The 72,089-nt window shown below is 38.5% G+C and overlaps 2 protein-coding genes across 4 annotated transcripts; both read right to left on the bottom strand.

The window, feature by feature from the left end:
* Positions 1–2,447: 2,447 nt before the first annotated feature.
* Positions 2,448–16,190, bottom strand: LOC307139773 (testisin-like; the record flags this gene model as incomplete). Its single annotated transcript, XM_079838868.1, has 5 exons — positions 2,448–2,464; positions 3,221–3,419; positions 3,536–3,693; positions 3,784–4,064; positions 16,075–16,190. 5 exons carry the CDS (start codon positions 16,188–16,190, stop codon positions 2,448–2,450), a joined length of 771 nt encoding a protein of 256 aa, XP_079694994.1.
* A 14,474-nt stretch (positions 16,191–30,664) lies between these two features.
* Positions 30,665–61,839, bottom strand: LOC307119273 (uncharacterized protein). Of its 3 annotated transcripts, none has more exons than XM_079805462.1 (4): positions 61,252–61,839; positions 52,154–52,247; positions 51,341–51,719; positions 30,665–34,879 (listed from the first exon to the last, which is right to left on the bottom strand). In XM_079805462.1, the coding sequence occupies exons 3-4, from the start codon at positions 51,648–51,650 to the stop codon at positions 33,540–33,542; spliced, it is 1,650 nt and encodes a 549-aa protein (XP_079661588.1). In that variant the 5' UTR covers positions 51,651–51,719; positions 52,154–52,247; positions 61,252–61,839; the 3' UTR covers positions 30,665–33,539. The 3 variants fall into 3 exon arrangements, with proteins under 3 accessions (XP_079661588.1, XP_079661587.1, XP_079661589.1); XM_079805461.1 differs by lacking the exon at positions 61,252–61,839 and adding an exon at positions 53,357–53,490; XM_079805463.1 differs by lacking the exons at positions 51,341–51,719; positions 52,154–52,247; positions 61,252–61,839 and adding an exon at positions 35,157–35,237 and having other exon boundaries at positions 30,671–34,879.
* Positions 61,840–72,089: the final 10,250 nt, after the last annotated feature.

The following is a 72,089-nucleotide window of genomic DNA, read 5'->3' as shown; positions in this document are numbered from 1 at the left end:
TGGCCCTGTAAAAGAGATACACTGTCTTTTATGCATTTAAATTAGGGCATGTTTGGTGTTTATAGGTTTCTCTTTTCCGGCCTTAGTCAATGATGCAACATATATGATTATGAGATGTACCGTCAGTACGTTTAGCTCCTTTTGGAGCGAAACCTTACTCGTCTGGCTGCCAGCGAGAACATTCCAGTGAGTGATAAAAGTCCGAACAAAGGAATTTTCCCGCCTCCAATCCACATCTACGATTGGTCATCTCAGAGAAGGTGGGCGTGGGTTAGTGGACTTTAAAGGACAATAACCCGAGCACCATCAGCGCTCAGTCAACCCACAAGGTCTCCGACGAGACAACTTCCCTTCCATCACGCCAAGCTGATCGCTCCCTTTGAAGATGACGCACTCCGCGACACCAGGCGCGCTCCATCCAAGCGCGCACATCACTGCGCGAAACTTCTTAGCGTGAACGAGATCCCTTTTTCCTTCCAAGACAACCGCTCCTACACGCCGTTAAATCTCCCACGGACCGACCCCGGAAGGACCGAACGGAGAGAGAGCTTCAGCGCATGAACACTCTGAGAAATGCAACGCACGCATCTTGCTTACACAACACAGAGAAACCATGCAAGTATCAATTCTATCGAAATTTAGATGCGTTTAAGATTGTACCCCTATTTATGGTGATAATTGTTCTTTGCTGGCTCTAGCGGTTTTGGTTGGGAAATGTCTGACCGGACCATTCCCTCCTTACTCTCCTTTTCTTCCTCCTCTCCCTCCTCATCCTCACCCCCCCCCCCCCCTCTTTACCTTTCTTTATTCTGTATATACATGTATCCTTTATGTAGTCGTATGTAATCGTAGTAGCTATCACTATTAAAACCATTGTATCCACGGTTTGATTGTCATTGTACTGCTCACAAAACATGAGTCCCTTTAATGTCAGATCTAAGCTACGAGCTCTTATAAGTATCATTGAATGCTGTAATTAATACCATAACTCGGAAGGTTTGTCCTTTGTGGCCAGAGGGATAAACTTCCCGAAAATTGGGTAAAATACCTAGTGAAAGTTGATAAGAATTAAAGGGATCCGTTAAACAGAACGTATTTTAGTTAATTCTTAAAAGGATATTCTATAGCCTCCTGACTTGGCTTATATATTCGTAGTTAATTGCAATCCATTGTGGTTAACTGTGTATATATTTGTTCAAATATTTAGGCTTTTTGGGTGATTTTGGAGATTTGTGATTCAATTATACCCGTGGTGATTAATCATAAATCCCTAAAATATTAATACCCATAATTCCCTATGAGCTAAATTTAATTTAATAATATAATTGACCCTGAGACGTTACAGGTTCATCACTGAGATAGTGTGCACATTTATTTACGAACTTCCATGTGAGAATCAAAGGTGAACGGCGCATGACACACGTCACGACCAAACGTTAGCGATTGGTTATGGCAGATCCAGAGTGACTCTTGGCAGATCCAATAGTTTTAAACTTCAACAGAGTTCCCGCCTTCAAGGAAGTAAACGCTTGTCAATGGAGAGTGGCCAGACTCTCTGTAAAAATGAAATTGTATATTCAAGTATGTATAATCAGGCTATTACTATTATGCATCAGTTAAAATGTTTTACCCTAGGATATTCTTCATTACCTCGCCTGATGGCATATTTATGTTCAGCCAATCGATTCAGTAATCATCTCTTGTGATATTTTGTATCTCTTTTTTGTATCTCTGCATCCCTCAGTTTTTTATGCTTTGTAAACTGATGTTAAATAAACAACTTTTACAAACTCCAGTGATGGGCATTCATATTTAATTATTTTTTAAATTTTTCATATTTAAACTCATTAGCCAATGATTTGCAAATATATCATGTTATGACTTTACTTGTTGAGGCACATGATTATTACCTCATCATTTACAATACTAATAATGCATTTATTAATAATTTATTGGCTAGAAGTTGAAAAACATGGCTTTGGCTCATTGTGGTAATTAAACAACTCATTAATAAAATAAGTTATTAGGGAATTAAATTATGATGACATTTAATGAATGGCAATAGGCCTTAATTGCATATTAGTGCGCCCATATTGTAAAGTGTCACCATTTATTTTGTGACCAAAAAAAAAGAATTCGAAATGGTCTCATTTGTCAGAAAAAAACTAACTCTGGTCACCAACTAAGTTTCAAATTAAAGCCATTTTGAGTTGGTATAAAGACACATCTATGTGTAAGATCTATGCTTGAGATTTATTGGCAAGAATAAGAGCTGATGAGAGGAAAAGTGCTAATCACACAGTGCAATTCTGTGAAACAGTTTGCAGTGGAAATGGTCAATGTCATTGCAGAGCTTTAAACGCATTCCTGAATCCTGGAACTTGAAAAGACGTAACCATGTGACCGGTGTGTGTGTACGTGAGGTAAATCTAGAAGAGTCTTCAGAGCTACTCCTCACCGTTCACTGCAGAGACAAAAATAAACCACAGCAAATGAGAAAATGAGTACAGTTGGGTTTTTTCATTGAGGTTAGAATATAAAATCTACCATCTAGAATAAAATACTGCATTCTTTGTCAGACGGAAATGTACATTTGACAGTAAAACGGTGGAGTAAATTCCTGTTAATAACAATAATAACATTTGTATGTTAACTCCTAATTTATGTAAGTGTCAGGGTCTGGTTGTATAAAACACTCGAAGATGAAGAATAAGGTAATTAGTAATATTTAATAAATCCACACAGTGATCCACTAGAACAGAGCAACATACAACACATCCAATAACGACAAAACCGGACAATGAACTGAGAACAGAACCAAACATATATACAGGTGAGGATGAGGATGATGATGAGTGCACAGCTCAACGTAATGAGTGTCCGTCACAACAGATGAGTGACCAAGACGAAACACAACAAGTCCAAACTAACCTGACTGTTTCAGTATCTGCAGTTGAGTGTGTGTATAAAAGGTTCTCAGACATAAACACATTAAACCTCATGGCTTTAATACGGAGATCTTCATTGATGCCTTAGATATGGGAATGAATGCGAATTATACAGAGTGGTTGGCAACTCTAGTGGTGCGACTCACAACAGCAGCACCATTTCCATATACTGCCCGTGTTCCTGAGACTTCTGTTGAAGTACACATGTAAACAATCACCAGCCAAAGAAGTGTGTTATCAATGATGCATAAATGTGTGTGAGAGAAACTTACTTGGGCATGGCAGTTTTAAGTCTACGAATTGTGGGTGGTCCAGGTTTGGAATAATGTTTGTAATCCATTGCTGATACTGTGAGACGCGGGTGTACACATTGGGTACGTCGGGTAAACCACAGCCAATACCCCAGCTGGTGATGCCAAACTGAACCCATTTTGAACAGACCTGACTCATTATTGGACCTCCAGAGTCCCCCTGCACACAGGAAGAGAGAGAAATCAAGTATTAGATGTTTAAAGATACAGTAAATCTTGAGACATTCAGGAAGACACTGTATGCAGTAATGAGTGATAATCATCTTGTTGTTGTACACAGTACACGTCTACGCCACCACCAGGAACGCCAGCACAAATCATATTCTGGGTGATCTGTATATGATTATTCCATTGCTTCAGCTGGTTATAGCACTGATTATAGTCCTCCACAAAAACTTCAGTCTCCTGCAGAGTCCCAGGAGAAGGTCGATTCACTGGACACACACACACAAACACATCATCACAATGTCTTTATCTAAATTAATGAATCAAATCTAGTTACTGACAGGACGTACAGAATATACCTCCATCTGCAGTTTGTCCCCAGCCTATGATCCGACTACTGGTGCCAGGAGGGACATCACTGCCCTGGGCTAGCAGACACACTGGACTAATATAGCCATTAAAGGTGACCGGAGAACACAAGTGCAGCAGAGCGATGTCATTGTCGTCAGTCGTTGTGTTGTACGAGTTGTGAATGTAGATTTTTTGTACATTTCTCACGATTTCATTCTCATTTTCTTCACGCTGTGTCATCTTCCCCAAGTACACACGTACACTGTCCTCAGTAACACTGTCATCAGGCCTATAAAACAAACATAGAGCAATCACAAAAGACAGGGGTTTTAAAGTCTGTATGTACTGTGTGTGTTAATGTGACTCTGACCCAACGAAGCAATGAGCTGCTGACAGCACCCATTCACGGCTGATGAGGGAACCTCCACAAAAATGGGAGGTGGGGTCGTGCAAACTAACCATCCACGGCCACGCACCCGGACGGGCATTATCACCGCCCATAACACGAGGGTTCAAAGGGCCATGAGCACAAACTGTGAGAAAGAGAGAATGCTCCAGATGACAAAAGCTTTTCTGTTAGAAAACCATCTTATTAAAGTGCCATATTATGGTTTTTAGAGTATTGTAATATCACTGTTTGTGAATGTAAACGTTCTGTAAAGTCAAAAGTGCAATAAAATAAAGTGATAAAGTTATTGTCTTCCAAAAGAAAGAATCGACTCTGAACCTCCTTTACAAGACATTTTCTAGTGACAGCTCTACTATTCTAATGATATTTGGATAATGTCCGCCTTTGTTGTACATCGTCCGCCCGCAAACAGCTTGTCCCACCTTTAAACATGTCATTTTACTGACGACTGCTTTTCAAATCTACAAAAAAATGCAGAATTCAACACAGGAAGTTAATACAGTTCCTGTATGTACAATTTATGGTAATGGCCAACCGGTAAGCCAATCACACCAGACTGGGCCATCTGACCAATCAGAGCAAAGTAGCTCGCGGAAAGGAGGGATTTAGAGAGACTGATTCATCTGAAGAGTCTGTTGAGAATCATTGAAAAATGTTTTTTGACCTTTGATGCATGTAAACCTGTTGTAGGAGACTCCAAAACGAAATCAGGAGCCTTTAAAATAGCATAACAGGGGCTTTAAAGTGGACCTCCATCTCTCTACAAAAGTCCACCCTCTAAAGACATGCCAATCATGTAAGATATACTGTTTCAGGGCACCTTATCAGTCAAATGTCAGACAGGAAGGACATTTTCACGTTATTCCATAGAAAAATCACTTTATCCAACTTATAAACAGAACCTGCCATAGTGACAGAGCGGCAGAGAAATAATATTTGCCACTGTCCTTGAGCGTGAGGTCTTACCTTGGACACATACGAGCAGTGCCACATTCACACACGTCTTCCACATCTTCACACAGACTCTCTCTTTACTGGTAGGATGGATATCTCTGGCAGTTTGCTCCTCTGTGCCTCTCACAGCTCCTTTAATAACGTCTCATATCTCGTATCACTCTTCTGCCCAGTCGTTTGCCACGCCCCCTTTTCCATTTTCCACAATCTTCATTCATTCCTGTACAAAACTTAGCTTTATTCTGTTGTCTCGTTTCATTGTTCAGTGAACAGATGCTCTGTTACTGATGACACTTTTCATCATGATCCTGCATGGCCAAGCACTACACATTCAACTTCTGTGCAGTTTGTTTCTTGTGCAAGCAGGAGCAGTTTAAATAAAATCTGAGGCTGAAGTCTTCTTTTCCTTTTTTTGCCAAAGAAAAATTCATTAAATTACTGTGAATGGATTGAAATGGAAAAAGATATTCCCTAAAATCCAGTAGCCCCAGCAGTGCCTAAACACTTGAAACCTTCAGGAGTATTTTCCTTTTTAAATAATCAACTGGCAACTTAAAGAAATGCCATAATAAGGAGACCAGACGTCCCGTTTTTGGAGTTCTGTCCCCGTTTTACAGCTCGTTCAAAACAACCTAGTGTGTAGTGATTTTCCACTAAAAGAGGGCGCTACGAGCTACATAACCCGAGAACAGAGCGCCATTATCACATATCAAAAGAAACACCGTTATCGCTTTCAAAGGTAGTAATGTACCAACTATTCATGTTAAACTAAAGTATAATGTTTGTATGAGCTTTATAACAGGCCTCAGCAGGATTGTTTTAAACTATTTTAAACGTCCCACACATCTTAACTATAAAACAACCTTAAATTGCACTTGCAACAAATACATTTGCCCTATTAAAATGTTAAAGTATTTGTTAAATTTTTTTATTTGTCATATCATATTTATGTTGTTTTATTTATGTAATATGTTTTAGTAAAGTCATAATTTTGTTATAATATTGTTTTGAACTGCTTGCTACAATGGTTATATTAACTGTTTTCATTGTGTGTTTTTGTGTTTTGTTTGCGGGTGCGGTGAATTGTATTAAAACAAGACCAAGAATCCTAATAATCAAACTAAATAATAATAATTATTAATTTTAATAATAATATAGGAAATCCACAGCAATTAAAAAACATTCAAAAATTGTATTGTCCCCTGTTTCTTAATGAATAGATAATAACAAATTAGATTTCAGTGATACTGCCAGGATACTGTTATAAGCATGAGCCCCGTCTGATTGGTCGTGGCGGCGGTGTTGCAACAATCTATAGAGATATTCTTAATGTTACTCAGAAAACAGGTCACAGGTTTAATTCGTTTGAAGTACTAGTGCTAAATGTTACGCTCTTAGATGTGAGAAAGAAATCCGTATTATCTCTAGCCTTGGCTACTGTGTATAGACCTCCAGGGCCCTATGCTGATTTCTTAAAAGAGTTTGCAGACTTTCTCTCAGATCTATTGGTCAACGTCGATAAAGCATTAATTGTTGGAGATTTTAACATACACGTAGATAACACAAATGATGCATTAGGGGCTGCGTTTACAGATCTATTAAACTCCTTTGGGATCAAGCAAAATGTCACTGGTCCCACTCATCGTCTTAATCACACACTAGATTTAATTATATCACATGGAACCAACCCAACCGATATAGATATTATACCGCAAAGTGATGATGTCACTGACCATTACATGGTAACTTGCATACTGCGTACTGCTGAGATCTGTCATGTTGCGCCACGTTATCGACCAGGCAGAACAATCATTCCAACCACTATAGATAGATTCTCAAATAGCTTACCTGATCTGTCTCAGCTGCTCAGTGAACCCAAACAAACAGATGAACTAGAGGAAATGGCTAGCAGTATGAGCACGATTTTATCTAGCACATTAGAAATTGTTGCACCAATTAGATTAAAAAAGGTTAGAGAGAAAACTAAAGCACCATGGTACAACAGTGCTACACTTGTGATCAAGAGAGAAACTCGTAACTTAGAGCGTAAATGGAAACAAACTAATTTAGAGGTCTTTAGAATCGCGTGGAGAGATAGTATGTCACGTTATAAAAAGGCCCTAAAAGCAGCCAGGGCTGAGCATCTCCGCAAAATAATAGAAAATAATCAAAATAACCCAAGGTTTTTATTTAACACCGTGGCTAGACTAACAAATAAACAAGCAATCGCCTGAGCAAAATATTCCGTTACAGTTTAGTAGTAATGATTTTATGAATTTCTTCACTGAGAAAATAGAAAGCATCAGAAACAAAATTGTAAATGTACAATCTTTAATGATGTCTTATGATTCAACCGCAACTATCGCCCCTCAAGAACTACTACACCACTTTACAACTATAGGACAGGAAGAGCTAAATAAACTTATCATTGCATCTAAACCAACAACATGTTTATTAGATCCAATACCCACTAAACTACTGAAAGAGTTGTTACCTGTAGTGGAAGAGCCTCTTCTCAATATTATTAACTCGTCTTTATCTTTAGGTCATGTTCCAAGAATATTCAAGTTGGCAGTCATAAAACCTCTCATTAAGAAGCCACAATTAGATCATAATAACCTAGCAAATTACAGACCAATTTCAAATCTTCCATTTATGTCTAAAATACTAGAAAAAGTTGTGTCCGCTCAATTGTGCTCTTTCTTGCAAGAAAATGATATCTATGAAAAATTTCAATCAGGATTCAGGCCGCATCATAGCACAGAAACTGCACTCGTTAAAATCACAAATGATTTACTTCTAGCTTATGGCCAAGGCTGTATCTCAATACTAGTTCTACTCGATCTTAGTGCTGCGTTCGATACTATAGATCATAAAATACTCATAGATCGACTTCAAAATTATACTGGTGTTCAGGGACAGACATTAAACTGGTTTAGATCGTACTTATCAGACCGCTACCATTTTGTCTGTCTAAATGGGGAAAAATCAAAGATGACGTCAGTAGACTATGGGGTGCCGCAAGGATCCGTGTTAGGCCCTCTGCTATTCTCTATATATATGCTGCCACTTGGTAATATTATAAGAAAACATGGAATTAATTTCCACTGTTATGCTGATGACACTCAATTGTATATTTCATCACGACCGGATGATAACGCTAAATTATCTAAACTGACTGCGTGTGTTGAAGAAATTAAATACTGGATGACGTGTAATTTTCTGCTATTAAATTCAGATAAAACGGAGGTATTACTTATTGGTCCAAAAAACTGCCCACAAAACCTCAATTACAATTTTACCTTGGAAGGATGTCCTGTCACTTTATCCACTACAGTAAAAGACCTGGGTGTTATATTAGACCGCAACCTAACATTCGAAAATCATATTGAGATCGGCATTCAAGAACGGCATTTTTCCACCTTAGAAACATTGCTAAGCTACGTAACATGCTATCTATTTCTGATGCAGAAAAGTTAGTTCATGCATTCATGACTTCGAGATTAGATTACTGTAATGCTTTATTAGCTGGTTGTCCTGCATCCTCAATAAACAAACTACAGTTAGTCCAAAACGCAGCTGCTAGAGTTCTTACTAGGTCAAGAAAATATGATCATATAACACCAATTTTATCATCTCTACACTGGTTACCTATCAAGTTCCGTATCAATTACAAACTATTGCTACTAACCTATAAAGCCCTAAATGGTTTAGCTCCAGTGTATCTAACGGATCTTCTATCGCCCTACAATCCATCGCGCTCTTTAAGGTCATTAAACTCTAGGCTTCTGGTCATTCCTAGGATATCTAAGTCCACTAAAGGAGGGAGGGGTTTTTCACATTTAGCTCCTAAACTCTGGAATAGTCTTCCTGATATTGTTCGAGGTTCAGACTCGCTGTCCCATTTTAAAACTAGATTAAAGACGCATCTCTTTAGCCAAGCATTAACATTATAATTATCTTTTATACTACAGTTAAATCGGATCAAACGCATTAACATAATATTCTGAACAGCAGCTAAGCTAATCATTTCCCATCTGCTTTTCTGTTGTTATCTCGGGACACTAGTAAATAGTTCATCAGCTCCAGTTTGTATCCAGCCTCTCATGGAGACTTCGGATGCCCCAACACCTGTGATGAGACGACTCCACGCCTGTGAAGAGACGACTCAACGCCAGCGTTGTTATGGCCTAAATTAATACACGATTGATTAACTTTTTTGAACATTATTCTTTAACATTGTCTTTCTAACCTTTTTACTGTACATCTATGAAATGCACTTTCTGTAAAGCTGCTTTGAAACAATGTGCATTGTGAAAAGCGCTATACAAATAAATTTGAATTGAATTGAATTGAATTGATACTTTGACCACTCAAATAGGAAATGTCCCTGGTTTATATTTCATAAATCTGGTCACCTCATGGCATTCGCTTCACTCAAGATCTCATCCGAGCTTAAACTCACTGGGATGCAAACAGAGATACACAACTTTACTGTTCAAGAATAGTCCAGTAGTTGTGCATGTCAGTTAAGATAGAGACAGAATTTGCATATCTATATACGTTAGTACTAATCTGTTAGATTAATTTTAAGGTTCACTATCTGCAGCCTTGAAGTGACTATCAGTCATCAGATGGAAAAAGACGCCTCAACCCGTGATGTGTGGCAGCAGCGTGAGATCTCGGGAGAATGATCAAGCAGACACAGAGACAGTTTCTCAAGGAAGAAGGGTCATATTTATACACAAGACCAAGCAGAGTCATCCATGAGGTCCAATCATAGTACTCAAGAACTCAAAGATCAACCCCTACCATATGTGGCATATTAAAAAACATAATAAGTCAGAGAGGTCAGATGTTCAAATGTATGTGTGTGTGTGTGTGTGTGTGTGTGTGTGTGTGTGTGTGTGTGTGTGTGTGTGTGTGTGTGTGTGTGTGTGTGTGTGTGTGTGTGTGTGTGTGTGTGTGTGTGTGTGTGTGTGTGTGTGTGTGTGTGTGTGTGTGTGTGTGTGTGTGTGTGTGTGTGTGTGTGTGTGTGTGTTGAGTGCTCATGTGTGTGCGAGTGTGTAAGTGTGTCCAAGGCCTAGTCCTTGTTTTGTCTCGGTGTGTCTGATGTGCACAAAACACAGAAAGAAGCAGTCTTACACAAGAATAGTCAAAAGTGAAGCCTAAGAAATAAGAAAATATTAACAAACAATTCCTTCTTTTCAGAAACACTGATCATCTTGATCCCACAAGGACAAGCACAAAGTTTTGTGTTGTCTTTTTTTTTTGGAAGCACATCTTTTTTTTCAATGCATGTTTTTGTGAACATCTATTTGCTATTATTTTGACTATAACAATTGATAATTCATATATTATCACCAAATGTTGTGAACACATATTTTTAGCAACTTTATTTATTTATTTATTTGCTATTTAGGGCCTATATGCCTCACTGACCTGGGCTCATACAACTTGTTTTTTGAGTAAAAAAGCATAATGTAGTATTAATTTGACGAAAACAAACACTTTGATTAAACATATTGTGCTACTTATCACAAACTGTTTTTTTGTCAAACTGTGTCCATCTGATAAATGGCATGTGCCTGAACTCAATTTTATAAGCTTATTGTAGTCTCAAATGTTCATAGAGAAAACTTTTAAAATCGGACAAATTCGACCGGAACACAATAGGAGGGTTAACAGAGACTATTTTCATGTCCCAACACTTCATTGAGTTTGTTTTCTTATGTTACAGGATACACTATTCACCGATGTGGCTTAGGGTGTAGGGCACAACTCCATTATTAAGTGTTTAGACTTTAAAAAACATTTAACTGTGTGCCAGACTAAGCAGTCAACCCCAGCACCACTTTCAGAGCCATGTTCTGCCAGCACAGTGCGGTGTCCACCCAGTGCAGAGTCAGCTGACCAAGGCATTCATGCAGCCACAAGAGTCTGTGGAGACCAGCTGTCCAGGAAGGTGTCCTATGTGCAATGTGGTTATGAATAAATGTAACATTAGAAACACATTGACTGTAAGCATACCAACCAGGTTCTGGATGTGAATTCCAAACACCACCTCAGGAGTGAGTGTATTGATGAGGTTATAATCGGTCCAAACGACTTTCCATGGTCACACCGTCCATCTTCATGTCCAGAATAAAACATGAGGTGAAAATCATTGTGTCCTGTGAGTCACAGGAATGTCAAGGAAACATAAATTTGGCTTGGAGGAGTGGCATGAAAGCATATAGATGTGTACATCTGAGGTCAGTCACTTAGTGTACTAACACAGCTTAAACACTTTGGGAGGATTCACTGGCAAAGATCGTGCAAATTAAATGGTTTTCTGAAGACACAAGGAAGAATTGCCTTGCACGGCAAAGCCTACTCTAGTGAAAAATAAATATACTAAAATGTATTTGAAATACATTTATTTTATGCTAAATATACTACAAATACATTTATATTTATGTACTTAATATTAATACCCTGCAATTGTACTTTTAGTATCCTAAATAGGTATACTTAAAGTCTGCTAAATTGGAACAAGTAATTTTGTATTTAATGTCCTTTAGTTATCCATAAATATTTCTGAGGTCCAACTAAAGATGTACTTAATATTTGATTGTGCTAAAGTGGAACTATTGCAAGTATACTTTAGATACACTTTAAAGGTCCCCTTCTTCGCGATTCCATTGTTCAAACTTTAGTTAGAGTGTAATGTTGCTGTTAGAGCATAAATAATACCTGTAAAATTATAAAGCTCAAAGTTCAATGCCAAGCGAGATATTTTATTTAACAGAAGTTCCCTTTCAAAGCCTACAGCGAACGGCTGGCTTGGACTACATCCTGGTACTTCCTTCTTTAATTACGTCAGTAGAGCAGTAGAACAGACTAACCTCCGCCCACAAAGAAACGCGAAAAAGGGGGCGCGGTCTTGTTGCTGTCCCACGTGGAGAAGCGGACGGTCGCGTGGAGAAAAGGAACTGTTGCGTTGAGTGTGTTTATCGCCATGTCATCGAGACGCTGTTATTTTCATCCAGGAGTCAAATCACCTTTGTTTGGCTTTCCCAGGGACGCTGTAGAGATTATTGAACCATACATCTCTCCGTTAAGAGGCGTGACCTTTCCAACGTGCGCTAAGCTGCTGTCAAATTACAACACAGGAACCGCTTTCACGTGCGCTAAGCTATGGTCGAATCACAGCACAGGAACCGCTTGCACAAACAGAACTTGTTACGTATTTCTGAAGGAGGGACTTCATAGCACAAGGAAATCACCAGCCGTTTTTAGGACAGTGGAAACAGCGGTACACAGATAAGTAAATTGTGTGAAAAATACTGTGTTTTTTTACACGCGAAACATGAACACATGTTATATTGCACACTGTAAACACAATCAAAGCTTCAAAAAAAACACGAAGAACGGGACCTTTAAATATATTGCATTTAAATTATATGGTGATCATACTATCTTTAATAATAGTGACTTAAACACTTTTTAGGCTTAATATTAAGAAATATACATTGTGCAATAGCCTCTTAAACTCTGCGGACCCTGTCCGGAATGACATCATCATGTATATGCTTTAAATGCCTGTGGAGGAGGAGCTCTGACCTCATTTGAAAGCTTAGAGTCTCTACTTTCTGGAGACATGCGTCACTTTGGCATTTGTTTTACACAAAGTATATATATATATATACACACACACTTGCATCTTTTTTAAATTGAGTGCACTTACAAAAGGTAACCATGGTAGGATTTTTTTTTTTCATAGTAAAACCATCGTTAATTTTCGTAAGTGCACTCAATTTTAAAAATAAGTAACGTTACTGTATATACACATATACCACATACACACATATTTAATACATTAATGGCCTAGATGAATCCTTCTTAAGTTGTGGACACTACTAATGTTAGAATTTCCTCATATTGCACTGCACTTTGTCACAAGCGACTCATTGATCTATTCTACGAAAGTTAACTGTCAGCTTGGGCCAATAATGAAATGTGTCTGTTTTAAAGCACTAAGTTACTATTTCATTATTATTTTGCTACAAAAAGCATAGTTTATTTAACTATAGTTATGTTGTGGTTATACAAATGGTAGTCAATATACCAAAAAAGTGTGTGTGTGTGTGTGTGTGTGTGTGTGTGTGTGTGTGTGTGTGTGTGTGTGTGTGTGTGTGTGTGTGTGTGTGTGTGTGTGTGTGTGTGTGTGTGTGTGTGTGTGTGTGTGTGTGTGTGTGTGTGTGTGTGTGTGTGTGTGTGTGTGTGCGTGTGCGTGTGTGTGTAATAAAAAAACACAAAAAAAAAACACAGCAATAACAATTTGTAGTTAATGTTAACTACAATAATGACGACTGATCTTGTTCCACTATCTTCCACTATCAATAAATTAAAACAATATATTGAGTTAAATCAGTTGTAGCCTATTATTTTGTAGATTCTTGTCTCAAATGACACAGTTCATGTGCTTTTGTTAGAGATTTTTGAGGCCAGTTGCATAAACTAAGCCATTATGTTAAGACAGTGTCTTAAGATCTAGTATGACCCACTAGCAGTTAGGCAAGTGGCATTCAGTCTTACTTTTCGTATCAAATTAGGCTAGTCTATGTTTTTATGTAACTGATTTTAAAAAGTTATGAACAGTCTTAAAGAAAAAAAATGATGTCTAACTTGTAAGACTAGTCATAATGGTTTATGCAACCGGCCTCAGGATCTTAAGTGAAGAAGTCAGTCTAATTTCATACTCTTTCATAAATAATTAAAGATCCTCTTTATTTGTCTCTGTAACATATAGATCCACTGGAGGAAAGTGTTTTGAACCCATGTGCAGCATTTATTACCAAAATCCAAAACATAAAACAAACACTTGGTAAAATAATGTTAATTTCTATCCATTAGCCCAAAAACAGAAAACTAATGACGTGGTCAAAAGGAATTCTGCGTGTAAGCCTTTTCAGCCTTTCGGTGAAGTTCTTTTAATTTATTGATATCTCATTTTAAATCTGACTCCATTAATAATTTTATCTGACTCCAATTCTATCTGACTCCATAAAGTGTGTTACATTTAGAGTTTATCAGCTGATTTGAAGATTAGTTGCGATTTAATTTAGATCAATGATTTTTCGTAGTATCACTTATTTTCAAATATTAATATCCTCCATGGGACACGGAGTCTCAAATAGGCTAAGCGTCCAGATTTCGCTTGCTCTAACGGTCACAGATTAGTCAGTTCTGATATTACAGAGGATTGCAGGGTGAACTATCTTACCTCTAAGTGAGTCACACATGTGAAACATGTAATTTTAGTGATAGTCACGGAAACTGCAACTTATAATAACAGTGGCAGGTCAGAAATCAGGTTTTCCCTCATGCATGGCTCAATGCTCCCGCTATGGAGTTCCCAGTATGGCCTGCCCTGGCAGAGAGATCTGCGGTAACCCCTACAAACCCCGCATGGACATGAATAAAATAATGATTTCAGAAAGATACAGAATAAATCAAGATTAACATTTATTTTGGCCAGACCGGAAAAGTAAATAAGTAAACAAGAATCCATGGTACACAACTGATCATCGTAAAAACATAAAACACAATTGCAAAGCAATATGAAAATAATTTAAAAGAGTCATCATGTCTGGCACATCTACATGCAGTTTGCACGGGGGGTCTGACTACAGAATATTCCCCCAGAGAGTTAGAACATCCAACCTTAAATACTCCAACTAGAACAAAAGGGCTGTAAATATTTGCAACACCCCCACCTGGTTTTGGGGGAGTGGATCAGATATCTTTGAAGAGACTACTCAAAGGAGAACTGAATTCTCATTAGTTTTCCAATCTTTCTAATACTACCAGTGACTGCAGTGAAACTGAGACCATTTTACCATTCGCACTGAGACCTTTAAAAAGACATCAAACATGAAAGGGATAAAACAATAGATTTACAAAATACATCATCACTGATATATCTGCATTTGGTGACTTGAAACCAGGACAAGGAGAGGGCAAAATGGGGAGGGGGGAGGAATGTTTGTCAGGGTGTTGTCACAGTTTCTGTGAGATCTTTTCCTCAAGATTAGTGACTTTTATTGTTCAATTGCTGAGGTATGTATCTCAGCTTTTGTCTTAGCACCAAAACCGACTCTTACAATAACAAACAAAACTTGGCTTGACAATAAACTTGACAAAACAGACTGGACCTGAAACACTCACCACCAACGGGTTACCACGTCAATAACAGACAAAGACACATGGCAAACATGAGGGCTTAAATACACACACAGACTAATGACAAGACAAGTGACACCTGTGAACAGTGATGAGACAATGAACAAATGACAGGACAAGACACACGATCACATGAGGGCATGGGATTCACATGACACTGAAACATGACAAAACCAGGAAGTGCATGACACTAAAACAAAGCAAGAACATGATAAACTAAAACATGAACATGGAACAATGAACATGAACCATCACCAAAACACCATGTGACAGTCTCCATATTCCATATGTTATAAAGAAAATGAAATTGTCAGCAAACAAATTGTTGACTGAATCTAAACAAATCATTGTAGCTAATAGTAATGCAATATAGCATATGTTACCACTTTAAATAAAATTTTTGTTTACATTCTTTACTCTGATTATTTTGAATATGAGCACTTATTATGTGTTTAGCTTCTGTTCATTCATTGTAACTTAGCATTTCTTCCCTATTTTTATTCTTTCAGTCTAAAAGAGCAGTCAAACGTAAAAACTGGAAGTATATTTACATAAATAAAGATTCTTGTTGATTGATGCGTAATGGAGGTTGTCGTATCTAGCAATGACCGTGTCGTCGTTGCCTTTACCCGCTCTATGTACGCATCTCAAGAGGGGCACGTGCGAATCACCGACCGCTTGATATTGGATGATGTCCATGTAAACGTACATTGTGTAGAACCCAGCGTTGATATCATACTGATGAGGAGCGTACGTGATGACGCTCGTAGTAAAATCAGCTTCTTTACGGTAGTTTGACCATCCGAGAGCATCATCAGGTATCATTCCTAAAATAGTGGCTAGTCTCCCTTGGAAGAGGACCGAAACGTTGGGTTTCGCGACCAGAAAGACTTTGTTTTTTAATTCATCATAATTCAATAAGGCCGAGGGGGCGAGAAGTTGATTTATAACACGGAGGATCGCTCGAATGTTGGTGTAGTACCCACCGCTAATTTATAATATTGTCGATACAAAACCCTGCGATAAGTCTATTTTAGGCAGTTCTGTGTCTTTGGGGGTCTCACTATCCGAGGGTCCGGGGGCAGTGTTTAGGATAAAATATCCGTCTTCATCATTAATGCTATACCAACTTCTAGGGTATTCGATTTCGGCGAGTCCGACTTCCCATTGTCCTTTCAAGTCTATGCTACCCGTTAACATCGGTGCGTTTTAAGGAGATTGCAAGTCCAACAGAGTTTTTTTATCTACATAACTATTCAATTTTGAAGGCCATTCCTAACCATTTCACTAAAACAAGCGTAGATTTCCCTTGTTTTTTCTGACCTAAAATCTTTTCCACTTTAAAAGATTTGTTTTTACTCACAATTATTTTTTGCAGCTCTTTTTCATAAAAAACCCCCTCGATGACATCGCCGTCATAATCCGTGAGTCTGTAGACCGGGGGTTGACGGGGAATACACGCGGATACAGTGAAAAATTCTTCCGTGTAGTTCTGCTCATAACCTTTGGCGAACGGGCCTCTCACTTTAGAAATCCTGATGGCGTCGCCGACTTTGAAATTAAATAGGGTTTTCCCGGTCTTCTTCTTCTTTATATCGCCGTACAAGTTTTGAAACACTTGAGCCTCATTTACTTTGTAGACATCCACGGGTCTCATTCTGATACTTCGGTGATAACTGGTGTTGTACTTCTGAATAATGTCTTGTAAAACATCTATGTATCGCCAGGAATTTGTAGCCTTTAAAAATCTCCACATGCGGCTTTTTAATGTTCTATTAAACACTTTAGTAACCTCAATGCCGGTCTTATTTTTCAACACACGAATCCACGAGTACTTGCTAAATACGTCTATGCACATCAGCAGATATTTATTGCCGTCATTATCCTTGGCGTAGGCAATCATGTCGACAAGATCGGCCTGGAACTGCGTATCGACCCCGTACACAACCACTCTATTTCGTTTGTATTTTATAGGCACTGTTTTGTGTAATGTGTAAGCATCCTCACCAGCCAGCCATTCTGAAACCTCTTTATCACTTAGACGGACGCCGCTCGGCGCCATAGTGAGCCTGTCCATCATCCTGCTGTGCATCCCCGCCTCTGGGGATTTAGGGAGGGATAAATCGTCCGTGCTCATGTTTCTCTTTCTGATTGCTGTAGAACACACTGCCCATTTATATACGCGGCTCTGGTATGCGGAGGGTGGGAGGGAGATCCTGATTACAGCGACATCAAAGACAAAAACTTTCTGTCAAAAACATGATATATTATAACAACTTAAAAAACTCAAACCTTCTGTCACAAACTTCAAAAAAACTCAAACCTTCTGTCACAAACTTCAAAAACATGAATTATTATACTATCTTCAAAAAACCCTAAACCTTTTGTCAAAAACTTCAAAAAAACTCAAAACTTCTGTCAAAAAATGATATATGAAATTGATACAAAAGATGATGCACCTGATCTGCACAGGTGTGTTCCGTCTGGAGGCTCATGCTGGATGTTAACATGTTGTTGCTGTGTGTTTTTCAGAGCATAATGAAGAACTGAGGAATGAACCGCATCCCGTCGCGAGCGCTTCTGAAGGATGTAGGAGATTGGACCGCCAAGAAGATTCTCTCTCCACACGCAAACTTTCCTTCTGTGACCTTTGAGTCCTGCCATAAACTGTTTAAGTATTTAAAGACGTAAAGCCTGTAGATGATCATGTAGGGATCAGTGTACTCACGTTTGCAAACATGTTCTTTATTTTGACGGACGCATCAGTTGTGAAGTTCTTTGCTTTCACTCTTTAGTTTGGAGATATGTGCTAACCTTTTGTCAATCTCTCTTCTTTAGTGTCCTGAGTCTCCTACTGTCAAGTATGAAGAATCAGCTATTATGATGAAGCTGCAAAAGCCTCTATTTTCTGAACATTTAATTCGAGTAAATGGGTACTATCTCATAGACCATTGTAAAGTCTTAATAACGGAGCATATATCAGCATCCTGTATCACCTTGGGAGAATTTATTACTAGGAAAGGCTCTTCCATGGAAGGAAGAGATGCGAAAACCATCTAAATCTTTGAGGCTCTCAAGCACTGCTGGGAGCGTGGAGTTTACCTCCCGATAGCCATCAACCACAAAACACTCCACATCAAAATCACTGACTATAGTCGTGCACTAATGAAGTCATCTGAGATGACGACAGGAAGTGACATAGCTGTCGATGTCTGGGTCGAACAGCGTGCGAAACTAGAACACACTGAAACCTATTGGAAAGTGATGGAGGCGCTGGTCGAATACATCGAGACGCCGTTTTGGAAAAGGCGCCTGTCCAGAGGTGAGATCAATAATGATAATGATAATGAATGTTAGCAGTGGTTAAATGTTCATGTCATAGTAACAGCAACCTACAGATCTCAAGGACAAACACGACTCATCCACTCTCCTCTGATCACATTCACAGACTACTCCAAACTTCTCCGGCGACTCAGAACGCATCGAGGACTAGAGCTGCATAGAACCCTGAAGAACGTTTTAAACGATCCCTGGTTTAATTATGTAGAAAGAAGCTGAAATGATGTACATAATTACAGACTGAGAGGCAAGGCCAATTCATATCACCGGCAGATGAGGATGGGTTTACCCAGACTATATTAACCGAGCCGAGGAGGAAAGACTAAGAACAGTATTTGACACATTATTCAATAAAGTATCAGGATATAATAGTTACTAAAACCATTAAAACAGTAATTCCGACTTTTTTTTATCACAATTGCAAGTTATAAAGTCAGAAATCTGAGATATAAACTCGCAATTACTCTTTTTATTTTTTTATTTAGTGGCGGAAACAGAAAACATTTGGACCTTTAACAACCGTTGAAAAGACGTCCCTCCAACATGTCTTGTCATGGTTGAAAAATAGTTCCAAAATGAAAGTTGACGTTGAGCATCTGAATGCATATTTTTGGAAAAAAAAATTTTTTTCCCGATTTATGCCATCCTACAGTTGCTATTTTAGGCCAGAGACACAACGTTGCCATCGGACCAATGTTTGCTGGGATGCCATATTGATATTAATAATATTTATATTCATAATTATTTTTTAAAAATGTATTGATTATAAATCAATATTTATATTTACTTCGGTTTTTTAGATATTAAAAAATATTTATTGCTCAGCCCCCCGCATGCTCCAAATTACCCCAAAAGAGTCTTGTTTGTTTGTGCTGCTTCAGTTTTTAAAATATTAGACATTGAGTAATAGCGTCACAGCTTTCTTATTATAAAATTATTCGAAGAATCAGAAATCAGATAGGCTACATATTTTAAGTCTTTAAGAAAAAGTTTAAAGAAAGGCTTACTCTTACTAACTTACACTGTTGTGATAAGAAATATCATAAAATTTGTAGCCTAGCGTATTTCTGATTCTTCTAATAATTTTATAATAAGAAAGCTGTGACGCTATAACTCAGTGTCTAATATTTTAAAAACCGAAGCAGCACAAACGTCAGACTATCTTGCAGACGTTTTGCGTTGGGTGGGGGGGCCAACTTCACGCAGGTATATTACCTCAACATTCATAAGATAAATCACCATTAGAGTTCAATATATCGGCAATAAAAAGTGTTTTTATTAAACAAATTATCAAAAAAGACTGATCTATTTCTAACTTCTCATTTCTGATGGTTCTTTCAACGGCACAAATTGAGAACAAACTAACGATGCCAGTTTGGAGCAATTTGGCCGGCATGGGGTGGAGAGTTTCATAAATGTTCATAAAAAATTTTCTGTTATTTTTAAGAAGAGGTCTTAGTTACAATGTTTCTTTTAACGGCACAAATCGAGCACAAACGAAGAGTGACGTCACTGCTCCCGAATTATATTTGTTATATATGTGTAAATCGAGCACAAACGAATGGCACCGCTTTGGAGCGATTGGAACGACGTGGGGTGGAGAGTCACACAACCAAAAAATTATGTTTAATATCTCAAACACCAAACCAGCACAAACGTTTGTTTTTGCGGCACAAATCAGCTCAAACGTAGCACAAACGAATGCCATAGTTTTGGAGATTATTTCGTTTTATGGGGAGCCAACTTCACGGAGGTCGTTCTGACACATGACCCGGAAGCGAGGAGCTTTGTTTACAAGCAGAGGAAGATGTGCCGTATCTAAGCTGTTGAATTCTACATTGATCGTGCTTTAGGTCTTGGCGTAGTGCTCAAAATGGGGCTAAAGTGTGCATTTCCTGGATGCCCGAACCACCGGCTCTATGTCATATGAAGCACCATCACGACCAGTGTTGGACACGTTACTTTAAAAAAGTAATTAGTTATAGTTACTTCTTACAAATAGTAACTGAGTTAGTAACTGAGTTACATCATTATAAAAGTAACTAATTACCAGGGAAAGTAACTACTGCTACTTTTTTTTTTTCTTTTTTTTTAACTTGGATGCCCCCAATATTAAATATGTTAAATTAATGAATTGGACACTAAATAGAATAAATTATTATTATAAAACATTGTACATTAATCACTATTGTAATGTTGCTGTGGGACAAAGTGAGAGACACCTATCAAACCTACTATAGTGTAAATATTATCAGTACTCTACTACTCCTTTGGTAGTGGAGCTCACGTTATCGCCTGGGTTTTTAGCCACTAATGTTGTGGCTGTGATGATGTGAGGCTTCATTAGATTAGAATTACTGGCCATTGACGTGGAGAGACTCTTTCTTCCTGGGCATAAGCTGCACGTTACATAAACATTCTTACCTTTCACCTCAACGAGGGAAAAGTAGCGCTTATACTTCCAGTTTGCGAAAGCTACCTTTGAAGTCGTTGTACTTGGTTTGTGTGACTGTAAATATGTGTATGTGTGTGTGTGTGTGTGTGTGTGTGCGTGAGAGAGAGAGATTGTGTGTAATTGTGAGAGAATGCAAGAGTGAGTTTTGTTTGTACCCCTGCCGTTCCCACACGAGGTTGCAATTCTTAAATGTGATCTAACAAAGGTAAAAAGAAAATATTAACCATATATGCTGTTTATATTGCTTGTAATTGGGATGAAGTAAACATCTGTTAAGTATTTTAACAATTTTTTTGATTGTGTTGTCATTAATCTATCATCTAATATCAATCTATATTAATCTATCAATGTATTCATACATTTATTTATACATTTCATTACTATATTTCTTTGCAGGTTTGTTCTTTAGTAATATTAATGTTAGCAGAGCTTCCGAATGCCTGCACACTGGTCCATTTACAAATAGATGTTTTATATTTGTTTTGTTCAAACATTGCTGTTTCTTTTGCTATAGATATTTTACTTTTCAGATTATAAAGCCATGATAATTATGTTGTTATTTATTTATTTTTTTTAATTAAAAAACTATATACAGTATAATAAAAAGAACCGATAAGAATACTGTTAAGGCCTGTACACACCGGGACGAATATCGCGCGCGCTTATCGCCAGCGTTTTTCGTGACGTTTTTCGGAGCGTCTTGAGTGTTCACACCCAAGTGATTTTCACTGGTGATGCACCGAGTGAACGTGCACATTCAGTAGATGGCGCTCCCGGTACACAAGGTGGTGCTGCGGCACTTCTGACACTCGCTTGTCACAAGTATTTACATGCATGCCAAAACCATAAATATATTATGTCTATGGCCAAAACAGTTCACACACTTTTTGCTCACTGGCCAGTAGCATTAGCAGCTCATCTTCTTCTTTGTCTACTTACTACTTCTTTGTCGTATCAATGTGTGCTCGGCAAGACCGTTTTGTGCTTGAGCGCCACCAAGTCGTGTTTTACTGTCACTTCAGCAGCTCCAGCCACGTGGACAAAAGTGAAGATCTCATTGGTCGGCCAGTTTTTAACACGCCGCGTCAAAATAAAAAAAATAAACCCGAGGCGTTTTTTTTTTTTTAAATGACGCTTTTACGTCTGCCGTTTTGCACGTCGGTGTGCACACTCACATTGGCGCCCTTTGTTTAGTCACGAGGCATTAAATGTCGGCTAAAAACTTGCGCGAAAATCGTCCCGGTGTGAACAGGCCTTTAAAGTACCGGATGTCAGGATCCTGCCCTGACAGTCTTGTCTGTTTTGTCCTTGTTTAGTGTTTCTTTGTTTGTCTTGTGCTTGAGCACATGGCTGTGTCTTTGTTTGTGTGTTCCTCTTGTCCTGCCTCCTTGTTTCCCTTTACCACGCCCCCTTGTTTAGTCCTTGGCTGTTTCCGAAATCGCCCCCTATACCCTCATTCACTATTCCCTACATTAGTCCACTGATATAGTCCACTTCGAAAACGAGTCAGTGATTTCGGACACTAAGTCGCCGGAAAGGCAGCCGTTTTTGCAGTTTGTGCTTGCTGTTTGGCAGCTCCAGTAATAATGAAAAGATTTATCCTGAACTCTGCTACGGAAACTAGCATGTAACCTTAATCAAACAATATAATAATCATCTTAAAAAGGATCATTTATACCTGTATGCATGATATTGGGCTGGACCAGTGCGGTTCGGAAGATGGATGGATGATTGATTCAGCTGTGGGCACTATTTGAGGGAACAGCCATTTAGTGGTGTCCGAAACCATAGTGGACGTTATTAAGTGCACTCATACAATCCCACAATGCACCACAATAACGAGTTTGCAACCGATGTATGCTCGACGGCTAGAGAATACCCATAATGCACTGTGAGAGTCGCGCCGTGCATTGAATGAATTCCCGCGTTTCGCCAGGAGATGGCATCGACTCACACACATGATATTGGGCCCACTCACTTATCGTCTCTAATTGAGCACGTCTGTTTACATACCCTGATAAACACTGATTAAACGCATTAGTAGCTTTATTTTCACTTTTCTAATATTTTCTTCATATTCGTAGAAAATAAAATCCTTTCCGATCTGATATATGATGGAAAAAAGGATCAGTGCGAGTTTGGCAAAAGGCGAATTCGAACCTCTGATCAATTTGCGTCAAATCTTATTGTCAAGCCTCTTACCCCTACACTATTGCTGCTGATGAAGAATTTGTATTCCGTAGGTATGTCTTCCTCAACCAGACGTTTAAACAAGCCGATATATTTAAATATATTTTTTGTAAATTGCATCTACTCCAGTAAAATGTTTCTGTTAAAGGACCCACCGACATTTTTTTTGCTTCTGACGCCCATAATATTAATAGTAGCCTACTATAAAGTATGAAATATATAGGCCTACTACAAATATTATTATTTTTTTTTTAATTAAATGCTTATTAGTTACTTTATTATTCCCCTTTCCAAGTAAGTTCAGTGCCACACAAGTTAAGAGTTATAGGGTTAACTTTAAGCTTGTTGGCTCGTTTTTGGAGTAGTGGAGTAATGGAGAATGAGGGTACATAGGGCGAAACGGACAGCGGTAAGTTCATTCATTCAGTGCGCGACTCTCAGTGCGTTGAGAGTACACCGTCTGGTTGAGTGAGAGAACGTTTCAAACGCATAAGGAGTTGTTTCTCGTTTGCTCTCGAAATGCTCTCGCGGGACTTTGCTGTCATACGCCGATCGGGCATCGAACAAGCATATTCTCCAGCGCGTACATCTAATGTACACTCGTTATTGCGGTGCATGGTGGGATTGAATAAGTGCACTCAAAGACGTCCACTATTGTTTCGGACACCATTAAAAATGGATGTTCACTCAAATGGTGCCCTATTTAAGGGTATAGGGGGCGATTTCGAACACAGCCCTTGTCTAGTCCTCATTGCACTAATTGTGCTCACCTGATCCTCATGTGCTCTGGTCCCTTTATATTGTGCTACTTTCCCTCATGTCCTTGCTGGTTCGTTGTGTTGTGTGCGTTTGTTGTCTGGCTTATCTTGTCCTTGTAATAGCTGTTGCTAGTGATGGCCAAATGAGGCTTTCTGAACCACTGAGGCTTTCCAGCCCATTGGTTCACCAAAAGGTTCATTTACCCGAAGCCTCATGAAACAGTGTGCTCCCTAGTGACACCTGCTGTGCAAAGCAATGTATTGCACACAAATCTATTCATCCTGAGCAACCAAATTGTCATAGTGTGGGCACCCCCTTTTTCTATTGCCTGTGTATCAAATAAAGTATTTTACTCTGCTTGTATTAACCTATGCACACACAACTCACACAAACACACAACTTTGTGTTCAACTATTCAGTAGTTATTTGGGTTAGTGATGACAGTGAATGCCCCAAATGATTGTAAAGAAATTATTGTGAGTGCAGTGCTGATTGGGAGTGCAATAGTGTAGTGCTTATGGGATTAGGAGTGCAATAGTGCAGTGCTTATGGAACTGGGAGTGCAAAAGTGCAGTGCTTATGGAACTGGGAGTGCTATAGTGCAGTGCTTATGGGACTGGAATTGTGGAACAGCAAACTGCAACAGGGATGGGAAAAGTGTTTACTGGTTTTTATTTAGAAACAACAATTTTTTAACAGTATTTGGACTGAGACGGTTTCTCTTTTTGGAAACCACCTCTCCAGCCTTAGAAAACACCCTTTCACAGGGCACCGATGATGCTGGACAACATAAGAATGTCAGTGCCAGCTTGTATAAATTTGGATATTGGAGCTTCTGTTTGTTCCAAATACCCAGCGGATCCTCAGTCCTTGGCAGATTTGTCTCTGACAAATAACGATCCACCTCAATTGTAGCACCTGCGTCACACTGGAGCTCCGTCTGCTGTTATCCACTGTGCTGTCCAGCAGATGCCAAAGGTCACATATAATTATATAAGGGAAAACACTCACTTCTCAATGGTTCACATTACATGACATTACAAATGTGAAAATTCACATAAGACATAGACTACTTACCACAGGTTGTAGATTGCCCAGCTTGTGAGGCAGGCAGCTGAGCTTGGGGTGTTGTATCAGAATTTCTGATAACATTGACACATTCTGACTTCAGTCTTGTGATGGCTTCTTGCAGCTTCCCTGGACTTAGGAACCCTAGTTTTTTTAACCTAGGGTCCAGCAATGTAGGCATTGTCATTACACTAATTGATTCCATTTGTAATGCATGCTCTCTGACGCGACGGACAAGGTTGTCAGCCAGCTGCCTTGCCATATTTGATGTTAAGCCCTCTGACTTTCTTGCAATTGTGTGGTTTAGCATCTTCATTAGGGGAATAACCTTTGAAGCTGACACTCTTTTTTCTGCAGAAAGCTCTACTGTGGCCTGGTGGAATGGGGCCAGTATGTCGAGAACATCTTTCATGGTGTCATACTCCAATGAAGTAGGAGGGCTCACATCTGTCCTTAAAGAGGCTAGAGCTGCCCCCACTGGCTCTCTCAGGTCATACAGCCTTTCCAGCATGCTGTATGTGCTGTTCCAACGGGTGTCCACCTCAATGATCATTTTCAGAGTTGGTCTCCCCATCTGCACCTGCACTTGGGCCAGTCTTTCTTTTCCTGTTGTGCTGGTCCTGAAGTAGGTTACAAGCTTCCTACATTTGGTGCGAAGCTCATTTAAGGCTGCCACATCGTCAAAAGACTTTTTCACAATTAAATTCAATGCATGTGCAATGCATATCGCATGCCTAACATTTAATGCCCTGACACAGGCAATCATATTGGCTGCAGCATCCATGACAAGGCACCTCACCTTATCCTTTATTCCCCACTCCTCCATGACCATAGTATGGGCAATAGCCAAGTTGTCTGCCGTATGGATGTTTGGGAAATGTTGCACCCCAAGCAAGATTGTCCCAAGCTGGTCATTGGCATCAATAAAATGACAAGTCACAGCCAGGTAAGCCTCCATGTTGATAGACGTCCACATGTCAGATGTAAGGCTAACAGCAGCAACATTGTCCAATTTGTCTTTGGCCTTCTCCTTAGCCTCCTCATACCTGGTGTCAACCATGGACTTCAAAGCCTGAGAACGAAAATGTGAATTGTTACTATTCATTCTGACTTTATATAATACAAATATTACTACTTTACTCTATTCACATACAGTACCTTTCTTGTTGGGAGAACATATGATGGATCCAGCACATGCACAAGCTCCCTAAATCCCAGGTCATCCACAACAGAAAAGGGTTGGGAGTCTTTGATGACCATGTTGACCAAAGCCTCATCCACCATTTTCTTTCTGTAATCTATAACACAGTACAATGCTGGTGTATTGTAGGAGCCTAACACATGATTTAAATAATGAAATAAAGATTAAATATTACTTTGACTAATGCCTGGTGTGTTTGCAGCAGGTTGCACATCCTCATACATTGCACGATAATGCCTAAGCATGGAGGAGGTGTTGTTGCTGTAAGTCAGCTCTTTGCGGCACAGCAAACATTTCACCTTCAACATGCAGATAATACACATTGTGATTATACAGCCATATGGCGTGGATTATGTGATATTATGACAATAAATGATATAAATGTATACAAACCTTGTTATGAGCAACCAATTCAAAATGCTCCCAGACAGGAGAAGTTTTCTTGCTGGCTCCATTGTAAGGAGGACAAAAAGGCCTCTAGGTTTGCCTATAGCGTTTGCACTAGACCAACTTTCTAAACTTTCCCTAATACAGTCTAGTCTTATAATAATAATAACAATACTAGTAATAATAATAATATCAATAATATATACATAATAATAACACTACTACTAATATAGGCTATATATATAATAATAATAATATTATATATATATATATATATATATATATATATATATATATATATATATATATATATATATATATACATACATACAGGGAGTGCAGAATTATTAGGCAAATGAGTATTTTGACCACATCATCCTCGTTATGCATGTTGTCTTACTCCAAGCTGTATAGGCTGGAAAGCCTACTACCAATTAAGCATATTAGGTGATGTGCATCTCTGTAATGAGAAGGAGTGTGGTCTAATGACATCAACACCCTATATCAGGTGTGCATAATTATTAGGCAACTTCCTTTCCTTTGGCAAAATGGGTCAAAAGAAGGACTTGACAGGCTCAGAAAAGTCAAAAATAGTGAGATATATTGCAGAGGGATGCAGCAGTCTTAAAATAGCCAAGCTTCTGAAGCGTGATCATCGAACAATCAAGCGTTTCATTCAAAATAGTCAACAGGGTCGCAAGAAGCGTGTGGAAAAACCAAGGCGCAAAATAACTGCCCGTGAACTGAGAAAAGTCAAGCGTGCAGCTGCCAAGATGCCACTTGCCACCAGTTTGGCCATATTTCAGAGCTGCAACATCACTGGAGTGCCCAAAAGCACAAGGTGTGCAATACTCAGAGACATGGCCAAGGTAAGAAAGGCAGAAAGTCGACCACCACTGAACAAGACACACAAGCTGAAACGTCAAGACTGGGCCAAGAAATATCTCAAGACTGATTTTTCTAAGGTTTTATGGACTGATGAAATGAGAGTGAGTCTTGATGGGCCAGATGGATGGGCCTGTGGCTAGTGGTGGGCAGACCGAGGCTTCGTGAAGCACTGAAGCAGTTGAAGCAAATGTGTCATATTGTTTCGAAGCTTCGAATCAATCTGACACCCGTCTCTACGGCGCCATCTAGTGGTCACTTCCATGTGTTGATCTGAAATACCTTGACAATGAGCCATGTAAAAAAAATTGTTTTTAACATCTGTCTGACAAGTACATGATCTTGGTTTTGTAACCTGTAGCCTTGTCATTGTAAAGAACTATATATATATTTGTTTGTTATACAAAATGAACATTAATAAAATAAATAAAGCCACAATGTGTCACATTTGTCACAAAACATTTTTATTCAAAAATATGAATTGCTCTGCTGTTGAAGGACTCAGCTGACTTCTTTTTTTACATATAATTTCTCCAGCCTTTGAAAAAATCCTCTCACAAGGGACACTTGTTGCTGGCATGCACAAATATTTTTGGATGATGTAAATACATGGATGATGTATTGTTGCAGAAGGCTAGCTGCCTATCACAATACACACATCTCACTTTATTTGGTGCTTCCAAATGGAAATGCTCCCACACCACAGATGTACGGCATCTCTTGCGTGCAGCCTCCATTTTTATATATTCTATTAATATATCTATCTATATATCACCTATGAATCTATATCTATATAATTCTATATATCTAACTTATGCTGTGCTATCTATCTGTCACTATCTAACTTAGCCTATATGAATGTGTCACTATATCTATACTAGATGTCACTGTCTATACCTATCAGTCAATATATCTAATTTAAATCTAGCCTAAATATAACTAACCAAAGCGCACTATAAATCTCACTGCTATCACAAAATCACTGCTATCACAAAATCACTCTCCTCTCACAAAAACCCACGAGGTGAAGATGGATTTACTTCACTTTTAAACTGTGGTGAATTAGGTTTACAGATGTGTGACTGTGTGGCTTGTTCCCGCCCCCTTTAATCATCGCAGTTTCGGAAGGCGCCACCTGATGAAACACTTTGAAGCTTCATTTAGCCATAGTCACGTGACAAGGGTGTTTCGAATCACAGTTCGGAGCAGTGTTTCGAAACATCTGCGCTTCGGGATCTCGGCAAAGCCCCGAAACGTCTGTTTCGCGTCTGCCATCCCTACCTGTGGCTGGATTGGTAAAGGGCAGAGAGCTCCAGTCCGACTCAGACGCCAGCAAGGTGGAGGTGGAGTACTGGTTTGGGCTGGTATCATCAAAGATGAGCTTGTGGGGCCTTTTCGGGTTGAGGATGGAGTCAAGCTCAACTCCCAGTCCTACTGCCAGTTTCTGGAAGACACCTTCTTCAAGCAGTGGTACAGGAAGAAGTCTGCATCCTTCAAGAAAAACATGATTTTCATGCAGGACAATGCTCCATCACACGCGTCCAAGTACTCCACAGCGTGGCTGGCAAGAAAGGGTATAAAAGAAGAAAATCTAATGATATGGCCTCCTTGTTCACCTGATCTGAACCCCATTGAGAACCTGTGGTCCATCATCAAATGTGCGATTTACAAGGAGGGAAAACAGTACACCTCTCTGAACAGTGTCTGGGAGGCTGTGGTTGCTGCTGCACGCAATGTTGATGGTGAACAGATCAAAACACTGACAGAATCCATGGATGGCAGGCTTTTGAGTGTCCTTGCAAAGAAAGGTGGCTATATTGGTCACTGATTTGTTTTTGTTTGGTTTTTGAATGTCAGAAATGTATATTTGTGAATGTTGAGATGTTATATTGGTTTCACTGGTAAAAATAAATAATTGAAATGGGTATAAATTAGTTTTTTGTTAAGTTGCCTAATAATTATGCACAGTAATAGTCACCTGCACACACAGATATCCCCCTAAAATAGCTAAAACTAAAAACTACTTCCAAAAATATTCAGCTTTAATATTAATGAGTTTTTTGTGTTCATTGACAAATGGTTGTTGTTTAATTATTAATGTTGTAAAATTAATCCTCAAAAATACAACTTGCCTAATAATTCTGCACTCCCTGTATGAAAATGAAATGTTTTACAGCTATTTAATATCTTTTAATATATCAATATTTAATATATATTAATGTCTTAAAACCAACAGTTTCCTCGTCGGTTGTTAAATATGTGAACTTTAAATACAATTAACAGCGGTTCAGTTTGTTGTACTTACACTTGAAAACAGCTGCGTCTCCGTCCTCCGACATGTTCGAAAATGATGATTTCCCATGGCCTCATGGGATATTAAAGTGTCCATTGGATGCACACTTCAGAATCTGGGCGGACGCAGTAGGTCATCCAGGGATTTCTCGCCTATACTGTTTTATAAATACTGAGGTTTCGGACATACTACCTCATTCACGTACTGTTTTCTCTTACTATATAGTAGACATGTAGGGTATATGTAGGCATATTCGGACACAATATAAGTACACGCACGTCCGAATCTCGCGAGAATTAGTTCATTTGCCCGGTAATTCTCGCCTACTGTTTCATGAATACTGAGGATTCGGACATACTATTCGCTCGCCTACTGCTTTTTACATACTATATAGTAGGGAAGTATGCGGTTTCGAACGCAGCCTTTGTTTGCAAAGTTCTGCTCAGATACTATAAATAAAGTACCAGTCAATGTTTGGACACATTACTATTTGAATTAATGTTGTTGAAAGAAGCCTCATGCTCATTAAGCAAACATTTATTTGATCAAAAATACAAAAAAAATCAATTTAAAATAATGGTTTTCTATTTTGATATACATATACTATTAAATATAATTTATTTATGTGATGCAAAGCTGAATTTTCATCAGCCATTAATTAATTTATTCATCCAAGAATCCTGAAAAAAAGTATCGCAGGTAATAAAAAAAAGAAGCAATATAAATAGTAAATCAGGATTTATTTCCAGGTATAATGGTGTACTCAAAATATGCCTTTGACATACATGATGCTCTCATATTATGGTAGCCCAGATTGTGCTGAATGCAGTGTAATTACACTTTTTACCATTAGTATGTTTAATATTAATAAATAATCCACAATACCCCTCACCCAACAAATAAACTAAATTAAGAGTTCTTCAACTTTGTAATCCCCAATCTGGTCCCCAAAACCCTGACTATGTTTTTGACTATGGATCTTTTGAAATGTTTTAGAATTGCTTACCATAGCGAACAAAGACCACATGTATAACATGTTTAGTCAATAGATTAACCAGGGGCTGGTTGACTAGTCTAAACTGCTTAGACTAGTCTTAAAAGTAAGTAATCTAATTTGGTTGCATGTGGTCTTCGATCAGCCAAAAATAACCCCATCACACACAAACTCTCAAACCACTGGCTGTCGCAGATCATCTCGGGCCACTCCTCAAAGTGTGCTTCAAAGATTCTGCAACTGCACAGGAGTACAAATGTGCAATAACCAGCACTTTAGACACAGTTGCTCCTCTGCGCTTAAAGAAGATTAAAGAAAATAGTCCAACGCCGTGGTACAACGAGCACACTCGGGCCCTTAAAACAGCAGCCAGAAAAATGGAGCACAGCTGGAAGAAAACAAAACTGGAGTTTTTTTGCAATCTGTGGAAAGAGAGCATGATCGCATACAGAAAGGCCGTAAAAACTGCTAGATCTGCAATTCTCTTAGAAGAAAACAAACACAACTCTAGGTATTTATTCGATACAGTGGCTAAATTAACTAAAAATAAAGCTTCAACTTCTGATGTTTGTACACAGCAGTAATGACTTTATGAACTTCTTTACATGTAAGATTGATAATATTAGGAAGAAATTTTTAACCATGCAGCCGTCTACTACAGTATCACATCAGACAGAGCATTGTATGTGAAAAATTACACTCATTCACTGCTATAGGAGAAGAAGAATTGGCTAAACTTGTTAAATCATCAAAATCAACAACATGTATGCTCGACCCTGTACCGACTAGGCTATTAAAAGAGATGCTACCAGAGGTCATAAATCCTCTTCTTAATAAAATTAATTCATCTTTGTCATTAGGATATGTACCGAAAACTTTTAAGTTGGCTATTATTAAACCACTTATTAAAAAACGCAACTTGATCCTACAGAATTAGTCAATTATAGACCAATCTCAAATCTACCCTTTCTGTCAAAAATACTTGAAAAGGCAGTGTCTTCACAATTATGCTCCTTTTTAGAAAGAAATGGTATCTGTGAGGATTTCCAGTCAGGATTTAGACTGTATCATAGCACTGAGACTGCTCTCATCAGACTGCAGTTACAAATGATTTACTCTTATCATCCGATCGTGGCTGTATCTCACTATTAGTGTTACTCGATCTTAGCGCTGCATTCGATACTATCGTCCACAACATTCTTCTGAATAGACTCAGAATTATGTAGGAATTGAACACATTAGTGGAATTGCATTGCATAAAATTGCATAAAATATCTTAATTTATGTTCCGAAGATGAACGGAGGTCTTACGGGTGTGGAACGGCATAGGGGTGAGTAATAAATTACATTATTTTCATTTTTGGGTGAACTAGCCCTTTAATGTGTCCTGTAACCAGACACCTAGTTCTTCCTGTTTGTAAGATGGTTTGCTTGTTGGATGAGGGATATTATGGATCATTTGTTAACAAATATTTGTGTCTGACCGGTCTCAGTCACTATAATGTGGTGTTCACACCGGACGCGATTGACGCAAATTATTTGCGCTAATTGCGTGAAGGTGGACGCTTGAACATTTTGAGCTTACTCGCTTCATTCGCACGTGAAATTCGCGCAAATCGCGTGTGACATTCAGTTCACAACAGACGCGAATTCGCGTCATGGGAGGGCTTCTGCCAGCCGGCTCGTCTCGTTGAGAAATGGCTGACATGGGCTGTGTTTACACGTCTTTTTTTGTTAAAATCTACTGTTAATGTGTGACAAAACGTAGTTTTAAGACTTTTTCAGACGATAATGTAGTTGTTTACAGCTCAAATCTGTGGTTTATTTATGTAAAGAGTGTCTATTGGAACATTTTATCTGGCGTTTTCGGAGTTGTGAGCTCCAGCGGATCAGCGGCGGTCAGCGCTCTTCAACGCCGGCGAGAGCAACCTTTCCTCGGCCAGTCCTTCTGATGTCTGCCACTGGCTCTGATGTCTCTGTGGTGTGTCTCGAGCTATAATTTGTCTTGTAACGGGCGATCTTTGGTCTCATGGATCTAAAATTTGTTACCTGGCAAATCGTTTAGGCTGAGGGCAAAGTGAAGTTTCATTACTTTTTTATTTTTAGGCTATAACTGTACGTCACAGTTGTACCCGACTAGCACTGACTTTGAATTATCACAGTGATAATCATATTGTCTGAACCAGATATTAATATACAGATTTTCTCCTCATTGTTGTCACTACTAGAGCAAGCTCCTGATTGGTTAACGCGGCGCGAATATCCGCCAAAGTTCAGATTTTTCAACTTGAGCGAATCGCGCGTTCAAAACGCTCAATTCGCGCCGCCTCATTTGTGCGAATCGCGCCCCAGAATGCCATTTCGCGTCTCTGCATTGACTTAACATGTAAATCACTCGCGCGAATTGCGCCCGGTGTGAACGCACCATTAGACATGTGTTTGGCTTCTGCCCAGTATGAACTCTCATGTCAATTTGAAGGTTTTCTTTCAATCTGCAAGTCTTTCTGCACAGAGCAAGCGTAAGGCTTCCCTTCACTTTGAGTTTTCATGTGGCTTTTAAGGTTTCCTTGTTGTTTGAAACTCTTTCCACACTGTTGGCAGGTTTAAGGCTTCTCTCCAGTGTGAAGTCTCATGTGCCTGTTAAGGTTTCGTTTATGTCCGAAACTCTTTCCACACTGTTGGCAGGTGTAAGGCTTCTCTCCAGTGTGAATTCTAATGTGAACGTTAAGGTTTTTGTTACAACCGAAACTCATTCCACACTGTTGGCAGGTGTAAGGCTTCTCTCCAGTGTGAATCCTCATGTGGACTTTAAGGTTTCGTTTATGTCTGAAACTCTTTCCACACTGTTGGCAAGTATAAGGCTTCTCTCCAGTGTGAATTCGCATGTGACTGTCAAGGCTTTCTTTATGAGTGAAACTCTTTCCACACTGTTGGCAGGTGTAAGGCTTCTCTCCAGTGTGAAGTCTCATGTGCCTGTTAAGGTTTCGTTTTTGTCTGAAACTCACTCCACACTGTTGGCAAATGTCAGGGTTCTCTCCAGTGTGAATTCTCATGTGAACGTTAAGGTTTTCTTTGTGTCTGAAACTCATTCCACACTGTTGGCAGGTGTAAGGCTTCTCTCCAGTGTGAATCCTCATGTGGACTTTAAGGTGTCGTTTATGTCTGAAACTCTTTCCACACTGTTGGCAGATGTAAGGCTTCTCTCCAGTGTGAATTCTCATGTGAACGTTAAGGTGTTCTTTACATCCGAAACTCATTCCACACTGTTGGCAGGTATAAGGCTTCTCTCCAGTGTGAATCCTCATGTGGACTTTAAGGTTTCGTTTATCAGTGAAACTCTTTCCACACTCTTGGCAGATGTAAGGGTTCTCTCCAGTGTGAATTCTCATGTGAACGTTAAGGGTTTCTTTATGTCTGAAACTCTTTCCACATTGTTGGCAGATGTAAGGGTTCTCTCCAGTGTGAATTCTCATGTGTCTGTTAAGGCTATCTTTAAGTCTGAAACTCTTCCCACACTGTTGGCAGGTGTAAGGCTTCTCTCCAGTGTGAATTCTCATGTGGATGTTAAGGCTTTCTTTATGTCTGAAACTCTTTCCACACTGTTGGCAGGTGTAAGGCTTCTCTCCAGTGTGAATTCTCATGTGGATGTTAAGGGTTCCTTTATTTCTGCAACTCTTTCCACACTGTTGGCAGGTGTAAGGCTTCTCTCCAGTGTGAATTCTCATGTGGACTTTAAGGTTTCGTTTATCAGTGAAACTGTTTCCACACTGTTGGCAGGTGAAATAACTTTTAGTTCCTGTCTTTTGGTCTCTTTTTTGTGAGGAAGTTTTTTTAGCCCGTGTCGATCTTTGTCCAGTCATGAAGTCATGGTGTTGATCATAATGGTCTTTCTTTTCTTCCCTTTCATCAAGTTCATGACTTGCCTTTTTCAATGCCATGAGGTCTAGGGCAAAAAAACATACATAAAACAATTTAGACATTTAAAGCATCAATACCAGGGCATACGGTAGTATGATGTATATAAACTATCCTATCCTAGGGATCAGGGGTGGGCAGCTTTGGTCCTGGAGGGCCACTGTCTTGCAGAGTTAAGCTTTAATGAAAAATGCCTGCCTTTAATTTTCAAGCAATCCTGAAAACTTAGGGTTAAATTTGGGGGTTGGGTTCAATTTTGCACAAGTATTTGATAGACTGCAGATTTTGCAGGTTTGCCCACTTACAAAGCATGTAGAGGTCTGTAATTTTTATCACAGGTACTCTTCGACTGTGAGACGGAATCTAAAACAAATCCAGAAAATCACATTGTATGATTTTTAAGTAATTAATTTGCATTTTATTGCATGACATAAGTATTTGATACGTCAGAAAAGCAGATCTTAAAGGGTTAGTTCACCCAAAAATGAAAATTGTCAATCAATTACCTACCCTCATGTTGTTCGACACCCGAAAGACCAAACACAAATGAAGATATTTTTGTTGAAATCCGATGGCTCAGAAAGGCCTCCATTGGCAGTAATGTAATTTGCACTCACAAGACCAATAAAAGGTACTAAAGAGTTGTTACAAAGTCCATCTTCAGTGGTTCTACAATAATTTATTAAGTGGCGAGAATATTTTTTGTGCGCAAAAAAAAAGAAATCAAAATAACGACTATTCTGATTAACGACCACAGTAGTGAGATGGACTTTGTTATGACGTCTTTAGTACCTTTTATGGATCTTGTGAATGCAAATTACATTGCTGGCAATGGAGGCCTTTCTGAGCCATCGGATTTTAACAAAAATATCTTCATTTGTGTTCCGAAGATGAACGGAGGTCTTACGGGTGTCGAACGACATGAGGGTAAGAACTAACCCTTTAATATTTGGTACAGAAACCTTTGTTTGCAATTACAGAGATCCTACATTTCCTGTGGTTCTTGACCAGGTTTGCACACACTGCAGCAGGGATTTTGGCCCTTCATCTCCCTCCAAAGATTTTCTATTGGGTTCAGGTCTTGAGACTGGCTAGGCCACTCCTGGACCTTGAGATGCTTCTTACGGAGACACTCCTTAGTTGCCCTGGCTGTGTGTTTCGGGTCGTTGTCATGCTGGAAGACCCAGCCACGACCCATCTTCAATGCTCTTACTGAGGAAAGGAGGTTGTTGGCCAAGATCTCGTGATACATGGCCCATTCATCCTCCCCTCAATACGGTGCAGTCGTCCTGTCCCCTTTGCAGAAATGCATTCCCAAAGAATGATGTTTCCACCTCCGTGCTTCACGGTTGGGATGGTGTTCTTGGGGTTTTACTCATCCTTCTTCTTCCTTCAAACACAGCGAGTGGAGTTTAGACCAAAAAACCTCTATTTTTGTCTCATCAGACCACATGACCTTCTCCCATTCCTCCTCTGGAGTGCTTGCGTGCACTGCAGGATTTTAATCCATGACTGCGTAGTGTTACTAATGGTTTTCTTTGAGACTGTGGTCCCAGGTCTCTTCAGGTCATTGACCAGGTCGTGCCGTGTAGTTCTGGGCTGATCTCTCACCTTCCTCATGATCATTGATGCCCAACGAGGTGAGCTGTTGCATGGTGCCCCAGAGTGAGGGAGATTGACCGTCATCTTCAACTTCTTCCACTTTCAAATAATTGCGCCAACAGTTCAGTTGTTCTCACCAAGCTGCTTGCCTATCGTCCTGTAGCCCATCCCTGCCTTGAGCAGGTATACAATTTTATCCCTGATGTCCTTACACAGTTCTCTGGTCTTGGCCATTGTGGAGAGGTTGGAGTCTGTTTGATTGAGTGTGTCTTTTATACAGGTAACCAGTTCAAGCAGGTGCAGTTAATACAGGTGATGAGAACAGGAGGGCTTCTTAAAGATAACTAACAGGTCTGTGAGAGCCGGAATTATTACTGGTTGGTAGGTGATCAAATACTCATGTCATGCAATAAAATGCAAATTAATTATTTAAAAATCATACAATGTTATTTTCTGGATTTTTAGATTCCGTCTCTCACAGTTGAAGAGTATTTATGATAATTACAGACCTCTACATGCTTTGTAAGTGGGCAAACCTGCAAAATCGGCAGTGTATCAAATACTTGTTCTCCCCACTGTACAGCTTAAGAAGGATCAGGTCCTTCCTATCGGACCATGCTACACAACTCCTTGTACAAGCCTCTCTTCTATTTAGACTGAACTATTGTACTACTGAACTCTCTTGGCAGGCTTTCCAACATCAATGTCAAACTTCTGCAACTCATCCAGAATGCTGCAGCAAGAGTAGTTTTTACCGAGTCGCAAAGAGCGCACATTATACCTATCCTCATACATTGCAAAAAAATGCTCTTCTTAGTATTTTTGTCTTGTTTCTAGTCTAAATATCTAAAAATTTGAAATTTTAAAACAAGCTAAATTATCTGCCAACTGGGTAAGAAAAATAATCTTGTTTCTGACTGAAATTGTGTTTCTTGTTTATGTCCCAAACAGAAATTAGATTATTTTTCTTACCCCATCAGGGCTCTCAAGTGTCACGCATTGAGCGTGACAGTCACTCATTTGGGCCTTTTGTCACGCACTCCCGCCACACATTATATTTCTCACGCAGAAAAACTATTTATCATATGTTTAATATGCCACATGGGCACTGTGCATATAAATATATAATAAATAGTTTTTCTGCGTGAGAAATGTATCTGGCCCGCCGCTCTCTCTATGGAACCGGGCAGGAAAGCGGGTCTCCCCTGCCACTTGTCAGCCAATCAAAAAAAAAATTAAAAAATAGGCTACAAAATAGCCAATCAGTAAATAGCACTAATGTATCTGGGTAAGATTTAATGCAGCAACCAATTAAAAAAAAGCATCCTGGAATTGTTCACCATCATCCTCACTCACAGAGGAAACCACTGGAGCTCTGAGCATCACTTTGAGCACAGAGTAAGTCATGATCTCCTGATCTCCTGCAATATTGCTTCAGAATAAATTATATTTACAACACACACAAATTTATATATTTTTATTTTTCTGGACAAGCAAATGTTTTACTCGGCCAAGTGAGTGACAGATTTACTTGTCCGAAGGACAAGAACGTGAACCGGCTTAATGTCGAGCCCTGACAGTAAGTCATCTCATATTTGCTGGGGAATATGTGTGTCCAGGCAGCTGGTAGGTTAGCCAACAGTTTGACGAGAGTATGTGAATTTCAGCAGCTAATTCTGACAATTGATTTAGTTTGGATTCAGAAGAAAAAGGAAAGAAAAAACTACATATTCCAAATTTTGAAATATTAATTTGCCATTTGCCTCCTCTCTGACATCTTTGAAACAGACACATGCAATAATGAATAGCCTACTATGCATTGTCTGGATAAAATATAATGAAATAGCCTAGGCCAAATGTTTTCACATATATCTCTCTCTCTCTCTCACACACACACACACACACACACACACACACTAAGAAATGCTGAATTAAATACGTTTTTATTTGTACGAATTGTCATTTTTCAGATCAGAACCCCGTCCCCACCCAAACCCCTGCCGCCGTCGCCAAAATGTCACTCTGAACTCAGTTGAAAACTTGAGAGCCCTGCCCCATTGGCAGATAATTTAGCTTGTTTTAAGCAAAAACTCACTTTGATGTTTTTCCCAGAAAACAAGAAAAAAATATCTTATGTCATTTTACTTATCTAGTAAATGCATCTTGATTAAAAAGAATACCAAATAAGAAGAGCATTTTTTGCGGTGTAAAATTGTGCTGTTGCAAATTGCCGCTGGCATCAAATACAAGGCACTGCACCCTTATACTCCTACACTAGTGATGCGCGGGTCTTCCCATAACCCGCAGGTCGGGTTGGGGCGGGTTAAGAAATCTTCACTTATCTCCAGATATAGAACTGAATATCAAAAAGGTATCAATGGGTCTGTCCAGTAACTCATGATGAACCTCAGGCCAACTGCACCCTTTATGCGAAGCATTTCAGTGTCTCAGACTGACTGACTTAAAGCAGCAGCTCTGACAGACTGGTCTATGTGACAGACACATCCGTGCTTCTAAAGGTGTAGGCCTATAGTTTTTTTTAATGGATAATATATTAATATAATATTACATTATCAGAGCTTGGCAGACAGAATTATAATTTTTTTAGACAGGTTAATTAAAGGGTAACTAAACCCCTGCTCAGAGCTTAACTCCACCCACTGGCAATTTTCAAAAAATGCTGGAAAAGTGGGCAGAGCCCGGCGGACACAGAGGGGACGAACCGAGGGCTGGGCTGAGCGGAGGGCGTGCACCTGAGACCCGCAGTGACGGATTGATTGACAGCTGTCAGACTCGCGAGTCGCAAAGATGGAGAATGACTGGAGTGACGCCAGCTTTGCAACAGAGCGGTCATTTCTCCTACCTTCACCTGAAGTGGAGGAGGGTGGATTGTCTGTAACAGACACAAACCCGGAGCCTTATCAATGCGAGCCGCTGCTCAAACTGCGTTAACTCCCGATGCCGACGATGCTAGTGAAGCAGCCGCGCAAGAGAACCGACCTAATCTATCTGCGTCCGCGGCAACCACTTGCGTGTCAGGGTTTGAAAGCGCGTCTCATGTATGAAAATTATCTGTACACATGACGGGCGGCAATAATATCGCAAGAAAAGCCTGACGTGTACTGACAACTTCATTATTTAACCGTATTTTCTTCAATACAATGTTAAAACATGTGTCAAGTGAGTTTCATTCATAATGTTTCCACTTCATGTAATATGACAGTTCATACTGGAGTAAAGCCGTTCTCATCATGTGATTGGGGGAAACATTTCTGAGGGCGTGGTGAGCTCATGCTAGGGGCGCGGATAGAGAGCCGTTGGAGGTACCATCCTACGTCACGATGTACCACAACGTCCAATAGGAAAATTCAACTGCAGTAGCAACCGTTCAACCTTAGGAGGGCAGCACTTTGGCGGTTTTACACCATATTTTATAGAATTAAAACACTTTATACTCAAATGTCAAAACATTTACTCGAATTAATGAACAGCATTAATAAAGCCCCAGTATTACAGACCATTAACTAAAAAAAGTTGGTTTAGGGTTTAGTTACCCTTTAATACAGGGGTGGCGAACTCCGGTCCTGGAGGGCCACTGTCCTGCAGAGTTCAGCTCCCACCCTGATAAAACTCACCTGCCTGTAGCTTTCTAGTAACCCTTCAGACCATGATTAGCTTGTTCAGGTGTGTTTGATTAGGGTTGAAGCAAAACTATGCAGGATAGTGGCCCTCCAGGACCGGAGTTCGCCACCCCTGCTTTAATAGATTATAGCCTAATAAATGTTATTATTAATTTATAATTTAGCTAGGCTATATTAATCATACATAATAAATAATCCTGTCATATCAAGTTTATGACATTTAAAAAATATTTAGATAAAAATGGGACAAATAATTACACAATATAGTCATAATTTAAGTAAATTATTAAAATAATTTTTTTTTAAATTCAAAAAAGTGATTAGGCCTACTGGTTCAGAATGACTGCTTAAAGGGACAGTTCACCCAAAAGTGAAAATTCTATCATCATTTATTCACCCTCAAGTTGTTCCAAAAATGTGTACATTTCTTTATTATGTTGAACACAAAGGAAGATTACTGTGGAATTAGTTCTTTAGAATTAAATAAAATAATCAAATGTAAAATAATATAACGTGTTCTGTTGCAAGTTCACGTACTTGATCTTATGTTTTAGATCTTTACCCTGATTTAGATCATCACAGCACACTACAAAAAAAATTTATTTTATTTTTTACAGTCCAAATCAGGGCTGCACGATAATGGTTAAACTGATAATCACTATTATTATGCTCAAAATCATAATCACGATTATTCTATCAAAAAGGGTAATGTAGTTATGGCCATTTTGCATTTGCTCTAGCAACCTACACTTCACCCAAAAGGCCTGTAGGTGGCACACGACTTCATTTCACCAACTATGGTAAATTCGTTAGCTTTGTAATCTGTATTCACATTAGATTTTTAATGCAACACAGTTCGTTTGCAGATGAGACAAACCACAGATTCAAATTGGCCTGCAAATTCGCAATGCAAAGAATGGATGCTCTTTGATATAAAAAAAAAATTCGGGGTTCAGATCTGAAAAATGACAATTCGTACGAATAAAATCGCCATGTCGTCGAGACGCTGTTATTTTCATCAAGGAGTCAAATCACCTTTGTTTGGCTTTCCCAGGGACGCTGTAGAGATTATTGAACGCATACATCTCTCCGTTAAGAGGCGTGACCTTTCCAACGTGCACTAAGCTGCTGTCGAATCACAACACAGGAACCGCTGGCACGTGTCGCTAAGCTGTGGTCGAATCACAACACGGGAACCGCTGGCACAATCAGAACTCGTTACGTATTTCTGAAGGAGGGACTTCATAGAACAAGGAAATCACCAGCCGTTTTTAGGACAGTGAGAACAGCGGTATACAGATAAGTAAATTGTGTGAAAAATACTGTGTTTTTTTACACGCGAAACATGAACACGTTATATTGCACACTGTAAACACAATCAAAGCTTCAAAAAAACACGAAGAACGGGACCTTTAAAACAAGAGATCATGACTCTGTGCTCAAAGTGATTTTTTTTTCATTGGTTGTTGCGTTAAATCTTACCCAGATACATTAGTGCTATTTTCTGATTGGCTATTGTGTAGCCTCTTTTTTTTTTTGGATTGGCTGATAAGTAGCACGGGAGACCAGCTTTCCTGCCCAGTTCCATAGAGAGAGCAGCGCACCAGATAAATTTTGGGCGCTGTGGCATATTAAACATATGATAAATAGTTTTTCTGCGGGAGAAATACAATGTGTGGCGCTCACGCTCTACGAGCCGCATCAGGCAGTCTGAGTTCCGGGGACCTCGACCTCGAGCTGCGTTGAAACCCGAACCACTGAAGCCATCCTAGCCGTAAGAGGAAAGAGAAGGTGGCCAGGTCTCGCCTCGGCCGGACCCCCACCACTCTCTCTCAGTCTCCCAGTTCCCTTCAACCAGGTGACTGGCGACTCAGTTTTCGCAGTCAATGAGCCCATTATCAAAAGCACTCGCCTGCACACAAACGCCGTTCTCACGGTGACCCAAATAAATCTCAAAAAGAGCTTTTTCTCTGTAGATGTTGTGCCCACTTCACAGTATGCACCCCTACACTCAAACACCCCCCTCACAGCTCACACGCTGTCCTGTGCCACAAATGTAATGCACGCGCCCACTACCCAGTGCACACCGCAAAGCATAAACACTATCCCCACAGTGTTACAAGCACAAAGCAAAGGGGTTACCGGGTCCCTATCACTAAGCGGCCCGCCCCCGTTAATAATTCAGCCCCTGGCTTCACAGGCACAGGCCTGGCATGCCATTCCCGGTATATCAAATTGGGTGTTGAACATAATAAAAATAGGTTTCTCGCTACAGTTCGCTCACAGACCCCCGCACTTTCGCGCCTTGGTCGAGACCTCAGTAAAAGGCAGTGTGAGTCACGTGTGTTAGAAAAGGGAGCGGTCGAAACCGTGCACCTGACGCAAAGTGAGTCAGGCTTTTACAGTCGTTATTTCCTCGTCCCGAAAAAGAATGTTTGGGTCTCAGGATCAATACCGCCAAGAGCTCAATGTCTCCTACCCAGAGGATATCTTTTCTGGGTACAGTCATAGACTCAATAAAGATGAGGGCGCGGCTTACGTCACAGCGTGCATGGCGATCGGGCCAGTTTCGCATCAAAGTGAACAACAGCTGTCTCAAGCTCTGGCTCCTTGGAAGGCGACCACCTGGTATCAGACAGGTGTTACTATGGGTACAGTTACGAAGCGGAAAGTGGTCTCGACAGATGCATCCAACTTAGGTTGGGGCGCCCTACACGAGGATGCTTTTCCCCCAATCGCGATGTTGCCACAGACCATCAAAAAGATCAGGGAAACCAAATCCACAGTGCTCTTAATAGCCCCGTTGTGGAAGAACCAAATATGGGTCTCAGAACTGACTCTAATGTCAGACGCAGCCCCATGGCCGATTCCGCTGAGGAAAGATCTCCTCATGCAGGCGAGAGGAAAAATCTGGTGTCCCCAACCCGAGCTGTGGGCTCTCCACGTATGGCTTATCAACGGATACCCGCGAACCTCTCTGAAAGAATTCTGAACACTATTTCTGAAGCTAGAGCCCCCGCAACCAGGCGGCTCTATGCACTGAAATGGTCGGTTTTCTCTAACTGGTGTACAGCACGAAAACTTGACGCACTCTCGTGCGAGGTAACAGAAGTTGAGTTTGGGCCTAACGACTCCAGAGTCGTCCTCAAACCTAGACAGTAATTTTCAGGCGCAATTGCACCCAAAATGGTCGCTATGTAGAGCCCTGATTATATATATATATATATATATATATATATATATATATATATATATATATATATATATATATATATATATATATATATATATATATATATACAGTGAGGAAAATAAGTATTTGAACACCCTGCTATTTTGCAAGTTCTCCCACTTGGAAATCATGGAGGGGTCCGAAATTGTCATTGTAGGTGCATGTCCACTGTGAGAGACATAATCTAAAAAAAAAATCCAGAAATCACAATATATGATTTTTTAAACTATTTATTTGTATGATACAGCTGCAAATAAGTATTTGAACACCTGTCTATCAGCTAGAATTCTGACCCTCAAAGACCTGTTAGTCTGCCTTTAAAATGTCCACCTCCACTCCATTTATTATCCTAAATTAGATGCACCTGTTTGAGGTCGTTAGCTGCATAAAGACACCTGTCCACCCCATACAATCAGTGAGAATCCAACTACTAACATGGCCAAGACCAAAGAGCTGTCCAAAGACACTAGAGACAAAATTGTACACCTCCACAAGGCTGGAAAGGGCTACGGGGAAATTGCCAAGCAGCTTGGTGAAAAAAGGTCCACTGTTGGAGCAATTATTAGAAAATGAAAGAAGCTAAACATGACTGTCAATCTCCCTCGGACTGGGGCTGCATGCAAGATCTCACCTCATAGGGTCTCAATGATCCTAAGAAAGGTGAGAAATCAGCCCAGAACTACACGGGAGGAGCTGGTCAATGACCTGAAAAGAGCTGGGACCACCGTTTCCAAGGTTACTGTTGGTAATACAAAGGCATGTGCTGGTATCAAGTTTTCATGTTGTGATTAATTGCTGAAGCTTTTATCACGGTCTACGGTATTATCACGATATTGAAATTCGTTGCAAAAAAAAGTGTTGTCATACTATAACAGGTTTAATAACTTTCTAACAAAAGAACTGAACATTTAAATACAATAAAGAAATACACAAAAATGTATAAAGTAAACATAATTTAAACAGATTAAAGTGCTAAATAATTATAGCTAAATGAACAATAGGTAACACTTTACAATAAGGTCTCACTAGTTAACCCCTTAACTGTCACCTACCCGTATACGGGCATTCTACATTTACTTCACTATATTACTATTAAATCCTAATCTAGTCATGACAAACTATATATCATTGGAAAGGTCTAAGACTCAAGAATACATATTTGTTGATGATTTTGCAGAAAATATATATTTTGGAAGAGTAATCGATCAATATATGACAAGAGTGTGCATCAAAAAAATCTGTATCATTACAGGAGTTTTCATCTTTGTAACAAAAAGTCAACAACCACACTTTTAATCATTCAAACTGTGATTTTCATGCTAAAAGTTCATAACATAAACATTGATTCTAGTATTTAGCCAAAAATATTCAGAAAATAATATTATATATAGAGAATATCTATCTACCCCAATGCTGTATACATTATTCCAAAACCAAATAGATTTTATTAAAAAAAGCCCATTATAATTTATTCATTCAATACATGATACATCAACTATAAATATATGTTGCCGTGTTGTAGAGTCCTCCCTCACAACATTATGTCCAATAACAGCAAGGCAAGGCAGTCTCAGTAACCAAACAGAGCTGCCAGAGCCGTTACTAACGCTCAATTGATGTCTGCCTCTCAGTGGACCTATGATCTCTTTGAAATCTGATATTGACACAAACGTTGACCAGTAGAAACCACGTTTAGATTCAATTGGAAACACCTGCCAATAGTAATCAAGCGTCTGTTTGGAAATGCTGCTAAATGTTTTGTAAACGTGCACAACAGAAAGCCAGTACACACACTGGCTGCACTTTCACTCTCAACTGCGCAATATCAAGATGGCTCGACCTAGGCCTAAAAAGTTTTTTACACTTTTGGAAGTTATTGAGTTATTGATGAACTGTGTAATTCGAGCGATGAAGAGCAAGATCATAACTCCAGCGATGACGAGCCTGATGCGCTTTTACCAGAAGAGATGTCTGATTCAACTCAAGAACAGTGAGTTTACAACTTTTTTCACACTAAGATACTATCTTTACTATGTGAGCGGGATTACAAGTTAGAGGGTTAGTGGGTTAGTGGGATACAAGTAAATATTACACAAAATTATTTGACAGTTATCAATATAGATGTGTATGTAGATGAAGAATGAATTACATGTGATATAGTTGTTTTGTACTAGTCCGTTTTATATTGTTTCAATAGGCATTCAGATGATGATAGTGTGGACTTACCTGCTGATAGATGTGAACCATCTACATCTGCTGCATCAACATCAGCTACAACAGCTGATCATTTCATGAGGTTTGGAAATGAAGGAAAAGGGAGAGGACACAGCAGAGGAAAAGGACAGAGCATAGGAAGAGGACAGAGCAGAGAAAGAGTGATGGAGAGAGGACAAACCAGAGAAAGAGGGAGAGAGGACAGAGCAGAGGAAGAGGACAGAGCAGAGGAAGAGTGATGGAGAGAGGACAAACCAGAGAAAGAGGGAGAGAGAGAGAGGACAGAGCAGAGGAAGAGGACAGAGCAGAGGAAGAGTGATGGAGAGAGGACAAACCAGAGAAAGAGGGAGAGAGAGAGGACAGAGCAGAGGAAGAGGACAGAGCAGAGGAAGAGTGATGGAGAGAGGACAAACCAGAGAAAGAGGGAGAGAGAGAGGACAGAGCAGAGGAAGAGTGATGGAGAGAGGACAAGCCAGAGGAAGAGGGAGAGAGAGAGGGCAGAGCAGAGGAACAGTGATGGAGAGAGGACAAACCAGAGAAAGAGGGAGACCAACAGAACCTGTTGTTTCCCCTGGCAACACTGAGGCAAGATGGCACACCTCAGATGAACCAGACATGCCACCTTCTCAGACAACATTCAGACCAGCACGGACTCCTGGCCCTCAGCTTGTCTCCACAGAGTCCTACAGTGCTCTGGAGCTGTTTCAGTTGTTTTTTTCATCCACGGTTTGTCAGACAATTATTCAGAACTCAAATGCATATGCAGCTGAGAATCAGGACACCACACGTAAACCATGGCAGGACATGACCATGAAGGACCTGTACTCCTATCTGTCAGTTCTGGTTTACATGGGTCTGGTAAAGTTACCAGTAATTACAGATTATTGGAATGGATCCAGAATTTACAGTCTTGGCTTTCCTGCCACCGTTATGTTGTGCCGGAAGTTTCAAGCCATATCCTCAGCAATTCATCTGAGTGATCCAAAGAAGGATGCTGAAAATATGAAAAAAAGGCACACCTGCTTATGACCGGCTAGGGAAACTGAAGCCAGTCTATCAGGAGCTGCGTGATGCATGCAAAACTTATTTTCATCCCTACCAAAACATTGCCATAGATGAGAGGATGGTGGCATCCAAGGCCAGGATTTCCCTGAAGCAGTACCATAAAGAGAAACCTACCAAATGGGGCTGCAAGCTATTTGTTTTAGCGGACTCAGCCAACTTTTATACTTGGGATTTTATCATTTATGAAGGAAAATCTCCTTTACCACCAAACCGAGAAAGCAAGGGGCTGAGCTATGAATCGGTGATGGCGCTGGTGGATGAAAGAAACCTTGGAACAGGCTACATACTGTACGTAGACAATTTCTACACCAGCCCATCACTGTTCAAAGACCTCCTACAGAAGGGCATCTGGGCCTGTGGGACTGTCCGGAGCAACCGTGTGGGTGTCCCAAAAACCACTGCCAACAAGCTGCCCAGAAATGCTCCTCGTGGGAGTATTCGTTGGATCCGGGACAACGAGTTGCTCTACGTCGAATGGAAGGACACCAGGGAAGTCCTCATGTGCTCCTCTTTCCATTCGGCAAATGCAAATCTCACTGTCCAGAGAAGGGCGAGGACAAGAGACGGGCAATGGGCAGAACTGACAGTTCCGATTCCAGCTACAGTTTCTGACTACAATAAGTAAGTTGAATTTATTTAGTCATGCTGTGTAAAAAATTGTTTACTCAAATGTCTCATTCTATTTACTTGGGTAAGTTTGCCCTTATTTTTGAAATATGTCCTATTATTTTCCACATTATTATTAATATTATACTATTATACGGTTCTCCGGAAGACCAGGAAATGGTACCACTCCTTGTTCTACCATTTTGTAGACATAGCGATAGTGAATGCATTCATTCTCCAGCAGCAGATGGCAGCGTCACAGAACCAGAAAGCAAAAAGTCAAAAAGAATTTCGGGAAGCTTTGGTTCTGGAACTTGCCGACTGGATACCCCGAAATGAGCCAGGTCTTTCTGCTCCTCCTGCCCCAGCTCCTCAAATCACAGGAAGGCACCCAGGCCATGCATGCCACAGACCACATTACATCGCTTCTCAATTCATCCCAGAGTGCAGAAAAAGATGCAGTGTGTGCCAACAAAAAAACGCTGTGATCTGCCGTGCATGTAATTTGTATTTTTGTTTCCAGGCAGCACGAGACTGTTTCAATCACTGGCATGATGCCCAAAACTTGTAGTTTAACACTTATAAAGTTGTAAATAGTTGTTAACAAGAGGGAAAAAAGCTGTAAATAGGTGAAAATTATAAATAGTTTAGATTGTAAAAAGTTTTGTCAAATGTTTGTGGTTTAGTTTTCATAGTTTTTTAAATATTTTTTTTATTCTTATTTGCTTGTTCCAAATGAAATGTTTATAGAAATGTAGCATTTATTTGTATAAAAAACAATCAAACAAATAGTAAAAAAAAACACAAAAAAAAACATCAATGTGTGTTGTGGTGTCATTTGCCAGATCAAGTAACTAGGACCTTTAGGAATCACCAATATGGTGTGTCTAACCCCCAGTGGATTTTTGGAGGTTATGCAGCTAAAAGTCTTACAGAAAACTCATTTTTTGAGTTTTTGACCTAAAATTTTTAACACAACTTGGTTAGAATTTTGGCTTTGACTTTCTGTCTTTTTTAGGCTGAAACCTATATTAATTTATATATTTTTTAATAAAATAAATAATATGTATTTTATTATATTTTTATAACAATAAACTTAAATTTCAATAACTTTTATATAATTTAATTCTATAATTTCCACTTCAGCAATAATCTGCCAAGTGTCTTCTTTTAAAAGAGACCAACCATAAGTCTTTAGTCCAAAGGGTTCATGAATTTCAACCATTTAAGTTTGGGTAGTGCATTTTCACGTAAATGCTCAAAAAGGGGGGTGACAGTTAAAGGGTTAATACATTAACATTAACAAAAGCAAATAGCTACATTTATACAGAGGTTATTATTCTTTGATAACGTATAGTTAAAAAAAAGCAACTGTTAGTTAATGTTAGCTCAGGTCCATTAAATAATACAGTTACAACTTTTGATTTTAATAATGTGTTATTAAATGGTGAAATTTACATTTAACTAAGATTAATAAATGCTTTAGAAGTATTTTTCATTGTCAGTTTTTTAATGAATGAACTAATGTTAAATAATAGAGCCTTATTGTAAAGTGTGTAAATGCTTTAGAAGTATTTTTCATTGTCAGTTTTTTAATGAATGAACTAATGTTAAATAATAGAGCCTTATTGTAAAGTGTGTGACTCAACAACAAAAAATCAGAACATATTCAAACAATATCAATATCCGTCAGCGCCCTCTGCTGTCAGAGAGTGAATGTGCACTTCAGCGCCTCCTTCACGCGGTCCGCCATGTGCTCATGCACGTTGAGTTTGTTTACATCAGTGCGCGTTCATCTTTGACGTGTTCATTTTAAACGGTTGATGGGTAAAGTAGTCTTAATGCATTCTAAGAAATCGAAATAATATGTAATAAATAATTATTTACGGTATTTTGAAGTGCCCACGGTAACAATATCGTGCATGTTCATTATTGTGATATATCGTATTACCGTGTACCGGCACATGTCTAGTAATACACTAAGACATCATGGTTTGAAATCATGCATGGCATGGAAGGTTCCCCTGCACATGTCAAGGCCCGTCTTAAGTTTGCCAATGACCATTTGGATGATCCAGAGGAGTCATGGGAGAAAGTCATGTGGTCAGATGAGACCAAAATAGAACTTTTTGGTCATAATTCCACTAAACGTGTTTGGAGGAAGAAGAATGATGAGTACCATCCCAAGAACACCATCCCTACTGTGGTAATGCTTTGGGGATGTTTTTCTGCACATGGGACAGGGCAACTGCACTGTCTTAAGGAGAGGATGACCGGGGCCATGTATTGCGAGATTTTGGGGAACAACCTCCTTCCCTCAGTTAGAGCATTGAAGATGGGTCGAGGCTGGGTCTTCCAACATGACAATGACCCGAAGCACACAGCCAGGATAACCAAGGAGTGGCTCTGTAAGAAGTATATCAAGGTTCTGGCGTGGCCTAGCCAGTCTCCAGACCTGAACCCAATAGAGAATCTTTGGAGGGAGCTCAAACTCTGTGTTTCTCAGTGACAGGCCAGAAACCTGACTGATCTAGAGAAAATCTGTGTGGAGGAGTGGGCCAAAATCCCTCCTGCAGTGCAAACCTGGTGAAAAACTACAGGAAACGTTTGACCTCTGTAATTGCAAACAAAGGCTACTGTACCAAATATTAACATTGATTTTCTCAGGTGTTCAAATACTTATTTGCAGCTGTATCATACAAATAAATAGTTAAAAAATCATACATTGTGATTTCTGGATTTTTTTTTAGATTATGTCTCTCACAGTGGACATGCACCTACGATGACAATTTCAGACCCCTCCATGATTTCTAAGTGGGAGAACTTGCAAAATAGCAGGGTGTTCAAATACTTATTTTCCTCACTGTATATATATATATATACACATACAGTGAGGAAAATAAGTATAATTGTGGTACAAAATGTGGTACTAAAACATTATTATGGTATTGGTACCGACTACTGGAATTTTGGTAGTGACATCCCTAGCTGGCAACATTTATTACCCAAATTACTGAACTATTATTTGGAGGAGCATTGTACACTTCAGGTTTGTTCATTCATAGGATCTTTTGTACTTTAGTAAAAAAGAGAAAAAGGTCAATTTATAATGTTTTGTTTCATAAAGCAACTGATTTTCAGTTTTTTGTTATTTCTACTTCTTTCCAGGCACAGAACACTTATTTTTTGAGAGTTGTTTAAGTGAGAGAAGATCCTGTTGTAATGTTTAATAATTTATTTTATAATTAAAAAAAATTTGCTTTGAAGAAAAAGTGTTTTTTTGTTTGTATATGCTGTCAATTATAGTTCTTAGAAATAAAATCCGCAAAAATCGGTATCGGCCGATCTCATTAACAAAAAAAGAATCCGCCAAGAAAATTGCAATCGGTGTCTCTCTATTAAAGGTCCCGTTCTTCGTGTTTTTTTGAAGCTTTGATTGTGTTTACAGTGTGCAATATAACATGTGTTCATGTTTCGCGTGTAAAAAAACACAGTATTTTTCACACAATTTACTTATCTGTGTACCGCTGTTCTCACTGTCCTAAAAACGGCTGGTGAGTTCCTGTTCTATGAGGCCCTCCTTCAGAAATACGTAACGAGTTCTGATTGTGCCAGCGGTTCCCGTGTTGTGATTCGACCACAGCTTAGCGCACGTTGCACGGAAAGGTCACGCCTCGCTCAATGATCTCTAAGTACAGCGTCCCATGGGAAAGCCAAACAAAGGTGATTTGACTCTGGGATGAAAATAACAGCGTCTCGCTGGCATATTCTCTACGACATATTCTCCACGCAACAGTTCCTTTTCTCCACGTGACCGTCCTCTTCTCCACGTGGGACAGCAACAAGACCACGCCCCCTTTTTCGCGTATTCTTGTGGGCGGAGGTTAGTCTGTTCTACTGTTCTACACTGACGTAATTATAGAAGGAAGTACCAGGATGTAGTCCAAGCTGGCCGTTCGCTGTAGGCTTTGAAAGGGAACTTCTGTTAAATAAAATATCTCGCTTGGCATTGAACTTTGAGCTTTATAATTTTTCAGGTATTATTTATGCTCTAACAGCAACATTACACACTAACTAAAGTTTGAACAATGGGATCATGCGGAATGGGACCTTTAAGAATGAAACCAACCTGTGTGTTCCTCAGTTTCTTCATGTTTCACTCTCAATGTTTCTTCAATCTTCACGTCTTCTCTCTCCTCTTTCTCTGTTTGTTCCTCAGTTTCTTCATGTTTCACTCTCAATGTTTCTTCAATCTTCACGTCTTCTCTCTCCTCTTTCTCTGTGTGTTCCTCAGTTTCTTCATGTTTCACTCTCAATGTTTCTTCAATCTTCACGTCTTCTCTCTCCTCTTTCTTTGTTTGTTCCTCAGTTTCTTCATGTTTCAAACTGAATACCTTTTCAATCCTCAGGTCTTCACTCTCCTCTTTAATAAACTCCATCTTTATAATAGTGTGTCACATGGATCTCAGTTGCTTCAGCAGGAGCTTTTCTGTGTTTCTGTGTTTGTCCTGTTTAAGATGAGAATAATTAACAGAAGAAAAATAAATCCAAACTAAATCTCTGAGTGTGTCTCTCAGCTCTAGTTCAGTATCAGTTCAGTCTCAGTAACACTCAAAACTAGCACTGCAAACTAATAAAATAACACAAATTATATAATTTTTATTTAATGATTGTAGAAATCAAGATAGAAAATAATAGAGCGCTTTGAATCACGGAATCATTTTCCAAAGCAATTGATTCAATAGACTCAGAGTTTCATGAAAAAGAAATGAGCCGCTGCTTCTGTTACTCATGAGTTTATTCTGTTACTTTACTCACACAACGCTGATAAATGATAGATAAAGCAATGCAGTGTTACATTTAATAATAAATAATTCAATCTGCGTTGCCTGTACAACTTTGAAGATGGTTTCTATTGTTTTAAACGCTTAAAAACACAAACCTTTCTCCAGCAGAATCAACACATGCAGGAGCGCGGCGCAGACTTATGACGTCACACCACCACACCAAAATAAAAGTCCCGTTCACTGCTGGGTCTACAATCACAGAAGTGCACAAATACAAATAATAAAAGAGATGACAGAAATTCAGAGTTGAATGCATTGGTGTAATACATATTTAAATACATGTTGTTCAATGATGTGCTGAAAATATTAGGAAACTAAAGACTGAGAGACTTTGTCTAAAAGTTAAAACTGTTTTGTTTAGAGGAATAAATTATTTGTATAATATATAAGTACATATAAAGTTAATTTGAGTTTAAAAATACCTGAAAATAACCTAATTATGATTGATGATTTTAAGATGTAGACTATAAGATTCCACATCTAAATATATAGATCTATATCTAGATATTCTCACTGATAAATATATTAAATAATAAATATAATATAAAATCTCAATTTTTGAGTGACAGACATTGTTGAAGTCCTTATTTTTGTTTATTTATTTGCGCATGAGAAGTATTCTCGTCGCTTCATAACATGAAGGTTGAACCACTCGAGTCACATGGACTATTTTAATGACATTTTTACTACCATTCTGGGAAATTAAACTGTTAATTAAATAGTTGTCTATGGAGGGGTCAGTGAGCTCTTGGATTTCATCAAAAATATCATAATTTGTGATCTGAAGATGAACGAAGGTCTGACGGGTTTAGAACGACACGAGAGAGAGGAATTCATGACAGAATTTACATTTTTGGGTGAACTAACAGTTTGACGTCTGCATTGCTCAAATGAGTAAATGTATAGTCTTTATGATCAGTGTAAAGAAAACCTGATCTTCAATAAGTCTCGGTAGGTTTGTTATTAACTTTAATATCAGTGAACAACATGTTACCTACTGTGGTTAAATTCATTTGTTTATAGAACCACGTCTTTGTACCATATTTTATATTTATAAATAGCATCAGCCCCAGTATATTGTATGTCATACATTAACTTTTCAAAACAGAAGAGTTGAGTTGTCAAGAGTGACTCCCTGTTTGTCACGGTTCATGAATGCATTGTTTCCTGTTTGTCTCATGTCAGTGTTATGTGTGTGTGAGTGGGGCGGGACCAAGCCGCTTGGGTTGATTAGGGGTCCAGCTGATCTCGTTTCCAGCACCAGCTGCAGCTAATTCCCTGAGCCGTCTTATACTCACTCATTTCTCATCTCCTTTGTCAGATCGTTGTTGAGGTCTCCTGTTGTGTGCTCCCTACCCGGTCCTGTGCGGTGTTCCAATTCTTGATTCCTCCCACATGAAAAAATACTATAGTATATTATAGTAAAATTACTCTAATAAATACTATAGTGTTTTTGAACCGTATAGTAAATATACTACAGTAAGTGTAGTAAATACTATAATATACTACAATTTACTGTAGTATCTTTACTATAGTATGGTTCAAAAACACTATAGTATTTACTAGAGTATTTTTTCATGTGGGCTGTCTCTGTTCGGTGTTTGTGGTCTTCTACTCTGTATCTGGAATATTTCATTGTCACCTCTCACCAGCACATCTCGTCTGACCATCTCAGTCCCTGCGTCACCAGTCTTAGTCTGTGTAGATACCTGTTCTGAGTATTTATCTAATAAACGAGTTACTTGCAATTGCGGGGAGGAGCGTGCAGTCAGCAGAGGCTCGCGCTGTGTAGCCAGGCGAAAGTATAAACAAGGCTTCATTCTGTGAAACCACAACAGAGGGCGACTCTGAGTAACTGTTCTCCAAACCACCATAAAGCAGAGATGAGAGGAAGTAGTTTGCTGAATAATTTGTCTCGTGAGAAGTTTGTGAATAAATGGATCTTCACATATAAACTGATTAGGTTGTTGGTCATTTTGAGGACACATGTGAAAAGTTTTTAGTAGCCTACACTTCTTAAACCCTAACCAAATAATCAAATTAAACCCATCAAACTTGAAATTGTGACTTGTGTGGACAACAACACATATTAATGAATAGGCCCAGATGGATTTCAGCCTAATAGGGACACCTGCACTGAATCGCCAATTTAACATGTATTTTGTGTATTTTCAAAATACTGTATTTGTATTTAAATACAATTTTCCACAAAGTATCTTTTGTATTTTCATGTATTTATGCCCATATCTGTGTGTATACATATATAAGTATTTTAAATACTGAAAATGGGTATAAAATGTTTAAAAATAAAACAAATTGAATAATTTTTTTTATAAAATCTTCATGAACTTTCAATAGTTATTGACATTATTTGTGTAATTTGTCTTATTTTAACATATGTGTTACAGCAGTGGTTCTCAACCTTTTTTGGGCCAGCGCCCCCTATCCATTATCCAGGTCCCTTAACGCCCCCCCCCCTCTCCACACACACACACACACACACACACACACACACACACACACACACACACACACACACACACACACACACACACACACACACACACACACACACACACACACACACACACCAAAAAAGAGCTACATGTATGCTAATTATTATTCTGTTGTAATAATAATAATAATATGTATATTATTCACAATATTATTGTCCTTATTATTAATATTATTATTAAATCCGTAACTTTTTTTGTAGGGTGATATCAGCTAATTGGTCCACTTTTTGGTAAATCGCTTGGGACAATAATACAATACCATATATGCCTTTTCCATGTGTTTTTATGATTATTAATCACTGTTTTTGATAATGTTGTGTTGAAATTATGTAAAAAATATATAATTATTTAAGCCCTACAGTTCTTAAAACATCAGCTGTGCCAACTTTTTTTTGCATAAGCAGTTTCAGGTAAAATGGGCCGCTGTTTCAGGTAAAATGGGCCGCTGTTTCAGGTAAAATGGGCCACTATTTCAGGTAAAATGGGCCACTATTTCAGGTAAAATGGGCCGCTGTTTCAGGTAAAATGGGCCGCTGTTTCAGGTAAAATGGGCCGCTGTTTCAGGTAAAATGGGCCACTATTTCAGGTAAAATGGGCCGCTGTTTCAGGTAAAATGGCCCGCTGTTTCAGGTAAAATGGCCCGGTGTTTCAGGTAACCAATGGGCCAGTCAAACTGCAAAGGGAAATAGTGATTTATCATCAATTTTAATTTTATGTAGCCACATAAATTTAAACTGCATTAAACAAACTTCTGCCTTCTGCATTGAATGCTGCCAGACAAGTCGTTGTCTCCCCCTTCTCTCCTGCACACACCTCCATACATGGTTGGCCAACCTGTCCAATGAGCTTTGTCGAACTGAACTGGGCTTCGTTTCCCAAAACCATCGTTTTCCTTCTCCCTCTCTCCTCTATTCTTGCTTTCTTCTCGTTTGTCATACTCACTGTAAATGAAATATCTACCACCATTATTACTGGTGGGGGGACATGGTGTGTGTGTGTGTGTGTCGGTGTGTGCTTGTTTATGTGATTTATGAGGACACAAATTTGTATAATGACATTTACCAATTACACTGGTATTACAACATCAAAGTGGTTTATGAGGACATTCTAAATGTCCCTGTAAATCAAATCGCTTTAAAAACATACAAAACAATATTTTATTAAAAATGTAAAAATGCAGAATGTTTCCTGTGATGGTTGGGTTTATGGGTGGGGGGATAGAAAATACAGTTTGTACGGTATAAAAATCATTACGCCTATGGAGAGTCCCCATAATGTTGTTGCACCAACATATGTGTGTACAAAGCGGTAATGTTTGCACTTAGGTTTTATTACGCGGGTTCTCACACACACTGAAGCACTCGCTGTGTTTTCAGCCTCTGTAGCCTGACATGAACTTCATCTTCAAGCCGCTCTGAGAGGAACTTCTTGAACATTTTTCCCGTTTTACCGTTCATTTGAGAAAACGGCCACCCGTCAAAATAAAAGTTCGGTTTAATTTGACAGAAATATATTACTGTTGTACAGTAAAATTTAGACAAGTCTCAGTGCAATAATACTACTAATAAAATATTATCAAAACTTATATTTTTAAGGAATTATCACGTTCTCTTCCATGTTTTAATTTTATCAATAAAGCTCAGTGCAGCACGTTGACAAAAAACTGTTTAATTTCATATGAATAAAATTAATTAAATTAATATTTCAGGTCTTCATTTGATTTGAAAACAGAATTTGAAAAATGAAACGGAATTGGATGGGGGAAAACAGGCTATTTCATAAGGCTCTAAAGATGTAATTTTTGCAAAATTGATAGGTTTCATTATTTAAATTAATTAGACATGCTTTTTTTTATTACTAAAAAAATATTTAACCATTAAAATGGAGTCCAAAAAACGGAATCCAGAAAAATTAAGACGGAATTAGGGGGAAAAATTAGCGGAATTTGAAAAAATAAAAACAAAATTATATATATATATATATATATATATATATATATATATATATATATATATATATATATATATATATATATATATATATATATATATATATATATATATATATATATATATATATATATATTTATTTATATATATTTGTATTTATTTATTAATGGATTTCACAGGGTTCTAATCATTAACCTTAGGCCTACTTTCAATAAAAAAATTATATAATCATGATTTATAGGCCTAATTATAGGAATTATAGGAATTATAGGCCTAAATTCCTTGGTATCAGCTTTCATCAATGGTAGGCTATAGCCTAATTAATAGTCTACAAATTAAAACTAATTTGGTTTGTCATGATTAATTCGTGTTCATGATCAGTAAAATAAAAACAAAAGCTTCTAGCAAGAATAAACACACAGGAACCGTTAAATTATTGTAGTATTAATTATTTTTTAACTATCTTGATAAGCTACTATCCACGCAGCGTTTTGCGCTCAGATGTGACGGTGGAATTAATACATTACCTAAATGTTATTACAGTGTCAAACTGTCATTTTCTCCTTACAGTCTTGCGAGTTAACAATAATGCCTGACCAGTGAATTAGGCTACTTGATGAACTAGCCCTATTCGCACGGGATTAGTATTTCTGGGGACCTCGTGTGATTTAGAAATTACGCACAGGATGCATTCGCACAGGATAAGCAAAGTGTGTGATTTTATTCGTATTTACTGACTTATCTCCCGGATATGATGTCAATACTTATAAATGTTTTTTTTTTCGTTATAGATTTAGCTGTATCATATGATGTATCATAAAACAACAGTTCCTTACCGCGTGCTGTTATGTTATCTAGGCTTGTTGCGATCAGAGGCGTCGCAATAGGGCAGGCAAGGCAGGCATTTGCCTGGGGCCCCGCCTTTTGAGGCAATGCTTTCGCCACCTCCTCTCCTTCTTCAAACTGTATAAAATGCATGATTTGATTTGTTAAGCATGAAGAGAACTTATCCGTTTGGCTTGGCCGCTCGCTCTAACAAATAGTTAAAATAGATAAAATAAAGAAAGCAAACAGGACGCGTGCTTTCTTTTGTCTGCAGCGCATCTCATAAATGAACCGAAACTAAGCGTATCAGGCTTCTTGCCTCACATATATATGAGAAATATATCTAGCCTGAAAGCTTGAAATGTCTACTTTTAAACGAACAAATTCAAATCGAAAACAAATATTCTCTGGTTGTAATCCGTATGAAAAGTGCATTTCTCTCTAAAGGCGCGTCCACAAGGCGCAGCGGAGAGGCGGCATCGTCAACTTCATCTCTCCAGCCGACACTGACTCAGAAAATACTAGTTTAATAATAAACAAATAAAATGGCTCCTTGTTATTTTTTTTCTGACACATTTATAATCATTACTTTTGCCAGTGTTTTTTCTCAAGCTTTAAGCGTGTGCGCCGCTTCCATGCACCCAGCTTATATATTTAAGCAGCCTAATTAAATTAGTCTCATATAAATGTGCACTATTTAATTAGTAGGCTAATAAGTATATCCAGCTCTTCTACATTAAATTAGTTTGAGTTAACATAGGCTAGTTGATAAACTAATAAAATAAAGTGATTAAAATGATAACCATATTTCTATATGTCGGATAATTTCTTGTTCCTGTCACCACCACACAAAGCACCGTTTTTAAGGTGACAATTGGTTATAAATATGAAGGTTGTACAGTATTTTGAAGATATTGTATTGTATCTTCTCTTATGAAGATGAAGATTGACATTTTGTTAATTAAACAAAAGCACTTTATTTAGTTATATATATATATATATATATATATAATATATATATATATATATATATATATATATATATATATATATATATATATATATATATATATATATATAGGTTTTATGTGTTTTGACTACTTTTTGTATGTTGTAAAATTAGATAACGAAGATAGGCTGTATTAAAAAATTTTTTAAATAGGGCCTCATTGGTTAATTTTGCCTGGGGCCCCCACTCAATGTTGGTTCGCCTCTGGTTGCGATAGTCGGTGTTACACCGGTTACATCACTTTTCCACCGTCGTTTTGATTTTGTATAACCTAGTAATAAAAATAGTTCAGTTAGAGAACAGATCGTTACAATTAAAAACTGAACTGAGCACAGACCAGCTGCAGGAGATTTCATTTATCACAAGAGTGAGGAACTGACAATATGAATGCAGAAGATTAAAGCTAAATGTAAAAGCACCCATTTAAGCGAGCTTGTCATTGTATTGTTCTGTTTTTGTGTTTTTCATTAATAATAATATTGAACACACCTTTCAAGCAATTCGCTCCCAAATTGGCTCTAATTCTAAAGTGAAAGTATAATGTGCACAGCAGCACAGGGATTTATAACGGTGTGCGTTATGAATGCAGCCTTCGTTCTTCGCGAAATGTGGATACAAATGCGCACAGGAAACAAAAACCTTGCAAAAGTTATATACGACCCTCCAAATCCTGGCCAAATCACAGAGATGGCGATTCGCATAGGACTAATATTATCACAGGGTGTGTTCGGCGGAATATGGTAGGTCATTCGCGGGGTAATTTTACAAATTACAGACATGGCCGATTCGCACTGGATTAAGATCACAAACAACCTCCGCAATTATTACAAATGGCTAGAGGTCACCAGGCAATAAATCCCATGCGAATAGGGCTTTTAAGAAAACATTTTGGCATTAGGCATTGCATTGATTAATGCCTAAAAATTTAAAAGTTTTACCTTTATACAAATAAAATTCATCACCGGAGTGAATATGAACATGATTTATTGTGGTTCTTAAGTCAATACTTTTTTAATGGCTTGTCAACTTCCCATTCTTCCGCTGCGTGATTCCAGTCAGCGCTGGATTCTAGCCACCACCGGATTGAGCGCTTTAGTCATTGTAAAATAAACGATATAGTTTACGTCGCATTAAACAGGCAGATTTTATAATGTGGTAGGCATTATTTTGCAAGTAATTAGCATACATGTTTAATTTTGTCTTGCCTGGATCTTTGCATAGGATCTTTGGTATAAACTTGTGAACGCCCCCCAGGAACACCTGAACGCCCCCCTTTCAAGAATCTTGCTTCCAACGCCCCCCGTTGTGCTCTGAACGCCCCCTGGGGGGCGGTACCGCCCCCGTTGAGAAACACTATGTTACATCCTCACTACTCTCAGATAAAGTATGGATGCGTGTTTCTAATTCTGAAATCTTCTCCGTCAGCCTAACTATCTCCTTACATTTATCACATGTGAAGCCCTGTTCGCCAGCGGAGAAGCCTATACTGAACATGCAGCATGAAGTGCAAGTGACAATGACAGGAGAAGACATGACTTACCGTGTTTGTTGATTAATCCAACTTACTACTTATCACAATCGTTTGCTGGACACTATTTACTAATCTAACTAATGAACTTAGAAAATGAAGACTAATGAACTTAGAAAAAGGGAGATCCGGGTGCAGAGATGACAAGCTAACAGGCTAGCGAAATGCTAACGTGTGGTGGTGATTTAGATTAAAAGCTAGCGATGTCAAATTTAACGTGATAGGCAATTTTTAAACAATTTATGGTGTACCCAGTGTACCCTAGGCCGCGGCCCCATCAAGGGCAGAGAAGGCGGAGGAGGCCACCAAATGGTCGCAGGAAGCACGGGGACTTCCGCGACCGCGTGATCTCCTCATGCATCTCGGGAGCGAAAGGCATTGGGGGCGGGGCCCAACAGCTGTCAGGCGCGCAGATCAGCAGGCAGGAAGTATGCGATCACTGGAACGCGCAGTCACACCAACACCGACTGGAAAGCTGCTTGTCTCGAAGAAGAGTCTCAGAAAGCTTGTGAGGAGTGAAGAGGTAGGTACTCTTGGCTCCGAAAGCAGAAACATAATGCGATATTGCCACGTACTTCCTTATATACTCACGCGGTGAGGCGGAGTTACGTATGCAAATTCCGCATGCCCCATGGCATTGGCACGCCATTGGGCGTTTTCTATATGCTCGAAGATGATAGGCTTCTAAGCGAAACCCCCATTCGTTAGTCACTAACGTACGTCGTAGTGACTGAACGAAAGGGAACATAATTTACATTTGATGAGTTTAACTACAAAGCAGAAATTCCCATAACAAATATAAACAAACTAAAAAAAGTAACTTTCTTACCTCAAAAATATTTTTTTCACATTAGCATCTGCTATGTCTGCCACAGAGCTCTACTTTTTCACATGTGGAATAAGGACTAAACTGAGCATGTTCAAAGTGAATCAGTTGATTTGTAACTAGTTCCTGATTGGACAGATTGGAGTTGTTACAACTGACCCGTGTTACAACCATCCCCGGTCTCCCTACCACGCCTTCATAAAAAATTCTGTTTATTCTATATTAATTTGCAACGTTAATATTAAATATGAATGTTTCCTGTTATACAGAACGAGTTTCTGATGTGCTGCACAATTTTGATATTAAATCAATTTCAGCTTTGGACAGCTTATCTGATTGTCCCGCGGCATGTGCTGCAGGAGAAATCCCTGGCCGCTGGAGAAGCCGCCAGAAGTGCCGCGTTTTGCGCATGCTCTTTCAAAATCACAAATGTAGTAGAAATTGTGCTATGGGCACAAAGCTGCTCAGTCAAAGTTTTGTAGGTTACGTTGTGTACTTTTAACTAACATATCTGCCAAATAGTTATTTGTAAAAACGTACTTGTTGTCGACTTCTGGCATCTGTAGATGTGCACTTTCCTCTTGGCTGAATTCTTTGTTGTGCAAATGTGTGGCCAAGAAATCAAAATTCAGTGATAACGGTTGAAGAAAAGGAAAAACAGATGTGCACACAAAGCAAGTTTTGAGCACGCAAATATGAGAGACCATCTTGAAATGCAACTTTCTAAAAGTTCCATCTTGATTGTACTGTGATGTCACAATTGATTTTCTGTATTTGATTCATAACAGAATAGAGAGCAGTAGCCTAGGCTTGCGCTTTAATACACAGATCTGATACAAGGAATCTTCCAACTTTATACATTACAAAATTATAGAAATTAACTACACTGACCTGTGTATGGAAGGGAACTTTTGATTACTTGTGTAAAACTATTACATTTTTCACATTTATTTTAAACATAATTTCCACTCAATGTATACCCTTGTGAAAAAGTAGTGTGCTTAATTGTATTGAAAGTGTACTTTTTGTGTACTTAAAATCTTAAAAGTATACTTTTTAAAAAGTGCACTTGCAGATAATATGATATAATTAAAATTAAAGGCCACTTAAGTGTACTTAAAGAGAATACACTTTAATGACAATATTTATAAACACACTTAAGTGCACTTTTTTAAAATGCACTTTGTAATAATATCTAATTCATTTTTACTTAAGGAAAGTACACTTTCATGACAATATTTATAAACACACTTAAGTGCACTTTTAAAAAATGCAGCTTGTAATAATGTCTACCTATATTTTACTTAAACATGTTTAAAATAATTATTGTTATTTATATTTTATAAAGTACACTTATTTTTATATTGACATACTAAAGCACATGGGGGAAAAAAATCCAAAATGACATTTGTTAATATATTTTAAATGTGTTTAGTCCATAATGTAAGGACAGGCTAGAAAATTGGGTTGGGCTTTCCGGAATGGTCCTCAAATGGTTCAGGTCATACTTAGAAGGGAGAGGTTATTATGTGAGTATAGGAGACCATAAGTCTGAGTGGACATCCATGACATGCGGAGTCCCACAAGGGTCAATTCTTGCACCACTCCTATTCAACCTGTACATGCTCCCACTGAGCCAAATAATGAAAAATAACAAAATGGCATACCACAGCTATGCTGACGACACCCAGATCTACTTAGCCCTATCACCTATATGACTACAGCCCCATTGACTCGCTATGTAAATGCATTGAAGAAGTTAACAGTTGGATGTGCCAAAACTTTCTTCAGTTAAACAAAGACAAAACTGAAATCACTACATTTGGAAACAAAGATGAAATTCTCAAGGTGAACGCATATCTTGAGGCTAAAAGTCTAAAATCAAAAAATCAAGTCAGGAATCTTGGTGTGATTTTGGAGTCAGACCTGAGCTTCAGTTGTCATGTCAAAGCAATAACTAAATCGGCTTACTATCATCTCAAAAATATTGCAAGAATTAGATGCTTTGTTTCCAGGCAAGACTTAGAGAAACTCGTTCATGCTTTTATTACCAGCAGGGTGGACTATTGTAATGGTCTTCTCACCGTGGTGGTGAGAGGAAGGACCGTGTAGATCCGCTCTGATGGGTAAAACATCTAGAGAACGCCCTCAAGTTAGGCCAAGAAGATTTGTCTGCAAGGGTACTGTCTAAACGCACAGTTACCTGACAAATATTTTTAAAGTAAACCTGACTCTCCATTTTCTTCCACCACAGATAGGGGATTTCATCTTTATTTTGTATTTCCTTTCATTCCTATTATAACTGTTATACTATATATATTTTTATTTAATTCACTTACGAATATTTTAACTTAATTTCTGTGTAAAGCACTTTGAATTGCCACTGTGTATGAAATGTGCTATAACAAATAAACTTGCCTTGCCTTGCCTTGTATATTGTGTGCATTAAAGGTCCCGTTTTTCGTGTTTTTTTTGGAAGCTTTGATCGTGTTTACAGTGTGCAATATAACATGTGTTCATGTTTCGCGTGTAAAAAAACACAGTATTTTTCACACAATTTACTTATCTGTATACTGCTGTTTTCACTGTCCTCAAAACGACTTGAAAGATTTCCCTGTTCTATGAAGTCCCTCCTTCAGAAATACGTTAGGGCACGCAGAGCGCACGCAGGGCACGCAGAGCGCACGTTACCGGAAAGGTCACGCCTCTTACCATAACGGGGATGCATGCGCTCAATGATCTCTAAGTACAGCGTCCCTGGGAAAGCCAAACAAAGGTGACTTGACTCCGGGATGAAAATAACAGCGTCTCGACGACGACATGGCAACAAACAAACTATACGAACGCAACCGAACGCAACACTTCCTATTCTCCACGCGGGAGCAACAAGACCACGCCCCCTTTTTCGCGCGTTCTTGTGGGCGGAGGTTAGTCGACAATAGGCTTGTTTGAGATGAGCAAAATCTGCGCAGAACCGATCACCGGTGATCAGCGCGAGATGCATGCCGGTTAGAAATGTGTCCGAGGGAGGTCCGCCTCATAGACATAATAAATACATAGACGCCCTATTGGCCGCTGGACCGCACGTCAACGACGCCGCCATATTGCGGAGGGCAACTTTCCAATAACTCTAATAACAGGAATTGAGAAAAATGCCTGCTTCGTGTGCTGCTCGGGGCTGTACAAATCACCGCACAATTGGAAACAGTTCTCGGGGAATTACCTTTCACAAGTAAGACTGAACATTTGTTTCTGGTTGTATTTGGTCGTTATATTATTATATAATTAGTAATAGTGACGTTAGTTGATCACCAGAGTCAGACTAAAATAGCTAGCGATGTCGCTACTTAGCTGTGGAAGTTGAGACATGAGTTGACATGATTTATATTATAGTTTTAGCTTATATTATATTTTATATTATAAATTAAATTTCCTGAAATCGATTCATCTATATATTTTTGAAAGACTTTTATGACAGGCGACTGACAAATTGTGACTCTTAACGTTAGTTAACTTAAGTTAAGTTAGTTGCCTAGCTAACTTTTATCACACATTGAAGGTTTCCCAGACAAAGAGGTACGATATCAGAGCTCGAATTCGAGCATCAGGTACGGATTTCAGATATCAAAATATAATCTGAAAAGAGGCAATATCTGTATTAAAGGAAGAGCTGCATGATTAATTGTAAAAAGAATATTAATTCAAACAACTACATCATCTTATTCTTAAATTACAATTATTCTGCTATTTCTATTAAAACCTTTGATAAGTAGGATTACAGCAAAAAATCGTGATTCATCCAGAATTGTGCAGTTCTAGTTCACCCAAATATGAAACTCTGCTGGCCAAGATATGACATATATATCTATGTTTATATGACATATACATATTGGATGGCCTTAGGGTGAATACATTATCAGCTCATTTTAATTTTTGTGTGAACTATTTCTTAAGTAAGTGTGTGTGTGTGTGTGTGTGTGTTTTTTAGGGGGATGGAATAAACATCCAACTGCAGGCCAGTTCCAGGGCATTTTCCGGTGTCTCATGGTCCGGTGCGGTGTCTCTCCAAGCACTTCAGGGAAAGTGGAACCACATGATGAGACCCTGTCGCTATCAGGGGTCTGTTCTTCGTATGTGGCTAACTCAGTTAGCTGGACTTGATTGTTGCCGATTTGGCATGATCTTGGATTGTTTGGTTCTTCGAAGCTCATCCGGGGGCCAGTTGCATAAACCATTAAGACTAGTCTTACAAGTTAGACATACATTTTTTTCTTTAAGACTGTTCATAATTTTTTTTTTTAAATCAGTTACATAAAAACATAGACTGGCTTAATTTGATACGAAAAGTAAGACTGAATGCCACTTGCCTAACTGCTAGTGGCTCATACTAGATCTTAAGACACTGTCTTAACATAATGGCTTAGTTTATGCAACTGGCCCCTGGACTTGCTGTCATAGCAACAGGTCCGGAAACTCAAACCTGCTCAGGAGCGGTTTATTTCATGTAAACAGGATTAGGTTGCATACTTAAAATCTGTCCCAGCCACTGCTACTTTATTTCAAGAGTTCATTACTGAACCTGGGGCAATAATAATTTTAAATAATAAGAATATAAAAATCATATAAAAATGAGTATTTGAAAATATTATAATACTATAATGTTGTGTATAGTAGTACTATACACACAGCCACTTGATTGAGAGATTTATTTGTGATGGAATATATTATCATTTTATCAGAGGTTTACACACGTACAGTTAAAAGCCAGGTGGCTTTTTTAATTATATGATGTCATTACGTTGCTGTCTTGCCACCAGCCAATCGCTGCATTGCTGATCGTGGTTTTGAGTATCTGCCCTCTTCAGGGAACACAAGAACGTGCAGTAATCTCAGATAACTTAATCCAGATATTTTAATCCAATCCGCAAATTTGTTTGAAGAACCAAATTATCCAGAGATCAGTGATCACGATTAAAAGATCTGGGATCTGTCAAATCATCTCAGATGTATTAAGCGAGGTACGAAAAACAGACCCCAGCTGTTGAAATGTAATCTCTAGCAGTAGAAGAATCTGAGGAGCTTCCATTCCCTTTTGTAAACGTTTCTGCACTTGTGTGTGACCACAGCTTCCTGCCAACCCGCTTTGGTAGCCTTGTGGACAATGCCCTGGTGTACATTTCAGGTTTTGTGTTTTTCTGTGATGTGTGCCATGGTGACCCTACAAAGGATGACTGATTATAGATGATTGATGGTTAATATACAGCCTTTTGTTATTGTTATTGTTGTTATTATTATACCAATACTATTATTGTACCTACCAGTCACTATTTAATTTACTATTTTTATTATTGTCTATATTATTCTGCAATTGATATTACATTGTATTTGCTATTATTATTATTATTATTATCGTTATTATATTATACCACTTGCAATTATCAATCTATTATAGTTATGCTGGTAAATTATTGTACTTTTCACTAGTCACTATTTAACTATGTTTTATTATTGTCTATTCTGTAATTGATATTTCATATTCTATTGCTATTATTATAGTATTATACAAACTATGCTATTATCATTATATTATTGTATTTTTGATATTATATAATTATACTATTCATTATTTTATTAGCTGTATACTGTTTGTTTATTTCAATGACTATTTTTTTATTGACTATACACTATTTACTATTACTTCTCACTTTATCATGTATTTACTATTTGCATTGCAGTGTAGTTGTACCAAATCATATGTATAAAGGATCCATGAGTTATCTTTGTTATTGTATATTTAGAGTATCTACCTGTAAATATCTATCATTTTAGTGCTATAAAAAAACAGAAAGCAGCCTGCCAGTGTGATTTGTATTTGCAGATGTTTCATTTTCTCAATGACGGTCAATTCTAAGCACAAGAAAAGCAAAAATCGGTTAAATACAGAAAATGCCTTTTCCACTATAAGAAAACTTTATTTCATTTAATGTGAAAATTAAATTATATCTCAGTATGGGCGTCTTCATAATTCTTATTCAAGTATAAAAAGCCAAACGCATTACAAGCCTTTGACAATTCCTTATTAAAATATATCTATTTTATAAGTCTAACTATCAAGATTTTAAGTAACTATAGAATAGAACTTTTAGTATACCACGTACATCATAAACCACTGAAATCGGTTGATAAATGTAAACGTTTTTTTTGTTTTTATCCAGAAAAGCCGCAGCTCACCCGTTTACTTGCATTTGTTTACAGTGCAGTCTTGCCCTCAGCAATATGGCGGACGCGTTGACGTATTGCAGCAACGTTCTAAAGCGGCCAATAGGGCGTCTATGTATTTATTATGTCTATGCTCAAAACCACGATCAGCAATGCAGCGATTGGCTGGTGGCAAGACAGCAACGTAATGACATCATATAATTAAAAAAGCCACCTGGCTTTTAACTGTACGTGTGTAAACCTCTGATAAAATGATAATATATTCCATCACAAATAAATCTCTCAATCAAGTGGCTGTGTGTATAGTACTACTATACACAACATTATAGTATTATAATATTTTCAAATACTCATTTTTATATGATTTTTATATTCTTATTATTTAAAATTATTATTGCCCCAGGTTCAGTAATGAACTCTTGAAATAAAGTAGCAGTGGCTGGGACAGATTTTAAGTATGCAACCTAATCCTGTTTACATGAAATAAACCGCTCCTGAGCAGGTTTGAGTTTCCGGACCTGTTGCTATGACAGCAAGTCCAGGGGCCAGTTGCATAAACTAAGCCATTATGTTAAGACAGTGTCTTAAGATCTAGTATGAGCCACTAGCAGTTAGGCAAGTGGCATTCAGTCTTACTTTTCGTATCAAATTAAGCCAGTCTATGTTTTTATGTAACTGATTTAAAAAAAAAAATTATGAACAGTCTTAAAGAAAAAAATGTATGTCTAACTTGTAAGACTAGTCTTAATGGTTTATGCAACTGGCCCCCGGATGAGCTTCGAAGAACCAAACAATCCAAGATCATGCCAAATCGGCAACAATCAAGTCCAGCTAACTGAGTTAGCCACATACGAAGAACAGACCCCTGATAGCGACAGGGTCTCATCATGTGGTTCCACTTTCCCTGAAGTGCTTGGAGAGACACCGCACCGGACCATGAGACACCGGAAAATGCCCTGGAACTGGCCTGCAGTTGGATGTTTATTCCATCCCCCTAAAAAACACACACACACACACACACACACACTTACTTAAGAAATAGTTCACACAAAAATTAAAATGAGCTGATAATGTATTCACCCTAAGGCCATCCAATATGTATATGTCATATAAACATAGATATATATGTCATATCTTGGCCAGCAGAGTTTCATATTTGGGTGAACTAGAACTGCACAATTCTGGATGAATCACGATTTTTTGCTGTAATCCTACTTATCAAAGGTTTTAATAGAAATAGCAGAATAATTGTAATTTAAGAATAAGATGATGTAGTTGTTTGAATTAATATTCTTTTTACAATTAATCATGCAGCTCTTCCTTTAATACAGATATTGCCTCTTTTCAGATTATATTTTGATATCTGAAATCCGTACCTGATGCTCGAATTCGAGCTCTGATATCGTACCTCTTTGTCTGGGAAACCTTCAATGTGTGATAAAAGTTAGCTAGGCAACTAACTTAACTTAAGTTAACTAACGTTAAGAGTCACAATTTGTCAGTCGCCTGTCATAAAAGTCTTTCAAAAATATATAGATGAATCGATTTCAGGAAATTTAATTTATAATATAAAATATAATATAAGCTAAAACTATAATATAAATCATGTCAACTCATGTCTCAACTTCCACAGCTAAGTAGCGACATCGCTAGCTATTTTAGTCTGACTCTGGTGATCAACTAACGTCACTATTACTAATTATATAATAATATAACGACCAAATACAACCAGAAACAAATGTTCAGTCTTACTTGTGAAAGGTAATTCCCCGAGAACTGTTTCCAATTGTGCGGTGATTTGTACAGCCCCGAGCAGCACACGAAGCAGGCATTTTTCTCAATTCCTGTTATTAGAGTTATTGGAAAGTTGCCCTCCGCAATATGGCGGCGTCGTTGACGTGCGGTCCAGCGGCCAATAGGGCGTCTATGTATTTATTATGTCTATGAGGCGGACCTCCCTCGGACACATTTCTAACCGGCATGCATCTCGCGCTGATCACCGGTGATCGGTTCTGCGCAGATTTTGCTCATCTCAAACAAGCCTATTGTCGACTAACCTCCGCCCACAAGAACGCGCGAAAAAGGGGGCGTGGTCTTGTTGCTCCCGCGTGGAGAATAGGAAGTGTTGCGTTCGGTTGCGTTCGTATAGTTTGTTTGTTGCCATGTCGTCGTCGAGACGCTGTTATTTTCATCCCGGAGTCAAGTCACCTTTGTTTGGCTTTCCCAGGGACGCTGTACTTAGAGATCATTGAGCGCATGCATCCCCGTTATGGTAAGAGGCGTGACCTTTCCGGTAACGTGCGCTCTGCGTGCCCTGCGTGCGCTCTGCGTGCCCTAACGTATTTCTGAAGGAGGGACTTCATAGAACAGGGAAATCTTTCAAGTCGTTTTGAGGACAGTGAAAACAGCAGTATACAGATAAGTAAATTGTGTGAAAAATACTGTGTTTTTTTACACGCGAAACATGAACACATGTTATATTGCACACTGTAAACACGATCAAAGCTTCCAAAAAAAACACGAAAAACGGGACCTTTAATGCACACAATATACAAGGCAAGGCAAGGCAAGTTTATTTGTTATAGCACATTTCATACACAGTGGCAATTCAAAGTGCTTTACACAGAAATTAAGTTAAAATATTCGTAAGTGAATTAAATAAAAATATATATAGTATAACAGTTATAATAGGAATGAAAGGAAATACAAAATAAAGATGAAATCCCCTATCTGTGGTGGAAGAAAATGGAGAGTCAGGTTTACTTTAAAAATATTTGTCAGGTAACTGTGCGTTTAGACAGTACCCTTGCAGACAAATCTTCTTGGCCTAACTTGAGGGCGTTCTCTAGATGTTTTACCCATCAGAGCGGATCTACACGGTCCTTCCTCTCACCACCACGGTGAGAAGACCATTACAATAGTCCACCCTGCTGGTAATAAAAGCATGAACGAGTTTCTCTAAGTCTTGCCTGGAAACAAAGCATCTAATTCTTGCAATATTTTTGAGATGATAGTAAGCCGATTTAGTTATTGCTTTGACATGACAACTGAAGCTCAGGTCTGACTCCAAAATCACACCAAGATTCCTGACTTGATTTTTTGATTTTAGACTTTTAGCCTCAAGATATGCGTTCACCTTGAGAATTTCATCTTTGTTTCCAAATGTAGTGATTTCAGTTTTGTCTTTGTTTAACTGAAGAAAGTTTTGGCACATCCAACTGTTAACTTCTTCAATGCATTTACATAGCGAGTCAATGGGGCTGTAGTCATATAGGTGATAGGGCTAAGTAGATCTGGGTGTCGTCAGCATAGCTGTGGTATGCCATTTTGTTATTTTTCATTATTTGGCTCAGTGGGAGCATGTACAGGTTGAATAGGAGTGGTGCAAGAATTGACCCTTGTGGGACTCCGCATGTCATGGATGTCCACTCAGACTTATGGTCTCCTATACTCACATAATAACCTCTCCCTTCTAAGTATGACCTGAACCATTTGAGGACCATTCCGGAAAGCCCAACCCAATTTTCTAGCCTGTCCTTACATTATGGACTAAACACATTTAAAATATATTAACAAATGTCATTTTGGATTTTTTTCCCCCATGTGCTTTAGTATGTCAATATAAAAATAAGTGTACTTTATAAAATATAAATAACAATAATTATTTTAAACATGTTTAAGTAAAATATAGGTAGACATTATTACAAGCTGCATTTTTTAAAAGTGCACTTAAGTGTGTTTATAAATATTGTCATGAAAGTGTACTTTCCTTAAGTAAAAATGAATTAGATATTATTACAAAGTGCATTTTAAAAAAGTGCACTTAAGTGTGTTTATAAATATTGTCATTAAAGTGTATTCTCTTTAAGTACACTTAAGTGGCCTTTAATTTTAATTATATCATATTATCTGCAAGTGCACTTTTTAAAAAGTATACTTTTAAGATTTTAAGTACACAAAAAGTACACTTTCAATACAATTAAGCACACTACTTTTTCACAAGGGTATACATTGAGTGGAAATTATGTTTAAAATAAATGTGAAAAATGTAATAGTTTTACACAAGTAATCAAAAGTTCCCTTCCATACACAGGTCAGTGTAGTTAATTTCTATAATTTTGTAATGTATAAAGTTGGAAGATTCCTTGTATCAGATCTGTGTATTAAAGCGCAAGCCTAGGCTACTGCTCTCTATTCTGTTATGAATCAAATACAGAAAATCAATTGTGACATCACAGTACAATCAAGATGGAACTTTTAGAAAGTTGCATTTCAAGATGGTCTCTCATATTTGCGTGCTCAAAACTTGCTTTGTGTGCACATCTGTTTTTCCTTTTCTTCAACCGTTATCACTGAATTTTGATTTCTTGGCCACACATTTGCACAACAAAGAATTCAGCCAAGAGGAAAGTGCACATCTACAGATGCCAGAAGTCGACAACAAGTACGTTTTTACAAATAACTATTTGGCAGATATGTTAGTTAAAAGTACACAACGTAACCTACAAAACTTTGACTGAGCAGCTTTGTGCCCATAGCACAATTTCTACTACATTTGTGATTTTGAAAGAGCATGCGCAAAACGCGGCACTTCTGGCGGCTTCTCCAGCGGCCAGGGATTTCTCCTGCAGCACATGCCGCGGGACAATCAGATAAGCTGTCCAAAGCTGAAATTGATTTAATATCAAAATTGTGCAGCACATCAGAAACTCGTTCTGTATAACAGGAAACATTCATATTTAATATTAACGTTGCAAATTAATATAGAATAAACAGAATTTTTTATGAAGGCGTGGTAGGGAGACCGGGGATGGTTGTAACACGGGTCAGTTGTAACAACTCCAATCTGTCCAATCAGGAACTAGTTACAAATCAACTGATTCACTTTGAACATGCTCAGTTTAGTCCTTATTCCACATGTGAAAAAGTAGAGCTCTGTGGCAGACATAGCAGATGCTAATGTGAAAAAAATATTTTTGAGGTAAGAAAGTTACTTTTTTTAGTTTGTTTATATTTGTTATGGGAATTTCTGCTTTGTAGTTAAACTCATCAAATGTAAATTATGTTCCCTTTCGTTCAGTCACTACGACGTACGTTAGTGACTAACGAATGGGGGTTTCGCTTAGAAGCCTATCATCTTCGAGCATATAGAAAACGCC

This window comes from Gobio gobio (genome assembly GCF_949357685.1).
Source record: "Gobio gobio genome assembly, chromosome: 2".
In the NCBI taxonomy this organism is placed as follows: domain Eukaryota; kingdom Metazoa; phylum Chordata; class Actinopteri; order Cypriniformes; family Gobionidae; genus Gobio; species Gobio gobio.
Note: the sequence above shows the minus strand (reverse complement) of the source record. Positions and strands in the feature narration are given on the sequence as shown.

Bases quoted from the DNA above. Each gene is read 5' to 3' on its own strand.
- LOC307119273 (XM_079805462.1), bottom strand. From the start codon at position 51,650: ATGGAGTTTATTAAAGAGGAGAGTGAAGACCTGAGGATTGAAAAGGTA. The intron at 34,880-51,340 runs GTTGGTTTCATT...TTTTTGCCCTAG, and splicing joins AGAAACTGAGGAACACACAG to ACCTCATGGCATTGAAAAAG.